General features: G+C 31.7%; 4 protein-coding genes, 1 long non-coding RNA gene and 1 pseudogene across 7 annotated transcripts in view; 5 read left to right on the top strand and 1 right to left on the bottom strand.

Annotated features, from left to right (window-relative positions):
• The first annotated feature begins 5,206 nt into the window (after nt 1–5,206).
• On the top strand, nt 5,207–10,509 carry LOC105628875 (hemerythrin HHE cation-binding domain protein). Its single transcript, XM_012210355.4, has 3 exons — nt 5,207–6,213; nt 9,593–9,747; nt 9,885–10,509. Exons 1-3 carry the CDS (start codon nt 5,652–5,654, stop codon nt 10,137–10,139), a joined length of 972 nt encoding a protein of 323 aa, XP_012065745.1. The 5' UTR covers nt 5,207–5,651; the 3' UTR covers nt 10,140–10,509.
• Nucleotides 10,510–13,361: 2,852 nt separating this feature from the next.
• Nucleotides 13,362–37,701, top strand: LOC105628877 (Polynucleotidyl transferase, ribonuclease H-like superfamily protein). 3 transcript variants are annotated; one of them, XM_089722511.1, is made up of 8 exons: nt 13,362–13,600; nt 13,694–13,765; nt 14,873–14,996; nt 15,082–15,169; nt 16,286–16,423; nt 16,502–16,589; nt 16,673–16,793; nt 35,802–36,258. In XM_089722511.1, the coding sequence occupies exons 1-8, from the start codon at nt 13,510–13,512 to the stop codon at nt 35,848–35,850; spliced, it is 771 nt and encodes a 256-aa protein (XP_089578637.1). In that variant the 5' UTR covers nt 13,362–13,509; the 3' UTR covers nt 35,851–36,258. The 3 variants fall into 3 exon arrangements, with proteins under 3 accessions (XP_089578637.1, XP_089578638.1, XP_012065746.1); XM_089722512.1 differs by lacking the exon at nt 35,802–36,258 and adding an exon at nt 31,993–32,413 and having other exon boundaries at nt 13,363–13,600; XM_012210356.4 differs by lacking the exon at nt 35,802–36,258 and adding an exon at nt 36,520–37,701 and having other exon boundaries at nt 13,365–13,600.
• On the top strand, nt 30,260–31,974 carry LOC149495676 (uncharacterized; annotated as a pseudogene).
• On the bottom strand, nt 37,165–39,500 carry LOC105628878 (uncharacterized). The gene is made up of 2 exons (XM_012210357.4): nt 39,137–39,500; nt 37,165–37,698 (listed from the first exon to the last, which is right to left on the bottom strand). Exons 1-2 carry the CDS (start codon nt 39,234–39,236, stop codon nt 37,331–37,333), a joined length of 468 nt encoding a protein of 155 aa, XP_012065747.1. The 5' UTR covers nt 39,237–39,500; the 3' UTR covers nt 37,165–37,330.
• Nucleotides 39,501–53,360: 13,860 nt separating this feature from the next.
• LOC149495677 (uncharacterized) lies at nt 53,361–55,952 on the top strand. The gene is made up of 3 exons (XR_016321164.1): nt 53,361–53,581; nt 53,828–53,936; nt 55,697–55,952. It is a non-coding gene; the product is annotated as an uncharacterized LOC149495677 (long non-coding RNA).
• Nucleotides 55,953–66,311: 10,359 nt separating this feature from the next.
• The window catches only part of ATKRS-1 (lysyl-tRNA synthetase 1), a 9,186-nt gene continuing 3,408 nt past the window's right edge, over nt 66,312–72,089 (top strand). The window contains exons 1-8 of the mRNA XM_089723052.1: nt 66,312–66,545; nt 66,643–66,718; nt 66,912–66,986; nt 67,182–67,347; nt 67,440–67,533; nt 69,409–69,494; nt 71,302–71,408; nt 71,487–71,549. Coding sequence (XP_089579178.1) covers nt 66,439–66,545; nt 66,643–66,718; nt 66,912–66,986; nt 67,182–67,347; nt 67,440–67,533; nt 69,409–69,494; nt 71,302–71,408; nt 71,487–71,549 — 774 coding nt within the window. The 5' untranslated portion in view covers nt 66,312–66,438. The remainder of the gene's footprint in view (nt 66,546–66,642; nt 66,719–66,911; nt 66,987–67,181; nt 67,348–67,439; nt 67,534–69,408; nt 69,495–71,301; nt 71,409–71,486; nt 71,550–72,089) is intronic.

Genomic DNA, 72,089 nt, shown 5'->3' on the forward strand with positions numbered 1-72,089 from the left:
TGTCTTGGGATAGGATGTGTGGGAAAAAGATGGCAGGGGGGATGGGTTTTAAAGATCTCCATAGTTTTAATTTGGCTATGCTTGGGAAACAAGGTTGGAGGTTGCTTACCCAAAACACTACTCTTTTCTATAAGATTTTCAAAGCTAAATATTTTCCTTATGGGAATTTTCTAGAGGCTCAACTAGGAAGAAGTCCTAGTTTTATTTGGAAGAGTATTGTGTCTACTCAAGGTCTATTAAAAGGTGGATTTAGATGGAGAGTAGGTAATGGGGAGGACATCCGGATAGCGAAAGACCCTTGGTTGCCGAGAGATGCGAATTTTTTTGTGAATAATGAATTTGGGCTTATCGATGAAAATTTGAGAGTTTGTGAGCTTATTAAAAACGAACAAAGAGTGTGGGACATTGAAAAGCTTCTTTTACTTTTCCATCCGAGGGATGTTGATTCGATTCTCAAAATCCCACTAAGCTTGTTTAATAGGCAGGATCATATTACTTGGCATTTTGATAAAAAAGGGTATTATTCAGTCAAGAGTGGCTATGATGTGGCTTTGAGGGTAGTGGGTAGGGGAGTTGATCCTGTGGGAGGAGAGTGGTGGAAATCCTTATGGAACTTAAATGTCCCCCCAAAAGTTAAAGACTTTATGTGGAGATCTTTGAGGGGTATTCTTCCTACTAAAGAAAGGCTGAGTAGGAGGGGAGTTAATATTGATATGAGATGCTCTTTTTGTGGAGATGAAGAAGATATTGACCATGCCCTTGTGACGTGTAAGAGAGCCAAAGGAGTCTGGAGGGTGGCGGGCTTCCAAGAGTTCTTAACTAATCATAAATTTGTTGATACTTTTATGCAGGTATTGGAAAGAACAAACAAAGAAAAATGGGGTGTTTTCTCTATTCTAGCTTGGTCTATTTGGTCAGCAAGAAATCAAGGCATATGGAAACAAAATTTTATTCCTCCTAACGTGACTCACTCCAAGGCATGCAAGTTTTATGATGATTGGTTAATAGCAAAATCACAAGTGGACCAACTGAATGGCCCTTGGTCACCTCCTAGTGTTCAAAACATCACTGCAGGTATTAACTCTTCATGGCATGTGCATGTGGATGGGGCCATTTTCCAAGATGTGGGACTTGCTGGTTATGGATTTGTTTTTGAAGATGATGATGGTCATTTCCTTCAAGCAGTTTCAGGATACTATAACGGCGGTGGTGATCCTTCTCTTATTGAAGCTGTTGCTCTTCGTGCTTGTCTAGTCCACATCCGTGACTTTTGGGATGGTTATGGATTTATTTACCTGGATTCTCTTTTAGTTTTTCATGCTTTAAAGTCTAAAGTATTAGACCTATCTTATTTCGGTATTGTTATTTTCGATTGTAAGTTCATTCTAGATACTAGACCTGATATAAAGATCATTTGGTTACGTAGGTAAGCGAATAATATCGCTCATACTCTTGCTAGAGCGTCTTATCGTTTTGCTCGTACTCAGATTTGGGACCGGGTCCCTGATTGTCTTAGGAATTTTTTCCTTGAGTGAATGAATATTTTTACTCTTTCAAAAAAAAAAAAAAGGTGAATATTTCAGAATAAGCTAAGTATTACAGGTTTATTATTATCATTAATCAACAAAATGATTGAATATTAAATTACTCAAAATATTCAAATATGAATAAATATTTAATGAAATAAAATATTTCACAAAAAAAATTTTTATTAATTGGAGGCCTAATGAACCGAAATAACACGAACTATAAAATAAGGATAGCGCTCCCATTGACTCATTAAATTAATGAATACTATTATAATCGAGGGGCTCAAACTTAGAAACTTTCACTCTTCACATAAGTGAAAAGACCAACTGTATCACATTTGATCAGCAAACAATTCACAAAAATTATACTTATATAATATAGTTGAAATAACCGATAACTGATTAACAGTGTCAACTAACTTTGTCAATTCATTAATTGATGGTGGAAAAAGCAATTTAAACGTGTATATATGTTCCCTCCTTCGCTTTTTGGATCATTTTTTTATTTATCATTTGACACTACGTGGAGTAGAATTAAGTTTCTAAAGATTAATGAGTATACTTATTTATCATCGTCTTCGTATTTTCTCCTTTTCCTCGCCTTTTCCAATTTAAATTGAACAATAAAAAGAGTGCTTCAAATTCTTAGCGTATTCTTCTTGTTATCCAAGCAAAACCACGTGTAAACAAAACCTAGCGCACAATACAGAAAATTACACCAAAGCTATTCCTCCTTAGCTGTAGGTTTATTCCTTATTAGCCGTAGGTTTGCTATAACCGTCTTTTGCTTAGCTGTCAATTTGTTAGGCTTGTTTTATTTATTTTTTATAGCTAGCTAGATATATAATCTGTATTGTACTTTCCTTTCGATCAATGAAGCATTTTTGAATTTTCCTAACAATTTAATATGTTATCAGAGCATTTTCAACTTCTCTCCTAAATGTTCTTCTTCTTCTTCTTTGTTTCAACTTTTCTTTGAAGCTTGGGTTACAACAATGGCGGATCAAACAACAAATCCTGCCAGTCCTTACTATTTGCATCCAAACGAGAATCCTGCTCTCGTTTTGGTCTCACCTTCTCTTAATGGATCTAACTACCAGTCTTGGTCAAGAGCTATGAAGACGGCGCTGTCTCTAAAAACAAGCTGAAGTTTATCGATGGATCTTTGAATACTCCATTGCCTACCGATCCTCTGTATCCTGCTTGGGAGAGGTGTAACACCATGGTCCTCTCATGGATCATACATTCATTGTCTCCTTCTATTACACAGAGCATCCTGTGGATAGACAGCCATAGATGTTTGGGAAGACCTAAGAGAACGCTTTTCACAAGGAGACGCTCTTCCCATCTCAGATTATAAGAAGAGATTTATTCTCTGAGACAAAGTGCTAAGTCTATTATTGATTACTTCACAGAATTGAAAATTCTATGGGAAGAATTACTTAATTTTCATCCCATTCCTAGTTGCACTTCTGAGATTCCTTGTTCCTGTGAAGCTTTTACCAAAATAAGGAATATCAAAACCACGATTATGTGATTAGGTTCTTGAAAGGGCTCAATGACCAATATACAACTGTAAGGTCACAGAGTATGATTATGGATCCACTACCTTCTACCAACAAAGCTTTCTCGTTAGCTATCCAACAAGAAAGGCAATCTTTTCCTCATGAAGTTAATGCTGATCCTAAGGCCTTGGTTAATAGAGTAATCAGGCCTAATACCTATGTGTCAAGACAAAATCAGTTTGTTCCTAGATCAAAATCTTTTGTGGGTCAAGAAAATTTCAGAAGTGGAAGCAATTTCAGATCAGAAGACACTAGGTATTATACTTTTTATGGAAAGAGTAGACAGACCGTTGAAACATGCTATAAGAAGCATGGTTTTCCTCCCGGCTAAAGTAAACCTTGAAGTATTTCTTCAGTTAACATGGCTCAGGCTGGTTTATTGCCAATTCCGCAACACTCGGATTCATCTTTTGTGACAGAAACAAATGCAAGCAGTGTTTTTAATCTCTCCTTAACACAAGAGCAGTGTCAAAATCTGATTTCATTGCTGCAAGCAACTCAGTTGAATTCAAATCTCTTGACAACTCAATTGCCAAATGCTACTACTGCTGCAACTGCTGTGACAACACCTTCTGTTAATCTGGTATCCTCTCATGCACCACAATCAGGTATCAATTTGGCTCTTTCATGCTCTACTAAGGTAATTCAATGGGTCGTAGACACAGGTGCTACTGACCATATCACTAATTCTCTTTCTAATTATGATTCTTACCATCACATAGCCCCTTTACATGTCACCTTACCCGATGGTTCTATAGTAAGCACTAATATTGCAGGAACTGTCACAATTTTGCCTAATCTACCTTTAACAGATGTCCTGTATCTACCTTCATTCAAGTACAATTTATTACCTGTTAAAAAGTCTACGTCCACACTTCATGTTTGCTTTCATTTTCACCATACTCATTGTTACATACAAGACCTACAAACCTTGAAGATGATTGGTGTAGCTGAGATGTGTGAAGGACTTTATGCTTTTGAGTAAAGCCTGCAAAATGCTCTCCTTTAACCTCAAAAACTCTTACTGCCTCTATGACTTTTGATCTATGGCATTACAGGTTGGGACACTCCTCACATGTAAGAATGTCCTTATTGAATCCAGTAATACCTGATTTTTCTGTAAAGCAAATAAGCAATTGTGATATTTGTCACTTGGCCAAGCAGAAACACTTATCCTTTCCTGAGAGTACTTCACAAATTGCTAGACCTTTTGATTTGATACATGTTGACATTTGGGATCCCTTCTCAATCCCATCTATTCAAAATCACAGGTTTTTTCTTTCTATAGTTGATGATTTTACGAGGCACACGTGGATTTATCTCATGCATAGTAAATCTCAAACTATAACTTTAATTCAATCTTTCTTTACTCTCATTGAGACTCAGCTTTCTCTTAAGATAAAATACTTAGAATTCTAAAATTTATTTCAATTGTTAAATTTTAATTGAATAACCAATAATAAATAATTGAAATATAAATTTATACTACTATTGTATATTTTAAAATTTATGTGAATTTTAAGTATTCATAGAATTAAATCAAATTCAAAACTAAGAATTATTCTAAAAAAGAATATAAAATTAAATAACCTAAAATTAAAATTAATGATATAACTCATTCAATGACAATAAAAAATAATTTATAAAAATTGTGGAGTATTATATATATATATATATATATATATATATATATATATATATATATATATATATATATATATAATTTTACTAGCTATAAATTACGCAAAAAATTAAACTAGAAAAATTACAGCCATCAAGGATGAATCTCAAGATTGGTGATCTGAGTATCAAGAATCTTACCACTCTACTATCAAGTTCATCATTAAGAAAATACACATCTAAAAACTTTTAGTTGGGGTGAGCTCCATCATTAATTATGATCTATCCAACTTATATTAGTTAACAAGTTTTTCAAAAAATATATATATAAGCATAAGAAGACTATTTTTTTTTTCCGTTACAAAGAAAAGAGCGTCATATTGCATAATATGATTTTAAAAAATTTTTCTTCCTAAAATATTCAATATGCTACCAAACAGAGAACTTACTTTCCAAAATAATAAAAATCATTAAAAAAAATCAGCCGAAACAGTAATACGATAGCAGCTTACAACGGCACAAAACAAATCTAAACAAACACGTCAAAAACGTCACCAAGGAGCGTACAAGAAAGCGGCGGATTATGATTCTAAAAACGGAGGGAAAAAGGCAAGCTTGCCTCTCTGATTTTGTCCCTTCTCCTTCCTTTCTCCTTTTGTTTCCTTCCTAATCTTTCCCTTCCTCTTCAAGCTTTCTCTATTTATTTCTCCATTACCTTATCTACCCACTTTCTATTCTGTGATTTACTACCAAAAGTCCAATTCACAGGCAGAACTTTTACACTTGAACTCTCTTTATCAAAATCTATTCTGTCTCTTTTGTGTTTGTTAAAATGCTCTATCCAAAACCTTTCTTGTAATTCACTCCTTGTTTGGTATCTCTAAATAATTTGTTTTGATTAAGGCCTTTGAATCTCGGTCTCTCTTTTTCTTTAACAATGGGGAACTGCCTTAAACAGTCCAAGAAATCTACGGCCGAGATAGCTCCTTATGATTTTATCAAATCCACCGCCGCCACCGCAGTTAAACTGTATGGCTCTCCCACTTCTGCCTTCACCTCCTACATCCGCTTTGCTCTTCTCTACAAGACCCTATCTCTTGATTTTATCCCCACCTCCGGCATGCCACTTATACTCCAAATCGGCGCCGATTACATTTCAGGAACGCGCGATACGGTTCTCCAGTTTATTGATGCGCAATTCCCGCAGCCGCCATTGTTAATGAAGGAATGCGACGGGTTTGGTAAAACAACGCTGTTGATACTGGCGGCGGTGGTGTTGCAGCACAGGAGTGTGATATGGCATCTAGAGAGGATGGTGAGGTGGGGAGAGGATCTGGCCGCACGCGGAGGGAGGAAGAATGTGGATCCGGCGATGGGAACACCAAGGATGGAGATCAGAAAATTTAGCAAAAGCTATTCACAGTTGCTGGAGTTCATGGTTGAGCACGCACAGATGGAGGAGCGTGTGGTTTTTCCTATCCTGGAAATGGCTGATCGAGGTAAATTTTTTGAACTGAAAAATGGAAAAGTTGACGAGTAATTATTGCTAATTTTCTTTTATTTTTTTTTCCCTTTTTATTGGATAATAACAGAATTCGAATTTTCCTCCAATACTCCCTTTACGATAAGATTTGCCATAATCTTATAATACCAAATCAGCTAAAAAAAAAGGTTCTTTTACTGTTTTATTTTTTTGAACTAAAACATTGTAGCTATACTCGGTAGGTAAGTCTTTCTCCTTCTGTTTAAAGAGTATGTCCATCTCTAAAAGGGTTTTATGTAGGGTGTCAAAATGGCTCTAACAAGGCAACGCGATACATAACACGAGAAATACAGGTTAAGGTAGAAGTTAAACGGGTCACTCATTTATATGACACGAGTTGGTGTTATAAATAAGTCAACCGTTTATGACATGAATATAAACGTGTCGTGCCAAGGGTTGACAGGCGAGTTAGGTAAGTGACCCATTTATTTAAGAATAAAGAGTTAATTTTAGTATTAAATATAAATGCTTCAACTAAAACCTATTTAAACTTAATTGTTATATTAATTTTTTTTTATTTTAATAATGAATCTTGAAAAATCTATGTATTTTATCTATGAAATATTATTTTTAAATATGATTTGAGTTAAATAGGTTAAAATTTAAAAATATTTTAAGCAAGTTAAGTGGGTCATATACATGTCAACAAAACTCACTTAACCTATTTATGATATTAGGCGGGTTTATACGGGTTAGATATACGTCAACATGAGTCAGTTAATCTGTTTATGATATTAGACAAGTTAAACATGTTGTTTTCGTGTCACCTGCTTAATTTTTGTGTCGAGTTCGTGTTGACAAATTTGACACGATTATTAAATGAGTTGTGTTTGTGTTGACTCTAATCATGTCGTTAGGCGAATCCGTATCGAACTCGACACGCTAATCCGTTTTGACGGTGCTAGTTTTATGTTTTTTATTTAAATTAAAAAAGTTACTCAAATATAAATCTTGAATTTTAAATTTGAATTTAACATATTATATGAAATTCATTTAATTTCACTAAAAGAATTCATTTTTTAAATTTTCATATTTGAATTAACTATGTAATTTATTGAAAATATTTTAATTTTACTAGCTTGTATTTTCAATTGATTAGTTCTTGTTATGTTTTGTGTTCACTTGCACATTCAGTCAATTTGGTAGGATTTAGTTTAAATATAATTTAATTCCATAAAATTAAAAATACAACAATAAATGAATTTTCATTTATAGCAAAGATGAAAATGTGAATTTTATAAAATTTGGTGGAATTCATTTTACCGAAGAAGCTCTAAAAAATCTAAAAAATTTTTAATATATGAGAAAACCTTTTTTTTTTTGTTTCTGACATTTTGCAACACAACAATGATAGAGTATGTGAATTTAAACTAGTTTGCTACTCAGGAAGTGTAGCTTTGAAGGGCCGTTAAGCATTGTGTATATGCTTTTTTTCAAAAAATAATTATTTAAACCATTTTTAGATGCTGTACAGTGTTTTATGGTCAAGACCCAAGACTCGTCAGTTACTTCAATCATTGCTTTTAAAGTACATATTCTAAAAATTGTGGAGTACACTATATCCATGGTATGCATGGTTTTAATATATAATTTTTTTATTAATTTTAAATTTTCTAAATTATAATATTATTAATGATTTCTTATTATTGTAATATATTGTGTAATTCTATCGAATTTATTGTTCTATTTCTCTAGAATATGTATTTTTCTTTTTCTTTTTCTTTCTCGTTAAAGTATATTTAAAACAAATATTAAATACATTTTTGGTATAAAACACTAATTGTGATATGTTTTTTCCAACTATATTTGTTTCAAAGCTATATTTGAAATTTTTTTTATATATTATTCAAATAACAATTAAATTCAACTAATTTTTTTTGAAAATACAAATAAATTCAACTAATCTAAACTATATCATAAATGTTTCAACTTTAAAACTATTTAGTGAATTGCAATTTAAAAATTTAAAATAAAATAAGATGTATTATAAAACTCTCATTGTGAAAAATATATTCTAGCTATAGTTATTTAAAAACTATATTTAAAATGTTGTTATATATATCATATCATTCATCACATTTACTAAGCGGTTTATTATGCAAAATATTTATTTAAATTAAAATGACTTGAATTGAATTCAAAATATTTAGTACTTTGTTAATCAAATCTTTATTATTAATAATTTCAAATGATGATAAATATATTGATAATAAAAAATCATTTATTATATACTGATTGTGATAATTATTTATGTAAATTAATTACAACTAATAGAAAATTAAAAGATGCAATTCTATTTGGTTCTATGGTTATATATTTGTGCTCCGCATAGATAATTTAATAAATATTGATTTTAATATTTAATTAGAATTTTTTATATCTCAATTTTTATTAAACCGATTTGTAGATAAGTAACTTTAGAATTTACAATCTTTAAATTTAATTTAATAAATATAGTTAAAAATTTTATGAATTGTAATTATGATAATAAACCATTTTTGAAAAATATATAATAATAATAATAATGTTAGAAAATAAAATATTCTATTTAATTTATTTATTTATATATTCAAATAAAAATTTATGATTTTGAAATGACTATTTTTTTTGCTAATTATTTATTTAATCTTTTATTATTTAAATGATTATTATTTCTTACTATATTATTGATTATTATGTCTTAGCATTTATATTTTCCATTTATTTACAAATTAAAGCATTTTGGAATCCTACTTGCATAACTTAACTTTTCTAATCCTACATGGCACTACATAGCAATTCTATTTGGCACTTTCTAGGAAAAAGATGGATGCTTTATATATTTATATTGATTTCTCAATTCAGCCTTGATGACAATGATTATTAGTTCCTTAATTATTAATTTCATCAAGCAAATTACATTCAACAATCAAAGAAAACAAAACAAAAGCTATATATATATATGTTTGTGTGAAAGTAAAAGAATTCATTTGAAGAAAGTTTTTCATTGAAACAAACAAATTATTTATTTATTTATTTGCATTTTTCAATCTTTAAAATTTGTTTTTGGATAGCATTCGAAGATGCTTAGTACTTTTAGAAGGGCAATTGCATTGCGACTGTATCCAGTGGCGGATCCACTGTATAAAAAGGGATGAATTGACCCCTCTTTTTATTTTTTGAAAATTTTCTAATATATATATATATATTTATTTATTTAGATTAATCTATAAAATTCAATTTATTTATGTTTTTGACCATTCTTTTTTCAAAAAATTACTTATTGACCCCGAAAAATATCTCTACATCCACCACTGACTACTGACTGCAACAGTAAATTGACTACAATGGTGTAGGGTTGTGTAAAGCTGCAAATGAGGAGCATGCAAGGGCCCTACCCATTATGAATGGAATCAAAGAAGATATCAAAACCATTGGAGTTCTAGACACTGGGAGCCCTGACTACCAAGATGCTCTATGTAACCTTTCGACTCGGCTCAAATCATTACTGGTATAAATCTCAACATATATATAGTGTAGTGCAAGTCAAGTTTCCTTGCCCTGATGTATGATCAATGTGGGGCTAAAATGGAATTCTGAGTGTTAATTTCTTCACATGACTCTGCGCCTTGCTGATTTTGCTAACAGGAACATTCTAAAAAGCACTTTGAGGAGGAGGAGAGAGTTATACTGCCATTGATGGAGGCTGTGGAGCTAAGCAAAGAGCAGCAAATGAGGACATTAGAGCAGTGTTTTGATTTGATGCAGGGAACTCACTCACATTTATTCAACTTTCTACTTGAAGGCCTCCTCCCTTGGGAAGCCATGCACTACTTGGACTTGATTATAAGTTGCAAAGATGAAGAAAGAGCAGCCTCCATGCTTCAAAGGATTATTGAATGATATGTAGAAGCTGGTTCTACACTCCATTTACAGGGTACATAATACTGGATTGTCATAGTACCAATAATGTTTTCTATGCTTTTAAAAGGGAAGCAAATCATAGTACTTTGTAATGCAGATAAGATTGTGTATAGGTTTGTCTGTCAAGTGTTGCCATTTCTTAAATAGTGTTTGTTATTTCATGAACTTGCCAAGGTAGAAAGTGAATCTTTTTTATCTGTACTCTTAATACGGAAGCAAATCATAGTACTTTGTAATGCAGGTAAGGTTTTGTATAGGTTTGTCTGTCAGGTGTTGCTATTTTTAAAATAATGTTTGTTATTGCCTGAACCTGCCAAGGTAGAAATTGAATTTTTTTCTGTAGTCTCAATAGGGAAGCAAATCATAGTACTTTTTAATGCAGCTAAGGTTTTGCATTGACTTGTCTGTGAGGTGTTGCCATTTTTGAGCTGCAGGGAGCAAACTCCACTGTATTATCATATTTCCCTCAGCCAAATACATAAATAAATCGCACCTTAAATTTTGATAAATTCATCCTACAAGGTCTCAAACTTTATAAGGAACCAATTATGCATCTCAAGTAAAACTTTTTGTATCAATTAAGCATGTTCTTGAGTTGCGAGTGTGGAGAGGTGCCTAAATGGTGCAAAAATTTTACTTGAAGTGCATAATTTTACTTAAGAGTGCCATAGGGTTAATTTTTCAAATTTCAGGGATCAATATATGTATTTGGCCTATTTCCCTCTCTAGGTAGATACTGCTTGACCTGTTTTATACATCTTGGATGGTTGTTCTGTTTAAATAGATTATTTGTTAAAAATATTTATAATAGATTATATTACTTTAAAATAAATATTTTAAAATGTTGAATAATTTCTACGTTAATGGCAAATTTTGGCCTAACTGATTAGACGTTTTGGCCAAAAACCTGAAATCCTGAAACGGACGGCTTCTCTTATAAAGCTGCTCTTTGCAGTTCGGCACCAACCACCTAGGAACCCTACCCATCTAATTCCCTTTTAAAAAAGAAAGAATACGTGGAAGGGTTGCAATTGGAGGTGCCACATTTCTAGATCACAGCCGAGTATCTCAAACAAAGCTCAGTTTTGAAAATGCTGAAGTCCGACAAAGAAGTGTGTATGTGAATGTAAGGCTGTGCTGTGAGTTTCGATCAAGTCAACTCGTGTTTTATGACATTTTTAGTCAAAGTAGAAAAATTAGCCACTGACAGATGGGATATTAATATGCTTCGACTCTGATAAATCTTCTTCTAAAGTCTCCACGCGCCTAAAATTCGCGTGGGGGCCAACCTTCCCCACAACTTCATTTGGTCAACCCGTCGCCCAGAACCAAATCCTATGCATGCAAACTTGCAATTTGCCAACCTCGCACTCTAATCCAACTCCTTAAGCAATTTCTACCTTTATTTGCATAATTTATCCTTAAAAATATTGAAAATGTTAAAAAAAAAAAAGGCTTGTGATAAATATATTTACATAACTGATACAATTCATTATCAATGTTATAAATTTGGGAAGTACTATAATAGAATCGATTAATTTGATTAATTAACTTTAAAATTAAGAAAAAAAATCAATGTTGATTACTTTTTTTTTTTTGAAAAATTATAATTTTGTTTTTATAGTCTATCAATGAAATGTATATGGTTAAAGATTTGCCTTATTAAACATGGAAGCTCTTCCTCATTGCCATTAAACGTCTGATTAATTAGGCATCCAAATATCAAAATAATCTTATCTGTTCAACAATACACGAAGAGAATTGCTGTCAATAATCTCAAAATTGTTTACATGAAGAGATTATCTGTTTACATATAATTGATTAGGCTTGTCAAAGGCGGAAAAAAAAAAAAAAAAAAAAAAAAAAAAAAAAAAAAAGAAGAAGAGCAAGTTCGCCCACATGAAATTTGGGCCAAAAGCCTAAAATTATTGCGAATGACTTCAATTTATTTTGCTTTAATACATAAATTCACTCAGCTATTTTTCATAAAAACTTTTATTACTTTTCACTTTTTTTACTTTGATCTAACGAAAACTTCAACTTGTAAAATTGAATCTATTAAAATATTTTATTGAATTCATTGAACACCTTAATTAGTAAAATTACATCGATTAAACATTTATTGAAAAATTAAACAATGAAAAAATTATTGTTCTAAATGTTGTACTAACCACATATCAAATTAATAGTTTTTCTATAACCAAAAATTTTAAAAATTGTGGTTTTTAGTATAGGAAAGTATAAAATCATTAAAAAAAATGAAATTCAAGGTGCTACAAGGTATTTTTGTCAAAATTTAAAAGATAAATTACGTGTTTTGCTATCTCAAATTACATGAAATCGTTTAACAAAGTAATATATGTTTAATAAAATAATACTCCTTCCGTCTCAAAATGATAGTCCACTTTCTATTTTCACATATATTAAGAAATAACAATTATTATGGTTAAAATGGTAATTTTATTCATATAACTTTTTTATTATATCCATCTTAAATAACATATAAATAATTATTTTATTGGAATAATAACTAATAATTAATGAGTGTTATCGAAAATAAAATAAAATTTAATAAGTGTATAATAGACAATTTAAGGTTTAACTATAATGCAAAAAAAAGGAAAGTGGATTATATTTTGGAACAAATCAAAAAGGAAAGATGAACTATTTTTGTTCGGACAAAGGGAATGTTCTTTGCCTCTATACAAAGAATATAGAAAACATTAGGGCAGTTTGAGTTTGATTCTTGAGAGGAGCTGAAACTGAAATTGAAACAAAAAATTTGGTTCCTTATTGAATAAATGGTGGATAATGATAAATACAGTAATAAATTACAATCAAAATTAGAATCGGAAATTTAGGTTGATTTGAACAAATTGTACATAACTGTAATAAATTAAGCATTATTTGATATTAAGCTTCCTGAATTTGGATGCTCAATGCAACGTATTCAAAAATCAATTTTTGTACTATTATTGCCCTAACTTTGTATAATTTTAATATTGATATTAACAAAATAATAAAATTTATCTTAATAATAGTATAACTGTTATAATTTTATCAATAAAAATTATTATTTTATTTAAAAAAAAAATTGGACTTTTTTTTTCTTATTTATGTAAAATTAAATAAAAAATTGATCATGGCATCCAAAGTTAGAAGTTACTCTATTTCAAAATTGAAGTTTGATTTGAACTTGTAGCCCGAGCGCCACGTCGAAAGGGCACTAATAATCGCCGAAACAAAACAAAAACCGGTTAGGTTCTTGCCTCTTAGTCCCAGCTTGAGTAGGTCATTTCTGGCGGGAATCAAAACGCCATAGGAAGAGGCTTAGCGTGGGTTTTGCACAATGGGATCTGAACCTCAATCGACTCTCCCTAAATGGGCGTCGACGCCCTGCATTATGGGAATCGATGAAGCTGGCCGTGGTCCTGTTCTTGGTATTAAACACTTCAATTTCCCTTTTCTTTTTCATATCTCTTTGTCCTAATTTTGACTATAGTTTTGTTTTTGATGTTAATTATTGGTTTCAGGACCTATGGTTTACGGATGCTTGTACTGTGCTCGTTCATATGGCAAGATTCTTTCTACCTTGAACTTTGCAGGTTTGATTTTGCCTTTCTATTATTATGATTATTTTATTTGCTTTTGAGATTAAGTTCTGCAGTGGGTTTTGTTCTATGCACTAATGGTCTGCATTTTCTTTTTCTTTCTTAGAAAAATTTATAGTCCTTTTACAGTTTTCTCTTGAAAGCTCTGAAAGTGTAGAATGTAAATTAGACAATTTTATCATTTCTTTTCAATATATTGGGCAGTTTCTGAGTGTAATTGATTGATTAACTGAACTCTTTTTATTTTTTAAAAATTATTTACTTATGGAAAGCATAATTGTGGTATTATTTTGCCTCTGACGGTAAAAGACAGCCCAATAAGGAGCCTTTCATCTGTAGATTTTAATTGATTAACAGAACACATTTGGCTCAATTGCTCAGAGAGAGGAAGATAAATTGAAAAACTGAAATTGGATAACATTATAAAATTTTATATGCTTGGTTTTGGATTTTAGATAAATAGGAGAAATAAAAATCTTATATGTGCTCTATTCTTGAGCCAAAGAAGAGTACAATTGAAGAATTTTGTGTGCAGTTAAAAGAAAAATAAGTCAATACAGGGAATAATTATTAGACGAAATGAATTTTAGGATTTAATGTTGCTCTTATCTTTTGGAAAACCAGTTCCTAATATATGCTCCATTTAAATTGAGGATACTCTCATCAACCTTTGCTTTGGACCATCTGTTTATTACTATTTTTTTTTTTTGTTTAACTATTTATTTGATGAGCAGTCATCAACCATGTTTATAACTTGCTCTCTTTCCCCATCTCTTCTAAGTGTTGGATGTATAAATACCCATTAAACATTCACTTGCTTGTTTATAATATAAAGTTAAGTGTGAGTTTGGATACGGAAGATGACAAATAAAAAAAAATCAAACTGATAGGATATGCCATCATTTTGAAGTAGCGTGTCTAAGAAGCTTTGGCTATTTGCCACCTTACTTTGAAATCTCAAGTTTATCAGCAATAAAAATTTACAAGGTGCTTGCCTCCTTTGAGAAGTTTTGGTATTTTCCTATTTCTTTTTTTTTTTTTTTTTTTTTTTTTTTTTCATTTTTCAATTGATATTACCACTTTCTGTTTGATTGCCGGCAGACTCCAAGACTCTAAAAGAAGAGAAGAGGGAAGAGTTATTTGAAAATTTAAAGGCTAATGAATCAATTGGATGGGCTGTTGACATCATTGATCCAAAGGAGCTCTCAGCTAAGATGCTAAAAAGGTTATTAGCTGATGTGATTGCATTTTTTTTTTCCAACTTGCACTTCTGTAGCTTTCCTATGGTTTGATCTTTTTTTACTTGATAGGAATAAGATAAACTTAAATGAGATTTCGCATGACTCTGCAATTGGCCTTGTCACTAGGGTGTTAAACACGGGAGTTCTTCTGACTGAGGTTAGTCTATTTATGATTTATGAGATATGAGCTTTAGAGTAATGTGTGGTCATTTCTCAAATAAGGCGCTTGATCCTTAGAATCAGAATATTTGATATTATTCTTTGTTTTGAACATGGTAAATAAATGCCACATTCAAAATTAGATGTTAACCTATTCACTGCGTAATGCAATAATTTGCAAATAAAAGATGATCTAGAAGAAGTCACAGCTTATGCATAAGATTCAAATGCCTCTTTATGAAAAGTAATATCTACATCAGATTGCCAAAAATATCTTTGCAGCATCAAACAAGGGGCCAATTGTTTATATATGTATTAGTGTTTGCTATAGCCTTTTGAAACCTGTAGCTTTGGAATGTAGAAGGAAACAAATGAAGATATATTTAAACGAGGTGCTTTATCCTTGAAGCGAGTATTTCCTGTGTGGTGGAAAGTGCTGGTTTTACTTATACAAGCAGTGAAACAGATGATAAATCTCCATTTTATCCAACTGTATGTTGTTCAACAAATAAATATATATTATTGATAGTGGATCCACAATTAATTTATTTAATTAATTATCAATTTTATTATTGAAAATGAATTCAGACATAACTTTGGTCTTTTCTTCATTGTGATTTGATGAATTTACATAAAATCTTTATAAATGTGTTGAAAAGTTATGTTTTAGGTTTTCTATCAATTTGGGCCCTTTTGTAACTTTACTTTTATGTTTGAACCTTAATTTAGGAAGACACGATTTAGTGGTCCATTGAATTTCATGAGATTCAAACTAGGGACAGAAGATGTCAACATTGCTTCTTTTATTGCACGCAGTAGATTTTTTGTTACATTGTGGTTCGACATGAAGCAAAACAAACGACAAATACCTTATAATATGACTATCTTATCACAAGAGGAGAATCAGGCAACTTATTGCCATTTCTTTTTGGGTCATATCAGTATGATCAGATGATGCCAGAGTCTCAACTCTACTCATCTAAACCTGAATCTTAAACTAGTTATGACCAACTGTATGAATTAGTTTCTTTGTTTCCTTGAGATCCATGTACATATCTATTGTTAAGTAATGTCGTAGTATAAATGAATGTAGCTGCACACGAATGTGTTACAGGTTTATGTGGATACAGTGGGGGATGCTGAGAAGTATAGAGTAAAACTATCTGAAAGATTTCCTTCCATCAAATTTGTTGTTGCAAAGAAGGCTGATAGCCTTTATCCAGTTGTAAGTGGAGCAAGCATAGTTGCAAAGGTAATAAATTATCATTTGTTCTTATCATCTTTGTTTTTGTTATTCTTGTCAAATGATTATATTCATTTAATAAAGCAGGTCACTAGAGACCGAGCTTTACGAGAATGGGTGCTTGATGAAACTGCTGAAGGGATCAACAGGAATTTTGGTTCTGGTTATCCTGGAGGTTAGAATAGATTCTTGATATTATGCATTATCTTCTGCCATTAATTTCAAATGGTCATGTTCTAGAATGGAATCTGGTTTTAGATCCCGAAACGAAGGCTTGGTTGGAACAACATAAACACCAGGTATTTGGATTTCCAACAGTGGTGCGCTTCAGTTGGGGTACATGCAATTCCTATTTCAAAGATGGTGTTGAAGTCTTGTGGTTAGTCCATTCTCAACCTCCATCGTGATTTTAGTACAAGTGCATATGATTTTTTTATTGGCATCCTTGTCCATTTCTTTTATGTCTATGTTTGATTTGAAGTATGGTGGCACTTGGACATACTCTAAAGAGTACCATCACGTTTTTGGTTGAAGCATGTGAAATATTATAATATTCATAAACATCTAAACATTTTAATGATATATTGGTTTTCATCACTAGAACAAAGTTAATTCTGAGGAAGGAATGGTTATCATAGGGCTGTCAAGTTTTTCACTATTATCTTCAATAAAAGTCTCTGCCATGGCGGATCCTATTCATACCTATTTTGCCCATTTTTTGCCAAGCAATAGTTGTAAAAGTAGTTTTAACAAAATTAATTTCTGACATCAGGTGGTTTGAAGAGATCAAACTGCATTTAATAACAACTATAATTAATTTCATTACTTGAAGTCAATCTAATTGGGTAATGTCTTCAAGTGTACTTGTCTTTCTGAGAAAACACCTTTTTTTTTTCTTTATATTTTACTTTTCATTATCTTGCTGCTTCATTGATTAATGTTGTTAGATGTTCAGACGCTGAATGCTGTTTCTATTGCGGACTTTTTTTGCTTTCAGCTGTCTACCTAGACTATATGTTCAGGATATAGGTCGTTGAAGCTTGTGAATTTAAGTTATTTGTTTTTCTTGTTTGTGTTTGTAATTCTTTTTTTACTGTCAAAATTTGATTTCTTGGACCCCTAAGGTCAGATTTATGCAGGTCAGGTTGGAGCATGAGCTGTAAAATAGGCATCTGTTAGAGATGCAACCATGGCAGTTTTCTTAATTTAGAAGTTCTATTATTAAGAAGTTGTCTTTATATTTAGTAGTTTCCTATTTCTAAGAGGTCTTAATTATGTTCCTATTTTTGATATTGAGACTAAACGCTGTATTCTTTATCTAACGAGCAATTTTATAAAAAAATTATATTATTTTCAATTAAATTGAGGTGTAGACTCTCTCTAAAAAGTTTAAGGTTAGAGAGCCCTTTTAACGAGCCTAAGGTTAGAGCTCCCTTTTAATGAGCTCATATTTTTCAATGTCATTTGGTGAAGAAATTCTCTATAATGCTATATGCATAATCCCATATTGACTTTTCTTAACTCTCCCCTTCAAGTTGGAGCATAGATATCAATCATGCCCAACTTGTTACAAATGTAGTCAACCTGTGCCCCATTCAATGCTTTTGTGAAAATATTTGCTAACTGTTCTCCAGTCTTAACACGTCCTGTTGAGATGATCTCTTCTTAAATCTTTTCATGAACAAAGTGATAATCAATTAATATGTTTGTTTTGTTCTTGAAAAACATGATTAGAAGCAATATGGAGAGCGGCTTGGTTGTCACACCACAATTCTCAGAAAGAGAAGTCTTAAGACCAACTTCATTTTACAACTAACATATCCATATGATTTGATATATAGATTGCGCCATAGCTCTATACTTTGATTCAATGCTAGATCGAGGGACTACATTTTGCTTCTTACTACACCAGAATCTTAAATTTTCTCCAACAAAACAAAATATTCTATAGTCGTTCTCTTGTCTATCTTAGAACCTGCCCAATATACATCTATAAAACATTCAATATTAGAATGCCCATGATTACTATACAATAAACTGCGCTTTGGAGCTCATTTTAAGTAACACAAAATTTGGCCCAGGGCTTCCCAGAGCACAATAGTTGTAGAGGACATAAATTGACTTGCTACAGTAACAGAGTAGCTATATCAGGATGAGTCACTGTTAGGTAGTTCAATTTTCACACTAATCTTCTATACATCTCAAGATCTGAAAACAATTGACCATCAATTGTTTTTAGTTGCATATTTGGAGTCATTGGTGCATTACAAAACTTAGCACTTAATTTTAAGAAAATACCCTTCTTACTCCTTGAAACTTCAATACCCAAGGAATACTTCAACAAACCTAAATTTTTTGTTTGGAACTGGGTTTGCAGAAAAGTTTTAAGAGATGAGATTCTTGTACTATCACCAAGGACGGACCCAACAGTGGGCCAAAGGGGGCAATGCCCCCCCCCCCCCCTCTGAAATTAAAAAAAAAAAAAAAATTTAAATATTCAATTTTTCCAAGCCAAGTCCAATGACTTTGCTTCAAACCATAAAATGATTTTCTAAGCTTGCACACCTTACCAAACTTCCCCTGAGCACAAAACCAGGAGGATGCTCCATATAGACTTCTTCTTATAGGTCACTATGAAGAAAAGTAATATTGATATAGGATCAGGAGTAGTGGAAACTAGATCTGACGACGAAGTAGCTGGTAGAGGGCATGAGTCTGTATTCTCATATCTGCTTGAATAGGCATGAACAATAGGAGGTGGTAGCTGAACTGGTGCAGCAGCACAGGAATCAACGCAGGAATACATGACATAGGTGGATTAGCATGACTAGCATTGTAGAAAAGGTCATCTTCCTCCCTGACTATCATAAATTGGAGAACTAGAAAAGAAATGAGTAGTCTAAAAAAAAAAAAGTAACATTTGCAGACACAAGGTACTTATTAAGAGTAGGAGAAAAACACTTGTAACCCCTTTAAGCCGAGAATACCCTAAAAAAGACACTTAAGAGATTTGGGATCAAGTTTGGTAACTTGAGGGTGAACATCATAGACAAAGCAAGTGTTACATATACAAGGTTCAATTGGAATTAAAGATTGAGAGGGGAAAAAAAAAAAAAAGAATGTGGAATATCACCTTTAGAGCGCCCTCCTTTTAATGAGCTCACATTTTTAGTAACAATAAGTCAAGGAAAGAGTCGCAGTAAACAAAAGCTTTAGCTTTTGAATCAGATTTTACTGTTAACTGGCCCTTGTTGAGATCTTTAGTCGTGTGAATATAATGACATGGCATTAGAGCCAACCGTCACAAGATCAAATCTCTTCTACAGAACTACAGATGCAGAATGAAGCTTGAGTCCCAAGTTGAATCTTGACTTAAAAACCAGCTGTAGAACATGATTTGGCAAATGCAGGAACTTAGCAGATTAAACAAAAATCAATAAGGGATTAAGAAGGCAAGCAACAATTTGACTTTACAAAACAAGAATAGCAAAGTTGAGGAAAGGATTGAGACAGGGGTTGGTGCCAGGACAGCTACGCAGTACACCAAATTAGACATTTCCTACATATGACGCGTATCATGGTCCATTAAGATGGCTTCATAGGTGAGCAATTTTTCCTTAATAAAAAAATGCTAGAGGTTGATAAGGTATGATTGACAACGTTAAACATGCTTTAGAGAGGCGGATTGTACATTGGAGCAAAGAGAATCTGGTATCTTGTGCGAAGTTTTCAAAAGCTACTAGAATCTTCGTTTTAGTCGACCTTAAATGGCAATCCTTTAGGTGAATTAGTCAATTGAAAACAAACAAGTTCTGTTGAGAAGTACCCAAGGCAATTCTAAGTGTTGTTGTAAGGGCCAAGACAGTCAAGAATGACCAGCCTAGTTATTAGAAACCATGAGTTTGGATGCTGAAATGCAGAATCCACCCAATTTGGTCACTACAATGAATTGGGCAAGGGCTTTTGGAAAAGGAAACAACAGTTGGAGCAAGCCAAAAATAAGACAATAGGTTTTTCCACATCGGCATGCCAGAGATTCACACCTTCTATAGCTCATTCTATCAAAACATAGGAGAAGCATTGATCATTCTCTTCTGTGAAGTGATCCAGCTGGGCCAAAATGGTTGAACGTCGGACTCAGAGATTGTGCTATAACTGTGATGAACCATATTTTGTTGGACACTAGTGTTAAATGTTATTTAGGATAATAGTATACTTGGAAGCAAACTCCTACAAACTAGAATAAAAAATCTGGGGAGCAAGAAATTTCTTTGCACTCTATTACGGGCAAGCAACATACCCAACTTGGAAGTAGTTTTCAAGCTTGAGGACAAGCTCCTTCTCTAGGAGGAGAGCAATGTTAGAGATGCAATTACAACAGTTTTCTTAATTTAAACCGTTTTACTGCTAAGTTTTATTTAGTAGTCTTTCTATTTAGTAATTTTCCAATTTACTAGTTTCCCATTTTTAGGACCTCTTAATTACAATCTCTACTTAATGACAAACTTGCTGTATTTCAATAGAATTTTGATAGAAATTTGCTTGTTCATTCCCCCAAGCTAATTGGGTTTAAATAGACTGAAGTATCCACAAATTTGGGAATAAATTTCTAAATTATAGCCCTAATTGATGCCCATTGTCTCCTAATTATGGCTGGCAATTACAGCCTTAATTGGCTCCCTAATTGATGCTTAATTTGTCTCTTGATTGATGGTTATTTACAGCTATCTTACAACAGTATAGTCAATTAGTTACAATAGTATACTAACAACCCCCTTCAAATTGATGTTGGGCGATCAAGAAGCATCAATTTGCCAACGAAAAATTGATGACGCTGTCTTGTCATAGATTTTGTGAATACATCAGCAATTTGAAGAGCAGTGGAGACATGTGGAAGAGAAATGACACACGTATCTACGGCCTCTCGAATAGAATGACAGTCGACTTCGATATGTTTGGTACGTTCATGAAAAACTGGATTTGTAGCAATTTGTATGGCACTAGTGTTGTTAGCATGCAGAGGAGTAGAATGAGGCTAAGGGAATCCAATTTCACCAAGTAACCCACGTAACCAAACAATCTCTAAGCAAGCAGCGGACATAGCCCAATATTTAGACTTAGTAGAAGATTTTGAAACACGTAGTTATTTCTTACTTTTCCAAGATATCAAAGAATCGCCAAGAAACATACACCAACCAGTTATAGAGCGTCGAGTGTCTGGACAACCGGCCCAATCAGCATCACTGTAAGCAACAAGGCGTACGGGAGAGCCAGTAGGAAAGAATAAACCTTGAGAAGATGTGCCAAGAAGATAGCGAATGATTCGACGAACTGCCACTAGATGTAAGTGATGCGGAGTTCTCATGAATTGATTGACTTGCTGAACTGCAAAAGAAATATCGGGCCGTGTAATAGTCAGATAATTCAAACTGCCAACTAATTGCCGATAAAGAGATGGATCAGGAAGAAGATCTCCGTTTTGACTATGATACCTGACATTTAATTCCAAAGGAGTATCAACTGGGGATGAATCTCGAAGGCCTGCTAAAGTAATCAAATCTGTAGTATATTTTTGTTGATGCAAAAATATCCCAGACCAATCATAGTGAACTTCCAGCCCTAAGAAATATGTAAGTGGACTAAGATCCTTCATATTAAAAGAAGTTTGAAGAGATTGTTGAAGATTGAGGATTGTTGATGTGTTAGTGCTAGTGATAATAATGTCATCTACATAAACAAGGAGTAGAACAAAACTAGTATAACTCTTGTGAAGGAACAAAGAGGAGTCATATTTACATTGCACAAAGGAAAACTAAAGTAAGGTAGACCGAAACTTGTCAAGCCAGGCACGTGGAGTTTGTTTTAGTCCATACAATGACCTTTTTAACTTACACACATGTGTTGAAGATGAGGAAGTCAAACTTAGTGGAAGTGTCATATAAATATCTTCTTTAAGATCACGAAGAAAAGCATTTTTGACATCCATTTGATGAAGAGGCCAACCCTGAGAAGCAGCAACTGCAATAATAGTACGGACGGTAGTCATTTTTGCAACTGGAGCAAAGGTCTCCTCATAGTTCACTCCGTACTTTTGCTTATTGCCAAGAGCAACCAATCGAGCTTTATATCGATCCAAAGTTCCATTAGAACGAAGCTTGACTGAATAAACCCATTTGCATCCAATGGGATTAACATTTGGAGGGCAAGGAAGAATTTCCCATGTATGATTGTCGTGAAGAGCTTGAAGTTCGTCCTGCATGGCTTTTTGCCAACATTCATTCTTGGAGGCTTGTGAGTAACAAGATGGAATAAAAATATCAGATAAAGTGGCAGAATATCCAGCAGGATTTTCAGAAAAACCATACGGTCTTGGAGGTCGAGATACTCTAGTAGATCGACGTAGAGTAGATTCAGGAGAATCAAACATAGATGAGGGATCAGTCTCGGAAAGAGGCTCCGTTGGTTGACGTCTTTCATACACAAATCCTGGCTTAAATCGATTAGGAACAATTGGTAAATCCTCAAAAATTGGAAGAATGGGAGAAGTAGAAGAAGACTTAACAAGATTAGGAAAGAAATATTGATGCTCAAAGAAAATGACATTTTGAGAAACACGAAATTTGTTAGAAGTGGAATTATAGCAAACAAAACCCTTTTGAGAAGAATTATAACCCATAAATGCACATTTAACAGATTGAGCTGAAAGTTTATGACGTTCATGAGAAGGTAGATGAACAAAACAAACACAACCAAATGTGTGTAAATCATGATAATTAGGATATTGATGATACAGACGAAAATATGGGGAGTCAAGATTTAATACCTGAGAAGACATTCTATAATTAGATAAGTTGCAGTAGATAAGGCTTCAACCCAAAAATTAGATGGAACTGAAGATCCAATTAACAAAGTTTGGGTTACATCCAAAAGATAACGATTTTTACGCTCAGCAACTCCATTTTGTTGTGGTGTATAAGGACATGAACGTTGTGAGACAATCCCTTTCTCACAAAGAAAATGCTGAAATTCATGAGACATATATTCTCCCCCAGAATCAGATCGTAATACTTTAATACAAGTAGAAAACTAAGTCTCAACATAGGCCAAAAAGGTCTTGAAAACAGAATATACATCAGATTTAGAACGAAGGAAGTATACCCATGTATATCTACTGTAATCATCAATAAATATCACGAAGTACTTGTATTGAGCATGAGAAATAACGGTCTTGAAAACATTGGACAACACGACTACCATTAGAAGGAAAAGAAAGAAGTTTTGCTTTTACTGAGTCTACATGTGGAACAATCAAAAGGAACCTTAGCAAGGAGTTCTTTATTGCCCAAGAAACCAGAATTTGATAAATGAGACAAAATAACAGGATTAGGATGACCTAAACGTCTATGCCATAATTCACTCTTACTAATAACTGTAGTAGAAAATGAAGAGATACGAGGAACGGAAAATAGTAGTGGAAATAGTCTCCCAACTTTAGGCCCCTTCGCGATCACTGTCCCCGATGCCTGATCCTACACAAGACAACCATTACGAGAGAAATGCATATCATAATTGTTATCTACTAACTGACCAACCGAAAGAAGCTTAGTTGAGAGCTTTGGAGATATAAAAACATTGTTGAAACATGGTCTAAGATCTCCAATCTCAGCAATAGGTATTGTACTACCATTTGCAATCTGAATTTCAGTTGAACCATGATATTTGCGAACATTGGTAAGCATGCTAGATGTGTTTGCCATATGATTTGAGGCAGCAAAACCAACGAGCCAAAGTTGAGAAGGGGAGCTATTCTTACCTTGTAGTCCTAAGGCGGAGAAAGCTGAAATAATCATTTGTTGCACCATTTCTGGAGTAAGAAGTAGAGGTTCAGCAGGTGTAGAGAGAGTTGCAGAAACTATTGGAGCAGCAAAATGAGTGAGATTATTTGGTGCAATTGGGGCAGCATTCGCTTTCGGTTTTGAGGCCGTGTCGGACACTCCTTTATGACATGTCCTGACTGTTTGCAATAATTACATAACTTCTTTCCACAATTGGCAGCAACATGGCCATAATTTTTGCAGTTATAACATTGAATTCTACTCATGTCTCGACCATTTCTTCTTCCTTGGGCAGCAAAACCAACCTTGACAGTATTTTCTTGTTGGAGAGAGTTTTGAATGAGAATACGTTCTTCGCAAAGTAATTCGCTAAAACAAATATCTAAAGAAGGTGAAGGAACGCGAATCATTAAATTTGAGCGAAGTGTCTCAAATTCAGACCTCAACTTCATTAAGAATTGATCTCTTTTGCTTTGCTTGTGAATTTTTTGAAGTATAGAGAGAGATTCTGCAGGCACTTTAGCATAAATATTGTCAGTAAACTCAGCCCATAAATTCTGAAAACCAGAATAATATTCCTGAATGGAGATATTTCCTTGGGAATAATTAGCAATATCACTCTCCAATTGAAAACGTCTTGTAGCATTGTCTTGATTGTAGACCTTTTTTAAGTAATCCTACATGACTTTTGCAGTTTTCGAAGACCTCAGATTAGGAGCAATAAGAGGGTCGACTGACCCCAGAATCCATGTCATTACTCTTGCATCTCTAACTTTCCAATGAAGCAACTCCTTAGCATTTTTAGGAGCTAGATCACTTCCATCTATATGGCCCAACAATTTTTTTCCTGTAACACAAAGCTGGAACTGAAATTCCTATGAAGAGTAATTTTTTCCGGTGAAACGAACATGAAAACTCTCAACTGCGTTTGAAGTGACCATCTCAAATAGCACAACAAGACTAGAAATGCAAAATTAGCAATAACAAAATCAGGAGCAAGTCTACTAGAAGAAGCAGCAGACCCACCAAGATGAAAATCATGTTAGTATACTCTTGTAATTAATTGATTATACTGTTGTAAGATAGCTGTAAAGAACCATCAATTAGGAGACAAATTAGGCATCCATTAGGGATCCAATTAAGGCTGTAATTGCCAGCCATAATTAGGAGACAATGGGCATCAATTAGGGCTGTAATTTAGGAATTTATTCCCAAATTTGTGGATACTTCAGTCTATTTAAACCCAACTAGCGTGGGGGAATAAACAAGCAAATTTCTATCAAAATTCTATTGAAATACAGCAAGTTTGTCATGGTATCAGAGCCTAGTTAGGCAATTTTAGAGCTATTCTTTTATGAGTTTCAGCTTTGTTTTTTTTTTTTTTAAGAACAAAGTGCAGATTCTGTCTCTAATTCTGCAGTTTCTGTTTCTGCTTTCTTTGTTTAGTTCATATCTTTGATGAACTCTCGATCATAGAAATTATGAATTTCTATTTGGAGGTTCTCTTGATTTGGAAGAGATTCTGGTGGACATTTTTCTATCTTGCAACTTTCTGGCTATAGGATTTTCATCTTGGTGGGTCTGCTGCTTCTTCTAGTAGACTTGCTCCTGGTTTTGTTATTGCTAATTTTGCATTTCTGGTCTTGTTGTGCTATTTGAGATGGTCACTTCAAACGCAGTTGAGAGTTTTCATGTTCGTTTCACCGGAAAAAATTACTCTTCATGAGAATTTTAGTTCCAGCTCTTCGTTACAGGAAAAGAACTGTTGGGCCATATAGATGAAAGTGATCCAGCTCCTAAAGATGCTAAGGAGTTGCTTCATTGGAAAGTTAGAGATGCAAGAGTAATGACATGGATTCTGGGTCAGTCGACCCTCCTATTGCTCCTAATCTGAGGTTTTCTAAAACTGCAAAAGCCATGTGGGATTACTTAAAAAAGGTCTACAATCAAGACAATGCTGCGAGACGTTTTCAATTGGAGAGTGATATTGCTAATTATTCCCAAGGAAATCTTTCCATTCAGGACTATTATTCTGGTTTTTAGAATTTATGGGCAGAGTTTACTGACACTATTTATGTCAAAGTGCCTGCAGAAACTCTCTCTATACTTCAAGAAATTCATGAGCAAAGCAAAAGAGATTAATTCTTAATGAAGTTGAGGTCTAAATTTGAGACACTTTGCTCAAATTTAATGAGTCGTGTTCCTTCACCTTCTTTAGATATTTGTTTTGGCGAATTACTTTGCGAAGAATGTCTTCTCATTCAAAACTCTCTCCAACAAGAAAATACTGTCAAGGTTGGTTTTGTTGCCCAAGGAAGAGGAAAGGGTCGAGACATGAGTAGAATTCAATGTTATAGCTGCAAAAATTATGGCCATATTGCTGCCAATTGTGGAAAGAAGTTTTGTAATTATTGCAAACAGTCAGGACATGTCATAAAGGAGTGTCCGACACGGCCTCAAAACCGAAAAGCGAATGCTGCCCCAATTGCACCAAATAATCTCACTCATTTTGCTGCTCCAATAGTTTCTGCAACTCTCTCTACACCTGTTGAACCTGTGATTCTTACTCCAGAAATGGTGCAACAAATGATTATTTCAGCTTTCTCTGCCTTAGAACTACAAGGTAAGAATAGCTCCCCCTCTCAACTTTGGCTCGTTGATTTTGCTGTCTCAAATCATATGGCAAACACATCTAGCATGCTTACCAATGTTCGCAAATATCATGGTTCAACTGAAATTCAGATTGCAAATGGTAGTACAATACCTATTACTGAGATTGGAGATCTTAGACCATGTTTCAACAATGTTTTTATATCTCCAAAGCTCCCAACTAAGCTTCTTTCGGTTGGTCAGTTAGTAGATAACAATTATGATGTGCATTTCTCTCTTAATGGTTGTCTTGTGCAGGATCAGGCATCGGAGACAGTAATCGCGAAGGGGCCTAAAGTTGGGAGACTATTTCCACTACTATTTTACGTTCCTCGTATCTCTTTATTTTCTACCATAGTTATTAGTAAGAGTGAACTATGGCATAGACGTTTAGGTCATCCTAATCCTGTTATTTTGTTTCATTTATCAAATTCTGGTTTCTTGGGCAATAAAGAACTCCTTGCTAAGGTTCCTTTTGATTGTTCCACATGTAGACTCGGTAAAAGCAAAACTCTTCCTTTTCCTTCTAATGGTAGTCGTGTTGTTTAATGTTTTGATATAATTTATAGTGATGTTTGGGGCATTATGCCTGTTATTTCTCATGCTCAATACAAGTACTTTGTGACATTTATTGATGATTACAGTAGATATACATGGGAAATTCTTCCTTGCCCTCCAAATGTTAAGCCCATTGGATGCAAATGGGTTTATTCAGTCAAGCTTCGTTCTGATGGAACTTTGGATCGGTATAAAGCTCGATTGGTTGCTCTTGGCAATAAGCAAAAGTACGGAGTGGACTATGAGGAGACCTTTGCTCCAGTTGCAAAAATGACTACCGTCCGTACTACTATTGCTGTTGTTGCTTCTCAGGGTTGGCCTCTTCATCAAAATGGATGTCAAAAATGCTTTTCTTGATGGTGATCTTAAAGAAGATATTTATATGACACTTCCACTAGGTTTGACTTCCTCATCTTCAACACATGTGTGTAAGTTAAAAAAGGTCTTTGTATGGACTAAAACAAGCTCCACGTGCTTGGTTTGACAAGTTTCGGTCTACCTTCAGTTTTCCTTTGTGCAAAGTAAATATGACTCCTCTTTGTTCCTTCACAAGAGTTCTGCAAGTTTTGTTCTACTCCTTGTTTATGTAGATGACATTATTATCACTGGCACTAACACATCAACGATTCTCAATCTTCAACAATCTCTTCAAACTTCTTTTAATATGAAGCATCTTGGTCCACTTACATACTTCTTAGGGCTGGAAGTTCACTATGATTAGTCTGGGATATTTTTGCATCAACAAAAATATACTACAGATTTGATTACTTTAGCAAGCCTTCAAGATTCATCCCCAGTTGATACTCCTTTGGAATTAAACGTCAAGTATCATAGTCAAAACGGAGATCTTCTTCCTGATCCATCTCTTTATCGGCAATTAGTTGGCAGTTTGAATTATCTGACTATTACACGACCCGATTTTTCTTTTGCAGTTCAGCAAGTCAGTCAATTCATGAGTACTTCGCGTCATTTACATCTGGTGGCAGTTCGTCGAATCATTTGCTATCTTCTTGGCACATCTTCTCGGGGTTTATTCTTTCCTACTGGCTCTCCCGTATGCCTTGTTGCTTACAGTGATGCTGATTGGGCCGGTTGTCCAGACACTCGACGCTCTATAACTGGTTGGTGTATGTTTCTTGGCGATTCTTTGATATCTTGGAAAAGTAAGAAACAAAACCGTGTTTCAAAATCTTCTATTGAGTCTGAATATCGGCCTATGTCCGCTGCTTGCTCAGAGATTGTTTGGTTACATAGGTTACTTACTGAAATTGGATTTCCTCAGCCTCATTCTACTCCTCTGCATGCTGGCAACACTAGTGCCATACAAATTGCTACAAATCCAGTTTTTCATGAACGTACCAAATATAGCGAAGTCGACTGTCATTCTATTCGAGAGGCTGTAGATACAGGTGTCATTTCTCTTCCATATGTCTCCACTGCTCTTCAAATTGCTGATGTATTCACGAAATCTATGACAAGACAACGTCATCAATTTCTCGTTGGTAAATTGTTGCTTCTTGATCGCCCAACATCAATTTGAGGGGGGATGTTAGTATACTTTTGTAATTAATTGACTATACTGTTGTAAGATAGCTGTAAATAACCATCAATTAGGAGATAAATTAGGCATCAATTAGGAAGCCAATTAAGGTTGTAATTGCCAGCCATAATTAGGAGATAATGGGCATCAATTAGGGCTGTAATTTAGGAATTTATTCCCAAATTTGTGGATACTTCAGTCTATTTAAACCCAATTAGCTTGGGGGAATAAACAAGCAAATTTCTATCAAAATTCTATTGAAATACAGCAAGTTTGTCAAATCCTACAGCCAGAAAGTTGCAGGATAGAAAAATGCCCACTACAATCTCTTCCAAATGAAGAGAACCTCCAAATAGAAATTCAGAATTTCTATGATCGAGAGTTCATCAAAGATATGAACTAAACAAAGAAAGCAAAAACAGAAACTGCAGAATTAGAGACAGCAGAATCTGCACTTTGTTCTTAAAAAAAAAAAAACAAGGCTGAAACTCATAAAAGAACAGCTCTAAAATTGCCTAACTAGGCTCTGATACTATGACAAACTTGCTGTATTTCAATAGAATTTTGATAGAAATTTGCTTGTTCAATCCCCCAAGCTAATTGGGTTTAAATAGACTAAAGTATCCACAAATTTGGAAATAAATTCCTAAATTACAGCCCTAATTGATGCCCATTGTCTCCTAATTATGGCTGGCAATTACAGCCTTAATTGGCTCCCTAATTGATGCCTAATTTGTCTCCTAATTGATGGTTATTTATAGCTATCTTATAACAGTATAGTCAATTAATTACTATAGTATACAAACACTTAAGGAGCAATTTTTAATAAACAAGAGAGCAAAATTATTTTCAACCAAATTGAGATCTAGGCTCTCTCTAATGAGTCCAAGGTTAGATCTCCCTTTTAACGAACTCTCATTTTTCAGTGACAATAGGTCAAGGAAAGAATCATGGTAAAGCAAAAGCTTTAGCTTTTAAATCAGATTCTATTGTTAACAGGTCCGTGATGAGATCCTGGTTGTGCGAATAGACAACATCACTCCTTGGCACGTGAATTGACTCTCCCCTAGCCCAAAAATCTTAGTTGAGTCTTGTTAAGGATTAGTTGTAAATAGAACTCTATTAGGAGTTAGATTCCTATTAGGTTTATAGTATCTTGTATGTGTATATATATGTGTCCCTATTGATGAATCAAATATAGAAAAATATTTTTTCCCATTAAATTTACATGGTATCAGAGCCTTTGGCTCGTTAGTTTTTTTTTTTTTTTTTTTTTCCTTCTTCCGTTTCTGCGTTAACGTTTCCAGCTACCGGCGACACTTCTATTTCGCGCTATCAGTCTAGGTCACCCATCTAGACCTTTGTTTTTATCTCACCGCCACCCAAGGGAGGAAGAGTAACCTCCGATCGGCGTCTCCACCAAATCCGGTGACCTGAAGACCGGCGAGTGTGTCTCACGCGCCGTCAGAAGAATCGGGCGTCAGCTCACGCGCCGGCGAGTGGAGGCCCGTCCGGCAGTTTTCGGTGATCGGATTTGGTCTCCCAGGATCGACTCGACGTCCAGACTCTTTTCCAGTGGTTAGTTTTCGGTTCCGGCGGCATCTGGTAGGCGCTTTCTTTGTTTTTTGCTACTGCTGTTTGCGGCTTTTGGTTCCTTTTGGTATTGCTACTGTTCTGTTGAGTTCGTGCTATTATTTGGTTGCTGTTAGGGTATTTTATTAATGGAAACTACACCCACAGATTCTAAAGCTCTTATTACTGAATTGATCCCAGCAATGAATAAAATCACAGAACATAGATTGAAAGGAACTAATTATTTAGATTGGAGTAAGACAATTAGAATCTATTTAAGGAGTGTTGAAAAAGATGATCATCTAATTGATGATCCACCAATTGGCGACAATAGACAAAGTTGGCTAAGAGAAGATGCTAAGTTGTTTCTCCTCATTCGCAACTCTATTGACAGTGAAGTGGTTGGGTTAATTAATCATTGTGAGTTTGTTAAAGAATTAATGGATTATCTTGAATTTTTGTACTCGGGAAAAGGTAATCTGTCTCGTATGTATGAAGTCTGCAAGGGATTTTATAGGGCCGACCAGCAAGATAAGCCCCTTACAACTTATTTCATGGAGTTTAAGAAGATTTACGAGGAACTTAATGTTTGAATGCCTTTTAGTCCTGATGTTAAGGTTCAACAGACGCAGCGAGAACAAATGGCTGTGATGAGTTTTCTTGCAGGTCTTGCTCCAGTGTTTGAAACTGCCAAATCACAAGTTCTTTCGGGCAGTGATGTTACCTCTCTTCAGGAGACTTTTGCTAGATTGCTACGTACTGAAGGTTCTCATACACCTTCCCCTTCTGATAATAGTGCCCTTGTGAGTCGTAATCAGGTAGCTAGACAGCCAGGAAACAGAGGAAGAGGAGGAAATAACCGCAGTAATGGACCAATCATTCGGGAGACAAGCATTCTTATCTGCCATTATTGTCATGAACTTGGTCACACTAAACGGTATTGCAAGAAACTAATAAATAAGCCACCAAGGGTAAATATGGCACATCAAGATTATACAGTTACTTCTTATGACAACAATGTAACAATTTCTGCTGCGGAGTATGCTGAGCTCTCTAGATACCGTTCCTCTAAGTCTACTGATTCCTCAATTGCTGCTGCTACCAATTCAGGTACCCCTTCTTCCTGTCTTATGTCTACATCATCCGAGTGGGTCATTGATTCTGGTTGCACCGATCACATGACAGGTAACCCTAGTCTCTTATCCTCATTAAAAGAACCTAAACAATTTAATCGTCATGTTACTTTAGCTGATGGGTCCACATCTCCTGTCAAGTGTATTGGCACCGCCAATCCCATTCCATCTCTTCCATTGTCTTATGTTTTTTGTTTGCCTCGTTTTTCATTTAATCTATTATCTGTTAGCAAAATTACTCGTATGCTGAATTGTTGTGTCAAATTTTATCCTACATATTGTGTGTTTCAGGATCTTTTGACGAAGCGGATTATTGGTAGAGGACGTGAGTCTGGTGGCCTTTATCTTCTGGATGAACACGTTTCATTATCTCTGGCTTGTGCTGGTGCTCTCTCTCCTCTTGAGGTTCATTGTCGTTTGGGTCATCCGTCATTGTCTACTTTCAAGAAGTTGTGTCTGCAGTTTCAGTCTTTATCCAGTTTAGAATGTGAATCTTGTCAATTTGCCAAACATCATCGTTTACCTTTAATTCCTCGAGTCAATAAACAGGCTTCATCCCCTTTTGAGTTAGTTCATTCTGATGTTTGGGGTCTATGTCCTGTTATTTCTACAACTGGCTTTCGGTATTTTGTAACTTTTGTGGATGATTATTCTCGTGTTACTTGGTTATTTTTAATGAAAACTCGTTCTGAGATATTCTCTATTTTCTGTTCTTTTTGTACTGAAATTAAAACTCAATTTAATACTTCTGTTTGCATATTGCACAGTGATAATGCTAAAGAATATCTATCTACTTCCTTCCAATCTTATATGTCACAAAATGGTATTCTCCATCAAACATCTTGTGTTGATACTCCTTCTCAAAATGGGGTTGCACAAAGAAAGAATCGACATCTTCTTGAGGTTGCTAGGGCACTTTTATTCCAAATGAAGGTTCCTAAACATTTTTGGGCTGATGCTATCTCGACTGCATGTTTTTTGATTAATCGCATGCCTTCTTCTGTGCTTAATGGTGCAATTCCTTATAATGTCTTGTTTCCTTCTAAACTTCTATTCCCCATTGAACCTCGTATTTTTGGTTGTACTTGTTTTGTTCGTGATGTTCGTCCACAGGTTTCCAAATTAGATCCAAAGTCCATTCGTTGTGTTTTCCTTGGGTATTCTCGGCGTCAAAAAGGGTATCGTTGTTTTTCTCCCGATCTTGACCGTTATCTTATTTCTGCAGATGTCACATTTTTTGAGAATACTCCATTTTTTCCTTCTTCTATATATAAGAGTGAGGGGGAGGATGACGACCTTTTAGTCTATACTATCCGGCAAGTTCATAACTCTCCTGCTCCTGCTCGTATTCCTGACCTTGCTCCTACTCCTACTCCAGCGTCTGCTGCTCCTATTCCCGCTCCTGCACCAACATCTACACGCCCTCGTTTTGAACAGGTTTATTCCAGGAGACCAGGAACTCTTGACTCACTTCCTCCACCTGCCGTTTCAACAGAAGATCCGGTTCTCTCCACTCAACCTGAGCCTGTGCCATCCACTCCCCAGTCAGACCTTGACCTTCCTATTGCTCTTCGAAAAGGTAAACGCCAGTGTACCTACCCTATTTCCTCTTTTGTTAGTTATGATCATCTTTCTTCTTCATCTCGTTGTTTTGTAAGTAACTTAGACTCTGTATCTATTCCTAAAACTGTTGTCCAAGCTTTGTCCCATCCTGGTTGGTGTGCAGCAATGAAAGAGGAGATGGCTGCCTTAGATACTAATGGTACTTGGGATCTTGTGCCTCTTCCGGCAGGTAAGAAAGCTATTGGTTGTAAGTGGATTTTCACCGTTAAAGTGAATCCTGATGGGACTGTTGCTCGTCTCAAAGCTCGATTAGTTGCAAAGGGCTATTCTCAGATCTATGGCCTGGATTATTCTGATACTTTTTCTCCTATTGCCAAATTGTCTTCTGTTCGTTTATTTATTTCATTAGCAGCTACTTTTGACTGGCCTTTGCATCAGCTGGACGTTAAGAATGCCTTTCTTCATGGGGATCTTCAGGAGGAAGTTTACATGGAGCAACCACCAGGCTTTGTTGCTCAGGGGGAGTCGGGTAAAGTGTGTAAACTTCGAAAATCTCTTTATGGCCTGAAACAGAGTCCTCGAGCTTGGTTTGGTAGATTTTGCAATGTGGTACATCAATTTGGCATGCAGAAGAGTACATCTGATAATTCTGTATTTTTCAGAAGCACTAAGACTGGTTTGATTCTACTTGTGGTTTATGTTGATGACATTGTTATTACAGGGAGTGATTCAGCCGGCATTACATCACTCAAGTCATTTCTCCAGACCCAGTTCCAGACAAAAGACTTAGGATTGTTGAAGTATTTTTTGGGTATTGAAGTATCTAGGTGTAAGAGAGGCATCTTCTTATCTCAAAGGAAGTATGTCCTTGACTTACTGAAGGAAACTGGAAAGTTGGGTGCCAAGCCATGCAGTGCTCCAATGACTCCAAATTTGCAACTTTCAATTGGTGGTGAGCTATTTGATGATCCTGAGATGTATAGACGGTTAGTGAGCAAATTGAATTATGTTACCGTAACACGTCCAGATATTGCTTACTCTGTGAGCGTCTTGAGCCAGTTTATGTCTTCTCCTACTGTTATCCATTGGGAAGCTTTAGGACAGATTTTGTGCTACTTGAAAGATAATCCAGGTCGTGGCCTGCTTTACAGTAATCATAGGCATTTGAACATTGAATGTTTTTCAGATGCGGATTGGGCAGGTTCGAAGGTTGATAGAAGATCAACTTCAGGATATTGTGTTTTTGTAGGTGGAAACTTGATATCATGGGGGAGCAAGAAACAAAATGTAGTCTCACGATCGAGTGCTGAATCAGAATATCGAGCTATGGCACAATCTGCTTGTGAATTAATTTGGATTCGTCAGTTGTTAGAGGAAATTGGCTTCAAGTCATCCTTGCCTGCAAAGTTATGGTGTGATAATCAAGCTGCTCTTCACATTGCATCAAATCCAGTATTCCATGAACGAACAAAACATGTCGAGATTGATTGTCATTTCATTCGTGAAAAGATACAACAAGGTGTTATCTCTACAGGACACGTTAAAACAAGTGAACAGTTAGGGGATATCTTTACAAAAGCTCTAAACGGACCCCGGGTTGACTATCTTTGTAACAAGTTAGGCATGATTAATATCTATGCTCCAACTTGAGGGGGAGTGTTAAGGATTAGTTGTAAATAGAACTCTATTAGGAGTTAGATTCCTATTAGGTTTATAGTATCTTGTATGTGTATATATATGTGTCCCTATTGATGAATCAAATATAGAAAAATATTTTTTCCCATTAAATTTACAAGTCTCTTCAATGGGAGATGACTGCTCCATGCTGAATCCACCCATTGTTGGAGGATTTGAATCTAAGAGGGGCTCCAATGGCCTAATCGTTGTGATTTGAGCAATTTAGCTGGATGACTTGCTGTTTGAGTTGTAGAAGGCTAAGAGATGGCAGCCGCTATGACTAGCAGCACTCCGTCGTTTGAAGGAGAGCTTGCAAATTCTGATAAGAGGCTTATTGCGGATAAAAATATACTTGGTGGTAAATTAAATTGTTCATTTTGCATGCATTTACTTGATTTAGTCCCTCTTGTTTGTAATTACAATAATTAGTTCCTGAGATTTAATTCCATTAACGTATTTAGTCTATCTATCCAAAAAGTGCCTTATATTTATTATTAAGTTACTATTTATTCTTTCACTTAATTGAATGACACCTTTTTGGATGGAAGACTAAATAGTTTAAAGAAACTGTATATTAGGGCCTAATAAGTATGTTTACCAAATAAGAGACGAATTTATAATTGTGTAAAATATGGATGATGTAAAATAGGGTTGAAAATTTTTTAGGGTTATCAGATTCTCTTGTTTGGTTTGGGTGAAAATATGAAGGGGGGTGTAAAATAAATTTATTTTACACTCATTTTAGCCTCATTTTCACTCCATTTTGGGAGGAAAATCAATAGTGCCATTTTACACTCTTATTTTACTTCCTTTTCCCAAACATATCATTAATGCTTACTTTTGTTGGAAATCAAATGGAGGTTTGTCAAAGATCCTATGCTGAGAGACGAAGCAATGACATGGACATAGAGACGGGACTCTGACACATGGGTCAAAGATCCTATGCTGAGGGACGAAGCAATGACATGGATATAGAGACAGGACTCTGACACATGGGCAGAACTAGATTTTAAAGTATTTGGAGGGATGGGGAAAGAAATGAAAGTAAAATTGGAGGGCCAGTATGGATATTTTTTAAGTATATATATAAAATTCTAAAGGGAAAATAGAATTTTGAATTGTTTTTTGGGGGAGGTAAGTTGGATACATCAACACTGCAATCCTTACAAAAAATAGCATGTGTTTATCGGACGCATGTCATATCATGCCACGTCAAGAAAGTCCCAAAAACATGTTCGCCCAACACGGATATGTATTTTTCAAGATTGAAGCATCAGTGCTTCATAGCTAACGCACAAACATAAATATTAGGTGAATGTAAGTATGCATTATCTCTCTCATGTGGTAATCACAATGCTCTTTAATGGGAGCTCTTGAACTTAATGTTTGTGTATGTAACTGCTTTATTTGGTTGCAATACTAACTGGACTACCTTTTATGACAAACAATCTGTTGCAAGCAAAATTCATTGATGCTCTATTTCCTTGCTGCATCCCTGATTTATGATAATGAGAAATTATGGCACTTGCGAAGCTTCTCTTGGTCATAATTGTGTTTTTGATCTTATTATCTTAATAGGGAATCTGATAAAGACGAAGATGGTTCTGGCAGTAACAATGGCAAACGTCAGTTGAAGTTGAGTAGTTTTGGTGTCACAACGCCCAAGAGGAAAAGTGAAGAAATAGAATCAAGTGGTAAAGGACGCTGCAAATTTTTCCAGGCTCGTAAACTTGAGCAACTTACTCATTTCTAGCAAACTTTTCTCTTGCTTTAAGCCACAACTTTACTTTAGGTTCAGATTAATGAATCATCTAATTTTCATTCAGTATATAAGAAAAATATGCAACTTCTCCTGGGAAATAGCAGATTTATATTTGAATGATGATATAGGATTTATATTATGTTATAGGAAAATCATTTGCAGGTCCATGAACAAGGTCATAGCAACTAATGGTATAATCTGCTTTTATTATTCTTATTATTATTATTTTGGGTGCATTAGAAATTCCTAAAGGGGAGTGGTTCTCAAGGTTTATCTAAGGATTTCATTACAGGATAGATGCTCAATCACTAACAACACTATTAAACTATAAATGAGTTGATCTACATTACATTATATTCCATTATGGACAAAAACCTGTGGTCTTTTCCCCACCAAACCAAAGGGGAAAAAGGATCATTGGCATTGTATATTTAAGACTACTTATCAAACAAACCTTAATCTTGCAAACCTTAATAAATAGTAATTTATAGATATTAATTGTACATAATCGTTACATATATCTTACTATTCACAAGCTACAGATATTAATTGTACACCACAGCTTTCTTTACTGCTAGGTGCTATATGTTGCAGGAAGCAAACATAAACTCGAAATCTATTTTTGCATCAAAATGCCACACATAAATGCACAATAATAATGGCCGAAGCTGCCACTATCATAGCAGGAAATCTTATGCAGTTCTTGTTGCAACTAGCAGCCCCACGGTGTCTCTGGTGGCGATTATTATTAGCAGCACCAGCTACAATAACAGGGATAACTGCTTGGCCTCCTTGTGTATTACCATTCCCATTCCCACCTTCAGCTGCACCAGTTGATCCACCACCGTTTGCCCCTCCGCCATTCATGGCTGCTGCCTCCCCCACCCCACCGCCACTTCCATGCGCATATTTGCTAACATGTATTATACCATTTCTTCCATTGAATTCATTTTCATGTCTTCCTCCAGGTCCGAAATTATGCTCCTGCAAAAAATCTGTCTTTGAATATTGTGAGCCTCGCATAGCAAACAATGATTTACCAGAATGAATTGAGCAACTGGTTTATGATATATTATTTTCCTTGTAATGTAGAGGTAAAAATCATCATTATTTAACTCTTACCAACAAAATAAGGTTAATTAACAAAAAAAAAAAAAAAAAAAAAAAAAAAAGAGAATTACCAATTTGGTCTTTTTACGTATGTGAGGAGTGAGAGATCCGGAAGCGTTTTCACCAATTTGGTGAGTGAAGAGGGATGACTACTCTTATTGTATAGTCCGTAGTGTTATTTCACCGCATTGAGTCTCCCAATGAATCAAAAAAGAAGAAAAAAAAAAAGATTTGGGAATTGAAAAGAAATTGATTTTTTAGTTTTAAAGATTAATGTGCAATTTAATTTGAAATGACAAGGACTAAAGTGTGATAAAAGAATTCATAATTTTGATACATAGCTAAGATTAAAGTGTTGATTCCGTGACAAAACTTAAGATTAAGATTCTAATTCTTAAATGAAAAGGACCAAAGTGTATATTAAGACCAATCTTCTGTCCTTGAAAACAATTTGCATGAAGGAATTTTTTTAGCATTTGTATGTGGAAGACAATAACTTTGCATCTTTAAAATGGAAAGAAAGGGTTGGCTTAGGAAGTTCAAAGTTTTATTTCTGATTAATTTAGTGTATCATTAAGAATATTTTCTTAAGAATACTGCTTTGCTTCTCTTGATTCACAAACAAAATCAGAGACTGCATAGAATTAAGTGATATAAATTGAACTTTCTTTCAAAATAGTTGAATTGAATTGGCAAATCCATGGCAATTATTATCTGAAATTTCAAATAAAGTTCTTTAGGAAATTTTCATTATGGAGTATCAGATTCTGTTTCTTGCTTTGGAACTAATTTATAGTTATAACTATAGATAATTCACTTGCAGGCTAAATACCATCCTCGTTCTTCTTTTTCAGAGGCTAGGAAATGAAAGGATTTAAACCAAGCTATCCTTGGTGGAGCTTGCTTGAAGCTAGGTTTAAATCTTTTTAGCTTCAAGCAACCTTGCCTCTGAAGAAGAAGAAGAAGAAGGAGAAGGAGGATGGTATTTATCCTATAAGTGAATTATTTATTATTATCTATAAGAAGAAACGAGGATGGTACTCAACTTTTATGAAATTCAATTTTAGCTTAATTAAACCAAATCCCATATTTATCTATAAGTGAATTTTAAGTTATGAATTCATCTATACCAAACACAGAGTTATTTGAGAACAGACTCTGTATGTTTCAAATCCATTAACATCGAATAAGGGATAGTTGAATTGAAAATTTTGCATATATTGTATGCCATGCAAGAATTATTACAGACTGGAAGCAAAAAGCTGTCAGTAACAGAAGAGGATGATTTTTTTGCAGAGGAGCGAAAGAAGAGAAGAATAATACCTGAAACAATAGCGGGCTTGTGAAGTGGAAATGAAGAAGCTAATAAATACAAGTAGAAGAAGAAAACAATCAGAAATAACGCCATCCTTTTACTTCCCATTTGGCTTTACTCCCACCTGTGGCGTAGTCTTTAAAAAACCCTCTTCTATAGTCTTTTTCAGCCTTATCTTCCACTATCAAAAATAGATACGTAACAACGCGTTTCTGTGGGCTCATATGCATACTTATATTGGCTCTATAACATTTTAAAAAGAGAAAATTACGATTTTATTTTTATGTTTTGCTAAAAATAATTAGCGTGATCTCGTTACTTTTAGTAAACTATGTTGCCCTTCCCTTCCGTAACGAAATTACCCTCATCTTCTACCTCTCGACCCTCCCTTTTCATCTCTAACTCTTTAAAATTGTAAGTCAGAAATGATACTGCCATGGTAAGTCAGTCAACTAATATCTCCATCTCTTAGTTTTTTTTTCCCTTTTTCTATTTTCACTACAAAACTAAGCTCACTCTTAAAAAACGAGAGGATAGATGATTAGTTTCTCTCTTGTCTCTTAGTTTTTTTGTTTAAACCAATTTCTATTTTTTTATATCTAATGTTTAATTTGAATATTTTGATTATGCTCATAGGTAAGAGGAAATTCTCAAAAAGTAATTAGCAGAGGAGTAGAAAAAAAGCTGGAAGCTTCCATACGCAAAGCAGCTTCATTAGTTGGACAATTCTCAAAATTGATAATTAAACAAAATAGAAATAATTTATAGAATTCAAAAAAGAAAAAGCAGAGAAATTTCCAGGTTTTAAGATATGTAAATTTTTTTATAAGGATATTTTAGCCTTTTTATATAATATTTAAACAGAAAAAGTAGAAAAATTAAATACACGGATACAAGAATTTAACTGAATTAAAAAATTAAAGAAAAAATAGTATATTTTTAAAAATATAAGGATAAGCCGATTAATTTTGATAAATTATAATGATAAAATTATAATTTTTTATTTCTAAAAATGTACGTATAGCTGCTTTTTAGTATTTGATTTGATGTCTAACCTCAGACTATACAAAAGTCAGATAAATGACCATAAACATATAAATATAATGAAAGTGAAAAACTATTTGTATAAACTCAAATGGGATAGAATATGAATTATTATAATATGGAATAAAGAAGAAATGATAAACTTGTCTAGTCCTTTCTATAAAGTGACCTTACCAAGAAAAATAAAGTATTGATCAATTGTTGTATGGACCAAATTTCACAAAATGGAACAAATTTTCAAAATAAAGTTTTGCCTTTTGGGGCCACCTTTAAATGTCAGTGTCTCATTATTTTTAGGCTTTAGCTGCTCATTTATCTGATTATGTCTGGGTTTAAAAATACATTGTTGAACCTGTTTTTAGCCTCAGTTTTACAAGAAAATTCAATCAAATATCCATTGGGATAGGCAAATTGACTAAAACCTTGTACTCTAAGGATAAGTCTGAAGAGCATTTTCTTTTCAAAGAAAAACATTCTTTTCCATGATTATTCGGTTCAAATTGAAATCAAAATCAATTCAATCCATTCAATTATACGAGGGATCATTTTGGTCTCATTTCAATAAGAACAATTCAAAACTTTCAGTAACATGGTAGTTTCGGTAAAAGAAAAAGAAAATAAAAAAAGATTCACTGAAAATAAATCATCAAAAAATGTATTAAAATCGAAACCGACAACTCAAAAATAAAAGAACTGATTTTTCAATATTAAGTTGAATGAACCGGAAAAACCAGTAAAGGAAAGTCGTGCAAATATTATTTCTGTTTTTTATTTTTATTTTTGTATTCTAAATATTGTTAAATAGTCAAGTAAAATAAAACAGTTCATTTTATAAATTTACTTTTATAATCTTTAAAGAATAAATCTCAATAAGAGAAAATACATATATTTCAATTATAAATATATTTTAAATTAAAAATTAAAAACCAAAACTCTGATAATCCAAATGGGCCGAGTTGTAATTTACATACATATTTTTAAATAATCAGTTTCTTTTTTCTTTTTTTTTTTTTTTCTACACGTGTTTTCAGTCCATTTGGCTAATCCTAATCTTACTGCATAAGAAAAAAGTGGTTCTAGTGACAATTTTTTTTTTTTAATTCACAAGAATCACGCACTCGATCTCTTATTTAAAGAACCAAAATCTTTTCATTTTAGAACTCCTGTTGATTTAAATAATCAGTTTTAATTTAAATGCAGAACGATTTTTTTTCATATCCAGAAAGAATTTTACTTTTTGATTTGACATATTTTCAAAAACTGATGAACTATTGGCTCAATTGTGATTATGAAAGCATATCACAAAGTAAAAAATTTAAAAATAAAAAAAAAATGAAAGAGTGGTTGATTAATTAGTGGCCCTTTTCCTTTCAAAATAATAATAATAATAATAACTAGTGGCCCTTTCGTTTCTTTCTGAGGATGATCTTTCTGCAAATCTTAAACTTTAAGGAATACTTCGTAAAAGAAATGCACCATTTGTCTCTTCATTTCAAATCCGAGTTACTATCTGTTATGTTCTCAGAAATTAGGTATTGAGAGATCATCTTTTTGGGTGAAAATTGAGATATTTATATTGAAGTAAGGATAATTATATTAGGGTAATGATTATAGAAATTTTACATTATTTATTAGTTTGAGTTTATTTAGGAATCTAATATTTAGATTTATTATTACATTTTTTTTTTATTTTATTGCTGTATATTATCAGTCCCCCTTGAGTTTTTGGTCATTTATATTCAAAAGTGTGATTAGGTGTATTTATTTTTTATTTTTACACCGTCTTTTCAATAGGATGTCTTTTGTTCACTTATGTCATTAAGAAATAACTCTTTTTGCAAGAAACAAGGTGTTGGTTCGTTTGTCAAATGGTAGTCCAAAAGTCCCTTTATTAAATGTGGATGACTTATCAGTGTCTCCCCCTTCTATATATAGGGCCATCTTCCTTGATCATTTGCTCCACTCTTCATTGTTTGACTATCAGAGCTTCTCTCTCTACAACCTCATTCCTCTCTCTCTCTCTCTCTCTCCCTAGCTTTCCTTGTTCAAGTAAGTTGCTTATCTTCTACATTTTTCTTTGTTGTTGGGGATCATGGGTTCATCTAGCGACTAGTTGATCAGTCCGAGGATGAGAATGCTAAAGTTGTTGATTATGGGGTATGCAAAGCGAAGGGTAGGAAAGAAAACATCAGGTTTGTCGACATTCCTTCTGACATAGATGAGGGCAAGCTCTTGGACATATGTTCCATGTATGGTATCACACCGAAGTATAAACTGGTTCGGCCCTTAGAGTATATGAGGGTAAATGAGCCCTTAGATAGCGAATCGATCATGTTATATGAGGAAAACTTCAGATCTGGAGTTCGCCTTCCCTTATCCGAGTCGCTGAAGTCATTTTTTAATGACTATAATACTACTGTCAGTCAGCTTCATCCAAACGGCCTGAGGCTCTTATGCGGCATAGTGGAGCTAGGTCTCCGTGATGGAAGTCACATCCATATTTTCTAAATATGTCATTAACATGCATTAAATCATTCTAGAGTCTAATCATGCATTAACATGATTTAATCTGATAAATTCCAATGTTATAAGGACATTTTAGTAATTTGCTCTATGTGGGACCGTGTTTTGGTAACATAGTACAATTTATGCTAGACAATTAGAAAATATATCATGGATGTGCATAGTGTCGAATTCTAGTCATTGGAATGAAAAAGACCAAATTAAATCTATATCATTCTATAATAAAGACAAACTTGGTGTTTGCACCAAGATTTCATTGACTAATGGTTTTTAACCAAGATTCAATGCACTAACTAAAATGCAAAGACCAAAGGATATTATTTTAAAAAGGTTCTTTTGTACAAGAGTTAAAACACCAATACTTAATGGACAGTAGCCTTATACACATTATTAACCTATGGACTAAAGTTTAATACACTCTTTTTACCCAAACAAAAGAAAAACACTCTCATCTCATATCACTCCCCCAAACCCAACGCATACTCTCTTCTCCCCCTCTATTTTCCTTCTTCTTTCTTTTGCTCCATTAATGGCTAAACCTCATACACACTCTTTCCTTCATTAAACCTTCATATTTGTCTTGTTGACTTAAGGTCAATTTATCCTAAGATTTTGATGATTAAACAAACCAAATAAATTTAATATTTTTATATGTGTTAAAGTTATTTTATGCAGAATTTTTTACGTTAAGTTATTGAAGAAATCAAGCTCCTACAATCCAAGATTTTTTTTTTTTTGATTGAAGACTATGAAGATATTTTTTTTTGGTTAGTATTTTATTAAGTCTTAGGAATTATTGTAGTATAGAGAGAAAACTACATTATAAGCACAAAATTCATTTTATGTCTCTTAAAATTATTTTGAAGTGTTTTTGATAAAAATATTAAGAGGAAATAGTCAAATTATTGCTTTTCATGTTTTCCAATTTGAAAAAGATTTTTGGAGTAAATCTTGTTAGTGGCTATTAAATGATTTTCTACAAAAGTAGTTTCTGTTTCTGACACAACTGTCTATTTCTAATACAACTGCCTATTTCTATTGTAAAAGTGATATGGGTATTTAAACTAAACATTTCACCTCCAAGCCTTGCGTGTGTGAGTATTAAAAGGAGTCTGACAGCCCTTTTCAAATATAGCCCATGCATTCTCTTTATTTTAAAAATGTCAGAAACCTCATTGCTCATTAAAGCAATAATCCCAGCGTTAATTTCTAATGGGATTATCATCTTTTTGTATAAAAAGTTTTTCCTCTTTCAAAAGAAATGTTGGCAAGAGTAAGAGACCATTGTTCAAAGATTCAAATCACTCAAAACTCTCTTTTCAACCCCCCTTCATCTTTTTTCTTCTCTATTCTTCAAGAAATATTTTTAAGGGAAAAGAAATTGTTAAACAACTCTTTTGAAGAACAGTTCTGAACTTACTTTCTGTTTTCAAATCTGTTTTCTGTTCTTCCTATGCTTATAGTGGTATTTTTCTCCATCTATACTGATTTGTGTAATCTGTTGTAAACTAGAATCCACCGAATAAGCCGAATACTTCGTTCATCACCGAATGACATACCTTTTTTATAGAATGATGCCATTTGGGCTGAAGAATGCCGGTGCCACCTACTAGAGGATGACTACCACAATCTGCCATGATCTGATGCATAAGAATATAGAAGTGTATGTTGACGAAATGGTTTTCCACACCAGGGACGGGCCAAGCCACTTAATTGCCCTAAAGCAGTTCGTCTCCAGACTCTACCAGTATAACTTGAAACTTCATCTTGCTAAGTGCCCCTTCGGGCTCCATCTAATATCTTTCTGGTCTACATGGTATGTAGGAGAGGGATTGAAATTAACCCATCAAAGTTAATCTGCACCCGGCTAATAACGGGCGGTGAGATTGTACCGTAAGTATTAACGAGTCATGCAAGTAGTATATAAAATATCGTATCTATAGGGATTGGAAGGATTGAGTACTAGAATCTTTTGAATACTTAATTATCAGGTAGAGTCAATAAGAGAGGTGAGTTATGCGTAAAATAAAATAACAGAAATTTAAATAGAAAAAAAAATAAATGTCTGAAATTTTAATAGAACAAAGGTGCATAAAAGTAAAATATGATAGAATAAAAGTGCAAAAAAGTAAATTACAGAAAATTAAAGTACAGTAAAGTAAAGAGCAGAAATTAAAAGAAATTAAATAACATAAAATAAAAGTTAGGGGTCAGTAGTTAGAGGTTAACAGTTATAAGTTAGTAGTTAGAAATATATATATATATTTTTCTTTTTGAATTTATGAATAAGAAAGTATTATGGTGATTGATTGATCCATTACCATCCGGAAGTGGGCGATGGAGAAGTAAGCACAGGTTATATGTTTTCTGAAGGGCAGAGTGTTCTAGTTAGTTATCTTCTCTTTCGAGGTAGTCAACTATAACAATCATATGACGCCTTTCATACGTTGCATACGTAATAAGATTTCCCCTTTTAACACTAGCTTTATCCTATTTTTAGGTATAAAATCAATGCTCAATTTATGTGGTTCAAGGGCTTGAACTTCATTTTTCGATTCTTTGTTCGCCTACCTAATGTCAAGTAAATAAAGGGATCCGACTTTATTTTACAAATATTTGTCTTGCATAAATTGAACCAGAAATCTATATCACATTATAGATGATTCAATTTTTAATAAAGCTGTCTAGCATTCCGGAGGTGATAGATATTAATCCATCCCCAGAATGGCTGGTTTACTCGCTCATTTTAGATAAAACAATGTAAACAACCAAGTAGTAATCCATATCTTTTATTAGAAAAAGAATGGAGTTACAAGAATGTTGTCCTTTATAAAAACAAACAAAGAATATAAAGATAACAAATAATAATAGAGGAGAATGATGGATCAAGTATGGCTTCTGTTGAGTCTGAGATTCTGTCGTACAACCTTCCTCTCCTGACCTTTGAGATTATGAACACTAAAGTACGCTAAATATTTACAAAATGATATACTACATTCTAATTTTCCAGCCTTTTCCTCTGTTGATGTACACTGTTATTTATAGAACTCAAATAGTTGGAGGCTACTCTTCTCTACACAATTTGGCAAGTCGGGCAAGTGGGTTGTGTCCAATCAGATTACTGCTAAGCATGAGCTGTCATTCAATGAATGTGGACTTTTAGCCTTGGAACAGGTGTAGGCGCTTGCTTGATTTGTCTTTGGTACATATGAGATCGCCTAACACCTATATGAGACCGTTTGGACTAGTGTTTCATCCATAGGAGGTCGCCTAGTGCCTGTAGGAGATCGCCTGGATGGTATTCTGGCCTTAGGAGATCACCTAGTGCACTTAGGTGGTCTCCTAGCCTCTGTTCCTTGGCATAAGCGACAGCGTAAGTTCCTTTTTGTCTCTTTTTCATGTCTTGGACAATAGCATAAGTTTACATCTTGTTAGACTTGGGCTTTTTTCCTTGTAGGCTCAGTTTATGGGCTTCTTTTCTCTGTAGATTAACCTCAATTTTTGAGTTTATAAAACAATCAGCATCAGTCTTTTTATCATAATTAAAATCATGATATTCAAATTTTGATATTTCAAAATTAAAAAAAAAAATAGTAATGCTATTAGTTACTAGCATTAAGAAAATAACCTAACTTCATATTCTGTATTCCGTTTCTATTATTTGTTCGTATTTGATTGTAACCAATATATGTATAAAGGTGGTTATATGATAATTGGTCAGATACTTGTACAAATCATATTTTAAAATTATAAAATTACTTTAAAAAAATAAGAGTTACATTAAATATAAATTTTCTACTTTATTTAGAGTTAGAAAATAATTTTTTGGGATCGATGCAAATAAAAAATACTGCAAAAGCAATATGATCATTCTAAGCAAAATATTATACATCTATAATTAATATATTTTAATAACTATGGTAGTGTACTATATATAAATCATAAAATTATAATTCTTGTATAATATGGAAGGTATTAACAAATCTATAATCCGTAATATTATAATATAAATATTCTAGATTATAATATTAATAATATATATATATATATATATATATTCGGGACGTATGTGTTGCATAATAATATGGATATAAGAAGTTGTATCTATTGGTTGGTATTAATACATATTTTTAATTTTTTATAATATCTCTAATGTAGTTTACGTATTTTAGCATATATAGAAAGTTACATTTTTTTTATTATAAATAGAAAATTAACAGAACTAATCAATAGCATGACCACAGTAAAGAAATTAAATACTTATCATTGAATTTCTCCATTGAATTTGTCATAATATAAATTAAGTACAAGTCCATTTGTTGACATGTCTCTCAATTTAAATTTATAGAATTAAATACTAGTAAAGAATTTTAAATTTATCTTGTCTAGTTATAATTTTTTAATAAATTTTAAAACTATTAATTTACTCTTTTAGTCTTTTTTTAATTTAATATTATTATTTTTTATTAATTTTCTTATTTAGCTAAAAAATTAAAAAGATTAAAAAAAATTATGTAAATTCGGTTCCGAACCAGAACCCGAACGGGCGGTTTTAAAACCATATTTAAAATCGTCTAAAAGCAGTTCAATTTTGGTTCTGCCTCTTTTGAAACCAAAACTGACGGTTTTAAAATCAAAACTGGCGGTTTTAGAACCCTGGTCATACCTACCAATCAAAATTAAATTACCTTTTCCTATTTAGACTTAGATTTAAATGCCTAATATAATTTAGAATCAAATAGGGAATTAATATAATCAATCAAAATTAAACTGTATTTGTTTTTTAATTGATAAAATTAAAGTCTTCAATAATATTTTTGTCAATCCATAAACTTAGCAGGGGTATTTTTAGAACTTAATGTTCCCCGTTCATACTTTTATATATGCTACTGTTTTTTATGACATACATTGCACGTTTACTATGCTCATTATGTACTAATTTTTATACTTTTTAATTTTTTATGTTTTTGTTTAAATTAAAATAAATACAAGTAGTTAATTTGTATTAAACTTTGCCGTACAACCTATTTGTAATGATACTTATGTATTTAATTCCATTTTTTATATAATAAAATGTTCTCAAACTAATTTGATCATGATAATCATTTTGGCTGCAGTAGCAGTATTAGTTACCCAGTATATTAGAGAAAAGAATATATGCACATAAATACAAATTTTTGAACCCCAAAAAGTGACTCAAAACAGAAATATATAGTTCTTATTTTTTTTTTTCAGTTTCCTAAACACTATTTTTTTTCAAGTCAATCAGATTATGATATAAAAGAAAAAATATCAAGAACGAAAAAATGATAATAGTTACAAATTATTGCAAGGTCATCTATTTATTGCAAGGGAGATGTAAATATTTTACTAAATTAAAATAATAATAGTTACAAATTATTCAGTAATAAAAAAAATAAAAAAAATTATTATTAAGAATAAAACTCTTCTCAAAAGTTACTTAATAAAAAAATCTTCAATATATATAAATAATATCAATATAACAACAAAATATTATATATATTTTTAAAATTAAAATTTTAAACTATTCGCTAACACACGCACACATTTGTTCATTTTATTTAAAATAAATTTAAAAAAATTTAAATATTTTGAAAGGTTTAGTAATGTTTATTCTATTTATAAATTTATTTTTTCAAAAAATATACCAAATTAAATCATATAAATATGAAGAAAAAATATTAATAAAAATAATTTACTTTCTTCTTTTTTTATCTCTCTCCTAAATAAAATATTATATACTTTCTATTTAAAAATTTATTTTTTTAAAAAATATATCCAATCAAATTCTACAAAATATAAAGAAAAAAATATTAATAAAAAGAATATAATTTTTTCCTTTTTATTTCTCTCCGAAATAAATATTTTAAATTACAATTAAAATAAAATTAAATATTTAAAAAATAAAATATAAAAATTTTAAATGTCTCCTTAACATTTATATTTATTAAAAATAAATTTAAAAAGATAAAAATTACAATTTTGAAATGCTAAAAAATAATAATAGTTACAAATTATTCAGCAATGAAAAAGAAAATAAAAATAAAAAATAAAAGATTATTATTAAGAATAAAAATATTTTCAAAACTCATGTAACAAAAAAAAAATTTCCATGTATATAGATATATAAATATTAATAAAATATTATATATAATTTTAAAATTAAAATTTTAAATTTTCATCAATTCTACACACATATATTTATTTTATTTAAAATAAATTTTGAAAAGTAAAAATTTATGCATTTTAAAAGTTTAATTATGTATATTCCATTCGAAATTTTATTTTTAAAAATATATCTAATCAAATGGTACAAGCATAAAGAATATTTTTTTCTTTTTTTATCTCTCTCCTAAATAAAATATTATGTATATTCTATTTGAAATTTTATTTTTTAAAAAATAAATAACTCCAATCAAATCATATAAATATAAAGAAAAAAGAATATATTTTTTTCATTTTTATTTCTCTCTAAAATAAAATATTTAAATTATAGTTAAAATAGAATAAAACATTTAAAAAATAAAATATAAATTTCAAACATCTCCTATCGTATATTTTTATTAGAAATGATTCTAAAAAAATAAAACGTAAAATTTTGAAACACTTGAAAATGAAATACTTATAAATTATTCGGTAAAGAAAAAAAATGAAAAATAAAAATTATTATTAAAAATAAAAATTTTTTCAAAGCTCAAATTAAAAAAAATTTCAATATATATAGATATATAATAAATATATCAATGAAATATATTTATATTTTTAAAATTAAAATTTTAAATTGTTCGCTAATGCCACACAAGTATATATTCATTTAATTTAAAATAAGTTTTAAAAAATAAAAATTTTAAAAGGTTTAATTATGTGTATTCTATTTGAAAATTTATTTCTAAAAAATATATCCAATCAAATTATATAAACATATAGAAAAAATATTAATAAAAATAATACTTTTTTCTTTTTTCTCTCTCTCCTAAATAGAATATTATGTATATTCTATTTAAATATTTATTTTAAAAAAAATATATTCCATTAAATCATATAAATATAAAATCAAATATTAAAAAATAAATATAAAATTTTCAAATATCTGCTTATCATATATATATTTATTAAAAATAAATTCAAAAGATATAAAAATTAACATTTTAAAAATGCTTAAAAACGATAATAGCTACAAATTATTCAATAACAAAAAAATATAAAAGTAAAAAAATAAAAATTATTATGAAGAATAAAAATCTTTTCAAAATTCACGTAACAAGAAATGTTTCAATGTATATAAATATATCAATATATTAATAAAATGATATATATTTTTAAAGTTAAAAATTTTAAATTGTTCATCAATTCCACATGTACATGTTCATTTTATTTAAGATAAATTTTGAAAAGTAAAAATTTAAAAATTTTGAAAGATGTAATTATATGTATTCTATTTGAAAATTTATTTTTTAAAAAATATATGCAATCAAATTGTACAAACATAAAGAAAAAATATTAATAAAATTAATATTTTTTTTTCTTTTTTTATCTCTCTCTTAAATGAAATATTATGTATATTCTATTTGAAAATGTATTTTTTAAAAATATATTCAATTAAATCATATTAATGTAAAGAAAAAATATTAATAAAAAGAATATACCTTTTACTTTTTTATTTCTCTATGAAATATAATGTATTAATTATAATTAAAATAGAACCAAATATTTAAAAAATAAAATATAAAATTTTTCAAATGTCTTATTAGCATATATATATTTATTAAAAATAAATTTAAAAAGGATAAGACTTAAAATTGAAATGCTTAATTATCTATTTGTATCCATTTAAAAAGAATTTTAATAAATTACTAATCTTTTTTATAACATGCCTTGCATATTAACTATGCTCATTATATATTTGCACTCTTTTAATTTTTTTTATCTAAATAATGTTAAAGCATAAGTTATTGTTTAGCTTAAAATAAATACAGTTGCTTAATTTGTATTGAAGTTTGTTGTACAAGCTACTTGTAAAGTTACTCCTTATGTACTTAATTCTATTTTATTTATAAAATTCAACACAATCCCTACACCTAATCCTTTAGTCCTTATTTTATAAATGCAGATTTTTAAAACCTTAATAAGTGCTCAAAACGTAAGTCAAGTCATCACTCAATCTACAATCTCCTGTCCTCAACCTCAAATCAATGTCTATATACAACTATAATGAAAAATAATAATAAATTATTTTTTACTACTTGTTAAAGAAAAGAAATAAGCAGATGATCTGAATTAATAATGATAATTACGTTGGCTATAGTGACAATATTACTTACCCAGTGCATTAGAGAAAGGAATATATGCATATACACTCAAATTCTTGAAATTCCAAAAAGTGACCCAAAATAAAAAAATGTGTAGTTCTAGTTTTTTTTTTTCCAGTTTTATAGACATTATTTTCTTTCAAGTCAAACAGATTTAGAATATAATAAAAAAATATTAAGAAAATTAAAAATATTTAATCATCAAGAAACCATCTATTTATTGCAAGAGATATAAATCTCTTGGTAAATTAAAGTAATAGCAGTTACAAATTAATTCAATAACAAAAAAAGAAAATAAAAAATAAAAAAATTCTTATGAAGAATAAAACTCTTTCGGGACTCAACATATAACAACAAACAAATTATATTAAAATATTACTAATTTAAATTTCAAAAAACAACCCTTTTTTTAACTGCAAATACTGTAATTTAATGAAATTTTATGTTGATAGACAAAAAAAAAAAAAAAAAAAAGATTATAGCCAAGTTAATAAATGAAAATTTACAAAGCAAATAATGCTAGGATCTAATTTTGTTTCTCTATTTTTAAGTTATAAATTTAAAATAAATAAATAAGTTAATTAATTAATAAATAAATAAGATTACATAAAAGAAACGTTCTATCTTCGTCAAATAAATTTTCAATTTGCCCTACAACTATACAAAAAAAAGAAGAATATACTTTTTTCTTTTTTATTATCTATGTGTATTTGTTTAAAAAATAATTTTTAGAAATTATATCCAGTCAAATAATAAAATGTAATTTTTCTATTTTATTTGTCTTAACCACAGGTATCCCGAGCCCACTAGGTTATAACTAAATCATGTTCGTACCGGTCGGTCCAAAAGTGCTCCCAACGAGTATTTGCTTCATCCATGAAGATCGAATCTTCGACCTCACTTAAGAGAGAAGAGTGTTGAACCACCCATCCCAACACTCATCGATATAAAATGTAATTTTTTTAATTCGCTACGTTTAAGGCTATTTTAAAATATTTTAAATTTCATTAAGGGCGATATTAGAAATTTCATTATTTCCCCTTATTCCCACATTTATATACATTATAGATATCCAATCAACTAATAAAATGTAATTTTCTAATTAGTTGTGACTAAAGTTATTTTAGCACATTCTAAATTTTATTAAGGGCACTATTGAAAATCTCATTATTCTCCCTTATTTCCATGTTCATATGTAGTATAGATATTATAGATTATAAATATATTATAGAATTAAAGATAAATTATAGATTAAAAATTAAAATTAATAGACTACTAATTAAATAGGTAATATTTTTTTTTCCTAAGATGTGCCATTTATATTAGAAATTTTAAATAGAGAATTAACTTTTTCTAATTCAATATATTCAAAAATTTAAAAAAAAAACAAATTAACATGTTTGTGGTGTGTGACCTATAAATTCAATTTGATTAAATCTTTTTATAATTATAAACCATATTAGAGATTATATATCCACCCATTACTAATATTAAAACATGTATCATAATATTGTTAAAGAAAAGAAATTTGATAATACAAATAAGAGAAATTCTAAATTTGATGTGTATTTCCTCTTCATAGATACAACTATATATACAACAGAAAAGAATACAACTATGGAATATTTACATAATTACATTGATTATTTTCTTAATCTTAGTATTGGTCAACATATGATTGTGCCATTTATTGGGACCATAGAATCCTATTATTTTAGCCTTTAGCAATGCAGAGAATGACCATATTCGTTATTCACATCCGCTCTCAAATTGATGCGGTACCTGAACAAGTATCAATTTGTTAAAGAAGTAATTATGCCAAAAATAAGTCATTGGTTTGGTGAGCACATCTTGAAACACCCTGAATTTTTATTTTCAAAACTTTGGAATTTTTATTAAATTAAAAACCCGAATTTTTGGATAGTATGGGTTGTTAAGACCGAGCAAGTTTAACTTGAGCCTGAATTTGAATTGGGCCCAAGCCCAATAACAGACTGTCCGGAAATTTTGATGAAATAAAATGGAACTCTACGATATAAACTAATTATCCTAAATTAATTTATTATTATCATTATTTGTTGTACTATTAGAAAGTAAATTGAAGCGATGTTTTATGATCCAACTAAATAATTAGATAAATTAAACCGGACCTAAAAATCCATTAACTATGTCGAAACCACACGAATAATCGAAAAATCGAGCGAAAAACTCAAAAACCAAACGAAATGAGACCAAATCACTGAATCGGACCGAACCGGTTTGAATCGAACCGGACCGGCCCATTTCCTTTCTTTTCTTTTTCTTTTCTTTTCTTCCTTCTCCTTCTTCAGTAGCGTGACCACCTCCTCCTCCTCCTCCTCCCTCTTCTTCGATCTCCTTCCTCCGGCCACCAAATTCGGCAAATGAATACTCTAAAAACATCTACTCAACGCGAGGAAGAAGATTATAGCGTAGATTTGAATTGAAATTGTGTCTATTTTGAAGGGGAAGAACTTGAAGTTTTGGACACCCTTTTTCCGGCGATTCACGCCGTTTCAGGCAAGCCTAGGGCTCAAGGTGAGTACCAAATGACTCCTCTCTTCTTCCTCTTTCATTTGATGGCCTCCTCGTCGACTGTAATGGCCGGAATCGGAAAACCCAAAATGGGTATCACCGAACCTTTCCGATCAATTTCCGGCCAAATAGTTCGTACCCACCTTGATTTGAATACATATTAATAATCTTCTCATCGAAACGAATAAAATGATATATTGTTTGTTAAATTTGGTGATGATTTGAATTTTCGGCCACCGTGCACGGCAGTCGGCGGCGGCGGTCCGGTGACCGGCCGGCGGCACTCCGGCGAGGCCCCGAGAGACAGAATCCTCTTCTCTTCGCGCTGATCATGGAATCGTCGCCCGATTCCCAATGGGTATGTTCTAAGACTCAATTCTTAATTTTTATATATATAAAAAGAATTAATTGACTAATGAATTTAATCGAGTTACTATATAGACTAAATTGAATAACAAGAAATTAACTTATTGAATTAACTAAATAAAAATAAAAATAAAAATAAAAAAATATATATATATATATATATATATATGAACATTTATAGTCTTTTGTAAATAAATTAGATTGATTAGTGTGCGTATTTGGATAGCGAACATGATTTGTTAACTGGTTTAGGACTTTAGAATAAACTAATTGTAAATTAGTTTAGAACATTGTCAAATAAATTACATGATTATTATTATGACTAGGTGATTTGAGGAGAAAGAATAAATTAGAATTAGTTAATTAGTTAATTAGATCACCATTAGATCAAAACTAGCCGATTGTGCATAAGAGAAGTAAGGCGAATTTTAGTTGGTTAACGACTAGAATCAAAATTTGATAAATTAAGACTTAGGAGGCCTAGTCATTTTCGATATCGATATAAAAATCAAATTTTAATAGGTAGTAGTTATAATTAGTTATGGCTAAAATATGTTTTAGCTGTTTAACAAATTAGTTACCGTAAAGCTAATAATTTAATTAATAAATGATCTTATATGGATATTATTAGAATTAGTTTGTAAATTGTTAGTTGAGTGTTGATATTGTTGTTATGGAAGGAGGATGGGATTTTAAATTGATTGATTGCCCGACGGATGGGCTGTGTGCATTGATTGAGAAAGAGATAATAATATTGTGATATTTGAGCAGGTAGATAGTCCAATTTTTAGGGGAGGTGCTGCCGAAATTTTGATAGAAATTAGACTAAATTTTAATTAACATAATTAATAAGTTTATTTAGATCAGTTCTATAAATTGGTACATAATAAATATAATGCTTTGATTATTTATTATCTTTATTATTCATTTAATTATTTACATATTTATTTATTTATTTTCATTATTATTGTTAATATTGCTATTTATTTTATTATTGTTGTTTATTGTTAATACTATTTATTTATTTATTTATTTGCATTGATTTTGGATGTTTGATTAATTGTGTTGTGATAATGCTATGCTTTGTTTGTGTGGAATTGGGATGAAGTGGGTCACCATGGGTTTGTGAGACTGTTACCGTTATGTGGATCCTGATTATCGTTATCGTTATATATACCGTTACCGTTATATGGATCCATTACAGTTAGCCGGGTAAATGGGAGATCGGCGCCCCCGTGTGCACCTACCGTTACCGTTACCGTTAACCACAGGTTGGCTTCTCGTCGTTGCGCACCGGACAGTCTAGATTTGATCGCTGCCCGCAGGGTGGCCTCCTGTTGTGAGCGCTTGATGATCTAGATTGGATGGAGACCACCGGGTTGCCTCCTGTTGGTATGAAAAAGAAAAGAGAGGATAGAAAAACAATGAGAGGGCTGGTCAAGTGAGGATTAGACCGGTCGGCCAGTATGGGGGATTGGCTCCCTGGTGCACACGTGAGAGGATGAGCCATGTGGGAGGACGGCTCATCGGGGGTTTCGGTGACTCCACTGACCAATTTCCACGTGATGTGATTATATGAAGATGTTAATAATTGTGAGTGCTGGTGATATGCCAATTGTGTGACTGGCTGTGTGAACATATAACTAGTCGGATGACTAGATTGATATATTTATACATTTGTGTGAATGCGTGTGTTGTGCAATAATTATTATTCTTTAACAAACTCACATCTCTTTTGTTTAAATCTTTCAGGAAGTAGCTCTTTCTAAGTCCCAGCTATAACTCTACTCTTTCACTGTTAGAAAAGAGTTCTCTAATTTTAGTATCGATCTATTAAATAGATAAATGTCCGAAGACTTATCTGTATTCATTTGTTAGTGAACTCCGCAGTTATAGGATTTGTATATTTTTAGTCGTATATTATTATAGATGAAATCATTCTGTGAGCATATATTATAAATATTGTATTGTAAGCAGGGTAATTTGTAAATGTTTAAGATGTTTTAAATTTGGCCCGAGGTTTAATAGAATCTTGCGGTTTATTTTCCAATCAGTATGGGCTGAATGTTAAAAAAAATTATATTGAGATAGTAAATTTTTAGTGTTTCAGGCTTACTACGGGCCTCGGGGGCCTTAAGCTTACCTGGGCCCTAGTGCCGGTCCGGCCCATGGATTCGGGTCGTGACACATCTGCAATCTGATCTTTTGATGAAACATGAAAAAGAGTGAGAATTTTATCTTGTACTAGCTCACGGATGTAGTAGCAATCAACTTTGATGTATTGGTCCTTGCGTGGTGCATTGGGTTGTCGCAATGCAAAGAGCACTTGTGTCGTCCACATATAACGTTGTTGGTGATATGATAGAAATGCCAAAACAATTTGTGATGAAGCCAAACAATTTATGAACTGACTGATGACATAGAACGGTATTTTGCTTCAATTGAGGATTTAACTACTCGATTTTGCTTCTTACACTTCCATGAAATGGGAGATGAACCCAAGAAGACACACCAACCATAAGTAGAGCATCTAGTATCCTGACATCTGACATAATCTGCATCTGAATATGTTGTGATTGTAAGAGAAGATGTAGAAGGAAAACATAATCCTTGAGAAAGTGTTTCTTTTAAATAGTGGATTATACAGTGAAGAGCGGCAAGATGAAAACGTCGAGGATTAGAGACAAATTGACCAACAACTTGGATAATAAAGGATATATCTGGGTGAGTGATGGTCATGAGATTTCCTACAAGACGTCTATATGTAGTAGAATCTGCGATAGGTTGACTGCTATCTTTCTTCAATTACAGACTTTGCTCCGTGGGAGTACCACAAACCTTATTATAGTTGGATCAAGTCATTAACATATTTTCTTTGACTTAGAAATATACCACAATTAGAATAGGATATCTTTAACCCAAAAAAATAAGTGAGAAAGCCAAGATCCTTCATATGAAAAGATGTGTAGAAATTCTTTTAACTTGACAATGCCTCACATCGCTACATGTGATCACCATATCATCGACATATAATAATAAAATTATGATGCCATATGATGAGTGAACAAATAATAATCATTTGAGCCTTTTTGAATCCGAAGGAGCAAAGGGTAGATCAAAACTTATAAAACAATCCACGTGGAACTTGCTTGAGCTTATAAAGTGATTTGTGAAGTTTACAAATCAAGTTTGGATTGGAGAGAGAAAATCCATGAGGGGGTTTCATATATACTGTTTTCTTTAAATCTCCATGAAGAAACGCGTTCTTTACGTCTAGCTTATGCGAAGACCACTTTTGAATGGAAGCAACTACAAGGAGAGTGCGAAAAATAGTCATTTTAGCCACACGAGAGAAGGCCTCTTCATAATCTACCCTGTATTCTTACTTATACCCTTGAGAAACAAGATGGGCTTTATACTTGTCAAAAGAACCATTAGATTTCACTTTAATAGTATGGACCCATTTACTACCAATGATTGTGGTATCATGCGAACGAGGTACCAATTCTTAAGTTTGATTTGCTATCAATGCTTGAAGTTCCAATTCCGTGGCTTTTCTCCAACATACTTGCTCTGTTGCTTGCTTATAAGTTGAATTACATATAGTAGACAAATAAGGAAAATTATCATACTGCTCAAGTGTGTAACCAAGATGTGCATGTGGATGACCAAATCGGGTGGAGCGTTGAACTGGTGGTGGACTTATATCTCGATGGTCTGGACACTCATGAAGTTGATCGATAGCAAGCATCATAGCATGTTCCGTAGTTGAGGTTGAATCAACATCATTGACATTATCGTTAATATCAAAAAAAAAATTGGCAAGAATGATATAGATGGACTCAACTTATGTGATTGAGATGCTGAATAAAAAGGACGATTTTCAAAGAAACTAGCATGACGAGAAATACGCACACTTTTTTGTTGAGGATCAAAACAAATGTAGCCTTTTTGTTTATCACCATAATAGCCAAGAAAAACAAATTTGGCGACTTTTGATAATAACTTATTTTGTTCATGTGGGGGGAAGAAGCACAAAACAAGTGCAAATAAAAATTTTTTTAACCTAGAATAATTTGGTGATTTATCATAAAGGGTAAACCAAGGAAAATGATTTCTGAGAAGTGTTGTCGATTATTAGTTAATCAAATATACAACTGTGTGAATAGCCTCTACCCAAAAATGAGATGGTATATGTGAATCATATAAAAGAGTTCTAACAATTTCTACAATATGTCAGTATTTTTGCTCAACAATTCCATTTTGTTCTGATGTTTGTGGACATGATTGTTTTGTCAAAAAACATTTTTCTTGAAAAAAAGAGGTAAGAGTAGAGGAATAATATTCTCTCCCAGAGTCAGATTGAAATTTCTTTATAATTTTACCAAATTGTATTTCGACCATAGCGATAAACATTTTGGCAATATTAGTCCATTCAAATTTTGCATGCAAAAAATAAAACAAACAAAACAAAATATTTATAACCTAATCTTGAATTCACAGGTGATGGGCCCCATAAGTCACCATGAACCAAATCAGAAGGACATTTAACACTAGAATTGCTAAAAGAGAATGGCAATTTGGATGCTTTATTGCAAACACAACTCTCACAATTTTTTTCCAAATTCAAGGAATTTAAAGACACTTTATTTGGAAGAAGATGAAATTTAAACGTGTGTTTTAAGGGTTTTAGAATGGGGGTGTCCTAGACGATGATGCCAAAGCCACCGAAGTTTATATGAAGAAGAATCTTTTTTTGATGAGGGGACTGAAAAACATAATGAAGGCAATGTTGTTGAATCAACATTTAGCTGGAACAAACAACCTTGCTTATGAGCTTTCCCGATCATCTTCCCTATTTGAAGTTCCTGCACATCACAAACATTTGGAGAGAAAAAAAGTGAACAATTTTGATCAACCAACTGAATCATAGAAACTAAGTTTGCAACTAAGTTTGGAACATAAAGTGTATTTGGAAGTGATAAAGATTGGGCATTTTGGTCTTTTAATTTGACAGTACCAACTCCTTTATTAGGTAATCGGTTTCCATTAGCTGTGACAATAGAATGGTTTGAAGGATATTTAACATGAGGGAACAATAATTTTTTACCAGCCATATGATTAAAGGTTGCCGAATCAATGAACCAAGTTGAGGTTTTAATTCCTTTACCAGATAAGCCAATATTAGAGAAAGCAAAGGATATTGCACATGGTAGAGTTGATTGTAATGAGGTGTGGATCGATTTTTGAATATCTTCTTGTGAAATAGAATTTTCAGTAGGTTTCAGAGTTTGAGAAATTTCACTTCCAGTAAAGAATGCGGGCTGATTCTATTTATTACCAAACTGATTTTGCTTATTCTTTTGTACCCTAAAATTAAATGACCTGATTTCTTGCAGTAATTACAAAATTTTCATTTCTTACAATGAGCTTGTATATGTCCAACTTCATTACAATGTCTACATTGAATGATGCAACATTCACCGGATTCTTATTTGGATTGATACATGCCATGAGATGCAAGAAATGCAACATCTAATGAGTGAGTTTTAACATCTAATAAAGTCAAAGTATCCAATCTGGTTTTTTCACGAATAAATTCAACCAAGACTGTATCAAGGTCCTTAATACCTCTATTAATTATATTGGCTTTAGCATTTTCGAATTCAGGTCTGAGTTTCATAAGAAATTGCATGATTTTGCCTCTATCTCTCTCTTTCTTTAGTTCAACATAAGTCTCTTTATTCACAAAGTTAACTGACATAAGATCTTGCTCTGCCCATAATTTTAATAATTTTCCATAAAAAGATTCGATATCTGTTTCCTCTTGATTGATTTTTTCTATTTCAATATTCTATCTCATATTGTCTAGCTTCATTTTTTTGAGAATACACCTTATGCAGATGCATACACATCTCGTTAGCTATCTTAAAAGTTCTAAAGATTCAAAGCAATATCCATTTCAAAGGAATTTATATGTACTAGTTCTTTTATGACACTACGTTAATTTTACTCATTATATACTCATTCGTTATATATGTTTAATTTTGTTATTTATATAATATTAAAGTACAAGTTTTATTTAGATTAAAATAAATACAATGATTAATTTTATCTTGCACTTTCTATATACAATGAATTTTTTTAACATGTCTAGTACTATAACATTTAGTTGAAAAGAAAAAGATGTCTTTACTTCTAATATAATTTTTTATTAATTAATTATATAAAATAACCAAAAATTGCCATTTACCGTATTGCAAAATATTTTATAATTTAGCGATGCTATGATATTAAACTAATAAATCAATACCTACTCTGTGTAGCCATAATATAAAATATAGTTTTGATTTTCAGTTTTTCACACCAATTATTTTCATCGAATGAAGTTAAGCTGAAATTTTATCAATAACATGTAATAGTTTCGACTCCATGTACTCTGTGTAGCCACAATATAAAATATAGTTTTGATTTTCACACCAATTATTTTCATCGAATGAAGTTATGCTGAAATTTTATCAATAACATATAATATTTTTGACTCCATGTTCTTGCCCAGAATTCAAAAATAAATTGTTTAAACTTCGTAGCTCCACGTTGATTGAAATCAATGCGTAAACAAAAATATTAGTAATTGAATATCCTTTCTCAAATGGCTTATTTTCATCGATGATCCCTGAATTATAGCACCTATCATATTACCTTTCCTAAAATTCAATTTGTAACACAAAAATTCCTCAATTATTACTGGAGTAATAGAAAAATTCCTATAACCAATTTTCTGGGAAAGTTGCACCGAAGTGCTGACATAGACAACACAATCATCAACCATAATAATAGTTTTTTGCAATGTCAGATGCTTAGTCAACTGTAATAATTGTTGTCATGTATTTTCAATTTTCAAGATATCATTAGACTATTAAATCGAAAAATTTAGAAAAAATAATAAGTATTTTCTTTAAATAAAGGCAACATTTTTTCAATTACTCTGCAAAACTAGTTTAGTATTAGAATTATAGTTACAATACAAATCAAACAATAATGAATAAAGGTTAAAAAAGAATACGACATAACAAAATAAATTAATTATCACCCAAACAAAAAATAAATAAAAAAAAGAAAGAGAATTCTCCAACCTAAAGTGATAAAAACGAACTCAAATTTTCATGTTCACTTGAACTTTCTTTAAAAAAAATGAAATTTTTAGATCAAAAAATAGTTTTTTATGAAATTATTAAAAAAAGATACTACGGAGAGATTAATGGGTATGCATGCAATTACAGTAACTGACTCAAAATCAACTTTGTCGGAAAGTTTTTGTTTATCTAAACTCTCTGACTTCCCGGCAGAATTCGGATTCACCAACCTCAAAATCCAATGAAATATTCTTTGTCTCGATACTAAAAAGATAACTGATGATGATTTTACTTGGAGCTAGCACTTTTTTGGATAAACGAAGTGAAATCGAATACAACTTAATCTATGGATTACGATCTCAAAAATAAATTAAAATCAGACCTTGAGTCTTTCCTCAAAGCCAAATTATTTCGATCGTGTTTGGAAACGATTCTGATCTCAAGTTGCTCATATTACAAACTACAAGCAAGTGGTGATTGGGTCGAAGATCTTTATCGATTTTTCATAAAAAAATCAATGGCAGAGAGTTTATCAAGTGCCTTAAACTTCATGAATGGGATTCTAAATTTTTGTTGTGCAAAGAAAAAGAATTATGACTTTTGCAATGAATAGTAAACATCAAGTTGACCCTGCTATACTCAAATTCAATCTTATTGATGTCCATATTCATTTTTCTTTACGAGATTTCTCATTGTTCAAGATATTGGTGAATAGCTATTTAAGCGTGAAGGATCATAAGTTGTTTGTGCTTCATATAATATAATCAGAATCGTTGTGGTAGTAGATAATGATAGAAGGAGGAGAGAGATGCAAGAGAGAGAAAGCAAAGGAGGGGAAAGAGAGTTATGTGGCAGGCGGGAGAAAGTTAAAAAAAGATAATAGTTGAAGATTTTTGCGTTACAGATAGAATTTTAGATATGATAATGTGATATGTGTTATACTTCACGGACTCTTTCTCAAATTTATAGATGATATAAATGAGATTAAATTTAAAAATTTCAAGATCTTTATTTTAAAAATATTTGAAAAAAATTAAAATCTCAAAGTTATAATTAGCTTTTATCTATTTTAAAAATTATTTAAAAAAATACATCCAATTAAGTCATAGAAAGATTAAAAAAATTTTCATAAATTTCAAAAATAAAATAATAAAATATTAAATTTTCTCTCTATTTTATCTTTAATATAGAAAACTTGAAAATGAAAATGATAGCAAATATACCAAAATAGTCATTTTGTTCATTAATCCAAATTTTATAGCCTATTTTTTCAAAAAGATTTCATTAAAGTAAAAAAAAAAAAAAAACTCTCTTATTCGATATTCATCCAATACTATATAATTCCATACTTTCACTGCTTTTATTAAATTAAAATTATAAAAAATTTTAAAATACAATAACGTCCAAATAATCCAAATAAATGTACACAGTTCTCTCTAAAAATCAAAGATAAATAATATATTTAAAATTTTTATTTTAATTTCATTATAATTAACTAATAGAGTTTAATAGTAAAGTGTTTAACCATATTTTTTAAAATTTAGAATGTAATAAATTAAAAGAACTTAAGCTTTATTTTTAACACTTGAATTAAGGTTTTCAGTTTATGTTCTAGAAAGCAATATCATGTGAGAACATATAATTAAAAATGTTAAAATCTATTAAATATAAAAATCATTGGACAATAATGCTATAAGATCAAGTAAAGATCATACATATGCATATTTTATTGAATTAAAATGCATAAAAATCTAACTAAAAGATATTTAAAAGAATAAATGCAATCTATTTTTTCCTATTAAAAGTCATAAAAAATAGAACTAAAAATGATTTTTCAAAAGGATAAATGGACTTATTTTCTCCGATTGCTAAAAAAATAATATTACAATAATATTACAATAAATTTTTTTAATCAATTAATAAAAATTATTAAAAAAACACAATTGATTAATAATTTAATATTCTAATTTTTATCAATTATTAAAAACTCAAGTTATTTAATAAACTCAAATTGTTATCAATTATCCAAAAGGATATTTTAGGATTTATAAAGTTTCACTAAGATTATTATAAGTAATCTCATTATTGCCCCCTATTTTCATATTTATATATAGTTAGATTATAGATAATTAATTTACTAAAAAATAATTCCAGGTTAGCAAATTACCAGTTATTTATCGGGCAAATGGTAAATAGACTTTTATGTTATCCAAATAGGAGTTGACAAGAGTGTCAAAATGAGTTGATGTGTTGGTTAGATATGGATTCACATAACATGCGGCATAATTAGGATCAACAAGAATACGATTCATTTAATAATCGTGTCACATTTATCAACATGAAAATTAGGCAGGTGACACGAATACAATACGTGTAATTCGTCTAATATTATAAATATGTTAAGTGAGTCGTGTTGCCCGTATACGACCCATGTAACCTATTTAATATTATAACAGGTTGAGTGGGTCGTATTGACCTATATACGACTCACTTAACCTATTAATGAGATTTTTAAGTTCTACCATATTTAACTCAAATCATATTTAAAAATAAATTTCTATACATAAAATATATAGATTCTCCAATATTCATCACTAAAATAATTAAAATTTAATATAATAATAAAGTTTAAATAGGATTTTAGTTGGGATAATTATATTTGACTAGTTATTTTATGACGTGCATTGCTCGTGAACTTTGCTCATTATATACTTATTTTAATTCAATTCATTTTTTATTTATATAATCTTAAAATATAAGTTTTTATTTTTTTTAGAAAGTGTAAGTTCTTTTACGTTGAAATAAATACAATGATTAATTTATATTGCACTTTATTTATTATGCAATGAATATTTTTTTTATTACATGTCTTGCACTTTAATATCTAATTGAAAAGAAAATATTATTTCTACTTCTCCTTTTAAAATAACATATTTCTTTTTTTTTAACTCTAAAATAGCACTTTTCATTTATTTATATGATATTAAAATATAAGTTCTTACTTTTTTTAGGAAGTATAAGATCTTTAAGATTAAAATAAAAACAATGGTTAATTTATATTACACTTTTATTTATTATACAATAAATATTTTTTTGTTACATGTCTTGCATTTTAATTTCTAATTGAAAAGAAAATAATATTTCTACTTCACCTTTTAAAATAACGTATGTATTTTTTTAACTCTAAAATAGCACTTCTCCTTTATATGTTTTTTTTAACTTACTGGTCCGCTATTAATAATCATTATCTAACATACGTATGTGCTGTTTTTTTTTTTTTTTTTTTTTTTTTTTTTTTTTCTTAAGTTATCCAACTTGAGTTAAAGGCTTATGAAATTTTCATCTCTTTAATTTAAATTTGCTTTTGAATTTAATTTTCTTTTAAATATTTATTTTTAATATAAAAACTAATATTTAATATTTTACTCGTAATTCTACGTATCAGGCATGAGCATAAATATATTATTTAAATAAATTTTATTCTTAAATTATGTTAATATTTACTTTGATTAAAAATAATAAATATTAACATGTATTTTTCTTCATTTAAAATTAACTATATAAAATGTTTTTCTCCCTTTTAATCAATATACTTTATAAAATAAAAAAATAAAAGTCTACCATTTCAAAATGAGTGAAAAAAAAATCAAACTTATTGAAAAAAAATACTATTATTAATTATTAAATTAAAAACATGTTTAAAGGTAACTAAAAATTTTGCAATATCTAATTATATATTTAATATGCAATTACTTTTATTCCAATTATTTTAAGATTTTCTCTTTGCTAAAAAAGCTTCAAAATGACATAAATAAATACTAATATATAACTTAAAAATCAATGTGCAAACAATAATATTGGTGATGGAAGATCCTCTCAAATTTATAAATATATAAGAGATTAAATTCAAAAATTTCAAAGTTCTATATTTTTATTTATAAAATATATTTAAAAATTAAAATTTCAAAGGTCTAAATATCTTTATATCTATTTTAAAAATTATTTTTAAAAAAATATATCAAATTAAATCATAAAAAATTAAATAAAATTTTATAATTAAAAAAATAAAATATTGAATAAAAAGAGAGCTCTTGAATTTTTCCATCATTTCCTTTTTAATATAGAAAATTGGAATGAAAATGATAGATCCAAATAGTCATTTTTTCATTAATCAAACTTTTATAGAGTCTTTTTTTTTTTTTAAATAAGGTTTCATTAGATTAAAAAAGGAAAAACTTTTTATAAGATATTAGTCAATTACAAATAATGTGTAAATAGTCCAAATAAGTATACACATTCATCTCCAAAAAAATTAAAGAGAAAGAATATATTAAAATTTTTTATTTTATTTTCATTGTATTTAGCTAATCGAGTCTAATAGTAAAGTTTTTATCCATATTGTAAAAAATTCAGAATGTAATTAATTAAAAAGTATAAATTTCATTTCAATGTCTGAATTAAAATTTTCAATTTACCTTCTAGAAAATAATATCATATGAGACCTATAATTAAGAGTATCAAAATCTATTAATTAGAAAAATTATTGGACAATAATAATGTATAATCAAATAGATAAAATACATACACATATTTTCTCCAATTAAAATGTATAAAAATATAAATAAAATGATATTCAAAAGGATAAATAAAATCTATTTTCTCCAACTAAAGGCAATAAAAAATATAACTATAATGATATTTAAAAGGATAAATGGTTTCCCCAATAAAATGCATAAAAAATCTAACTAAATAGATATATTAGGAATTCTAAATTAATTCAAGGATATTATAGAAAATCTCATTATTCTCCTTATATTTATATATAGTTTAGATAAATATTAAAATTATCTCTTATACTCAAATAAACTGGTCACTCGCATACCCACGTGTCAATTCATAACACAGCATATTTATATTCGTGTTATAAATGATTGATTTGTTTATGACACGAAGCCCTTCAACCTCAATCCTAACCCATTTATTTCGCCTAAGATCCATCCGTTTATGTCGCTGTTAGCCGAATTCACCTGTTATGACTTATTTTGATTTCCTTTTTGAGTAACTAATTGAAGTACCTCCATTCAAATCCATTTATTTTACGTGTTAAGCGAGTTCGCATGTCATCTTCTATTTTGACATTCCAAGGAGTTAGATGTAATTTTAAGTAAAGAATTGAAGTTTAAGCACAATTAAGAAATGGACGGTATAATTAGGAACAATGAGTGAAAATAAGCCAAATAACTTGTGTGAAACCGTAGCGAAACAAAACCCTAGATAAAACCCTATTAATCTGTCTCCTTTTTCTCTCCCATTTTCGGCTGAGTTTCTCCTGCCTTGAAACGAAGACTCAAGGGACAAATGGAAAGCTCTGTTGACGAAGCAACCAAAGCAGTCTCCAATTTAGCGATGGACTCTCAGCTTTCTGCTTCTGAAGCCGAATCTCCAGCAGAAACGATGAGCAAGAAGTGAGTCTCTTACTTCTGCGAAAGCAAATTCTAACGTCGTTTGCGCTTGTTTTGATGTTTCTAATTGGTAATTGGTTTGTGTGTTTTCTTTGGGCAGTGCTCGCAAGAAGGAATTGAAGAACAAGCAGAGAGAGGAAGAGAGACGCCGGAAAGAGGAAGAGAAGGCCAAACAGGTGCTTTATTCTTATTAAAGTTGTATCTTCTTGGGTTTTTGGTGTCTGCTTCTTGGCGGAGTTACTTTTAGGCAAAAAGGAATTAGTTTGGACTCATTTCGTCCATCCATAGTCGTGTTTTTTAATAATTTTCGGTTATGCTTTCTGTTTCCTGTGTCTTACTATCAAATGTGCATGCATACATGTTGTCCAGGCTGCAGAGAGAGCCAGCGCCCAGAGTCAGAAATCTGCAACATCCGAGGCTGCATTGGATGATATGGATCCTACGGTACGAGTTTAATTCTCACTGTACGCATGGCATTGTAATTTTTATCTAATTTTTTCAGAATGAGATAGGATTATTATGACCTTGATTTCTTGGATATAAAGATCAATTAGACTCAGTTGCAAAAAAAGAAAAAAAGAAAAAAAAATCAATTAGACTTACTTTTTAATGTTTTGTTTGTTTTACTTATCCTTGCAGCAATACTTTGAGAATAGGCTGAAATATCTTGCTTCCCAGAAGGATAATGGAATAAATCCATATCCTCACAAATTCTTTGTTTCAAAGTCCATAGCAAAGTATATAGAGGAGTATGGAGGCATAATCGACGGAAAGCATAGTGAGGATGTCACAGAGTCATTGGCTGGTATGCTAAACCAGGGACTTTTGTCTTATATGAGATGTAATGTGTATTATGTGGTCATTTTTTCTAAATTACTTTTGTTTTTGTCATTTAAGGGAGAATCATGAAGAAACGGTCTTCCTCTTCAAAGCTCTTTTTTTATGATTTGCATGGAGGTGATTTTAAAATCCAAGTGGTGGCTGATGCCAGGTACCCAATCTTTGCCAGATGTTCTTTTCTTAAAATTCATAAAATTTTCATTTTTTTTTTTTAAATCCTTGAAGAGGGTGAGTGGTGGACTTGGTAATGGATTGCTGTTTTTAGCACTTATTTGAACTTCCCGGTCAGTTTAATTTCTCAGGAATGTGTTGCCTGTTTATATCTTTCCTGTGACTGTTATTTGGCATTTCAATTCTTGTTTCCAGATGCTTATTATTTATAGGACGCATCTGTTTTCTCCAAATGCTTAGTTATGCGTCATCACTTATCCTCATTTCATTCTCCCAAAAAATTTAACAAAATACACTTGTTTGTTAATTCCCCAAATGCTTAGTTGTGATTGTTGTTCTGAAGACTTAAACGAATAAGATTAGAACATGTAGAAATATTGAATGGGATCTGAACAGTGATTGAATTATTGAGGAGGTATAGTGTTTTTAGTCTTCGCAAACAACCAATTGTGGAAGTAATATTATTGGTGAAGCTATTGTTTTTGAGATCTAGTACCTTTAGAAAGTTCAAATTACCAATTTATGGGGATATGGTGCCCCCAATTTTTAAGGAAATGAGGCCGAATTTTGTGAGCCTCTAGTGCTGGCAGACACAAGTAACCCCATACCATTGGCTGAAATGGATGGTGCCATTCCATGAGGTCATGATCTCAAAAGGGTGACCAGCTTCCGGCCTTGAACTTGTGCTAGGCTAGTTGATCAGTCTTCATGTCCGGCAGTTGAGTATGTTCCTGTGAGGAAGAACAACAGAGAAACAGTAGCATAGATGAAAAAACATGACCAGAAGTATGAAGAGCCCATCCCTTTAGAGTTAAAAGGTTCTCTCTACAATGGAAGACTAAACCTGCAGCTTTTTCAGTGATCCTGAAAACTGAGGGACTAAAATCAGAAATGAAAGCTGTTTAGATTTTGGATCATTATTTGGGTTGTAAAAATTCTTAATTTGTTTAATTTCTACAAATTCGAAACTTGTTGCTCAATTCTTAATTTATTTGGGTTATAAAAAAAAAAAAGAAAATAAAGCTTATGCAATTCATGGAAAGTGATGAGCCAGCTAGGTAAATTAGAAAGATGATAATATTTCATTTTGTTTGTTTGTTATAGACTTCTTGGGCTTGATCCTTGGAAAAAGTCTACAGGCTTTTCTTTGTGACAAAAAGGAAAGTGTAAGAAACAATGAATCAATTTATGGGTACTTGTTAAACAATTGGATGGTTGTGTTGTTTATTTTCTCACCTATTGAAAAGCTTATCCCAAAAAATTAACAAGGGAAGTAAAAAATTAGTCAAATTTTACGAGTGTACATGTAATAAGCAATAAATAGTAGAAAATATAGTCTGTCAATTTTTGTTTATGCGCGAAATATCTGAACAATTATCAGCAACTTGTTTAAAAACAAATATTATCCAATAAATTGTGAAGTTGAAAATGAATACGAAAAAGAAGAGCGTTTTTAGCCAAATGGTCTGGACATGGCTAGAAATTACAGCCGTTAATAGTTCAATAATCTCCATCAAGAAAACAAAAGAAACTGGACAGAATTAATATGCTTTGCTTGATAGCTTTTGATTCCAATAAAGAGCTCTTAACTACAGCAAAGCAAATGACCAATTCTGTTTTGTTAAAATCAAATGGGTAATTGACCAGCAGAAGGACAATATGAACCTAATAACACCAATTAGAAGGAACACTAATATACAGAAGCTCCTAGATCACATATGCTAAGTGTTTGTATATATATGTGTTTGTGTGTGTACAAAAAAGTTACCATTGTGTAGTTAGCTTGAGTTGAATTCCTTATTATCTTAGTTATGTTATTCATTGCAATTGAATAAGAGATTTTTTTTCTCTCCAGCAAGTCAGACATGGATGAAGCTCAATTTGCTACTTTTCACGCCCATGTGAAGCGTGGTGATATTGTTGGTGTTACCGGATTTCCAGGTTTGATGTACTAAATTGTTTGTTAATTTGCTATTCTATTATTTCAATTCTTGCTGATGTTTATTCAGTTACATCCATTAGTTGTTTTTCTTTTTGTTTCAATTCCAATTTTATTTCTATTTCATTGGAAAATTACAAAAAGACTCACTTTTGTTTAAATTTTTTTACCAACTTTTGCTGCTCATTTTAATTAAGCTATATTTGTTAAGGAGTTGAGAAATGGCAGTATAGTATTAGTTACCGTTCACAGGTGTGAATTATGGTTTCTCAGAATCCTAACTTTTTTAAATGTGAGGTTGGTGAAGTAATCAAATATGTTGCAGTTGTGAGTGATTGTGGAGGTGGAATATTGGCAGTGGTAATGGTGGTAGCGTGGTGAATACACACATACTGCATTTTGGAATCAGAAGACTACAAGTTGGATTTTATAAAATGCAGAAAACAAGTTTTGTGCGTGTTTCCTAATATCAATATACCTTTGGAAAACTGGAAAACAAGTTTGAAAACGTGACTGAATTTGAATAGAAGATTGTAGTTTTCATTATTTCTCTAGAAATTTCCTAGATATCAGTTCATATTTTTTAACTAAATAATACATTATTTATTTTCTAGGGACTGAGGTAAGAATCAAAGTGTTTGGCATTTTATTTTGTCTTGATAGATACAAAGCTACCTTTCTTTGAAGAAGTTTTGCACTATGTTTGGATTGGTGGAAATATATGGGAGGAAAGAAAATTGAGAAAGGAAAATAGTACAATTTTTTTTTTCCTTAACTTTTGGCAATGAAGAGAATATGGGAGGAAGAAAAATATGAAGGGGAAAATAAATTATGAGACCCACATACCATTTCCTCTCCAACTTGGGAGGAAAGAAATTACAATTTTACACCTATTTGAAAAAGTAAAGGTTAAACTCATAATTTTCTATTCATAAAATCATTTTCCCTCCTTATTTTCCTCTAAAATATCCAAACATCAATAGGAAGAATCTTTTTTATATTTTCCCTCTTTATTTTCCTTCAATATTTGCTTTTCTCCCTAAATTGTTATCCAAACACACTCTTTGTTTTAAGAATTTGTGCTCAATAACATTGCAAATCAATATCTTTTGTTGATTTGTTCTTGCATTATAGAATTTTGGTGTGTGCATGCTTCTGCATTTGTTCTGCATTTAGTGTGCACATTTTTTTCAATGCAGCTGTTAGTTAAAGACTTGGTTTGACTGACCTAGTGGAAATCTTTCCATCTCATCTCTAGGTCCACACATAGTTATTAAAGGTTCAAGGTGAACCAGGCTTAGACCTAGAGCCTTTGCTGGAGCAAGGTGGTGACCTTTAACAGGCGCTCGTCTTGTCTCTTAGGTGCATGCATTCTTAGATTTATTATGGATATTACTTGTAATTTGGTTGACTGGAGTGATATCTTAAATTTGTTATGGTTATTAAGAGTAAATAGATTTAATGACTTGAATTTGTTAAGAAAGTATTTGGAATTGTCTTTCAAGTTTACTTTAACTGTCTCTCTCTCAGGCGCTCTTACGCATAGGCTCTAGGTTCCTTTGTGCCTTGAATAACTATGGGTCCACATGGTTTCTAGTAACATCATTCTCTTCCTACTTGGTCCTTTTCTTTAATTGTGTTCTATTTGTATTGACATCAGCCAGACTGAGTTGTGTTTTCTGTTGGAATTTTGCTGCATATGCTTTGCTGAATATTATTTCTGTGATCTGAATGCAAGTCTTTGGAAGAATTTACTGCATGTATTGTTGTCTGCTAATACATGTCAGTTTGGTTCGTTCCTTCTGTCAGGAAAAACTAGAAGGGGAGAGCTGAGTATTTTTCCAAAATCATTTATCGTCTTATCTCATTGTCTCCATATGATGCCAAGGGAAAAGCCTGGTGCAGACAATGCAAATGTGAGTATGAAGAAAGTTAGATATTTGCTATGCTTTCTGAGATATTTTTATAATAGGTTTTATGCTATTGTCTTTCAGAAAACTGACATTTGGCTCCCAGGAAGTACCAGGAATCCAGAAACATACATTTTAAAAGATCAGGTATATCTGTAATGATGTTTGGTTTATTTTGCTATCTGTGCTGCTGACTTCTGTTAATTAATTACTTTGTTTTAGTATTAGTGCATTTGTCCCTCACATTGACGCAAGGTCACTCTTAGGTTTTCTTCACTAGGGTAGATTCATGAATGTAGATAAAATCTTTGTTTGGGTATGAATTTGAAGGGATGATAAAAGAAGTATAATTTCAAAGTAATCCTGCAAGAGTTAGTCGCCCAAATTTTTATTTATAGAATTTACTTTTCATTCTAAAACCTTGAATTCAAATCCCGTAGATTGAAATCCTTTATCTGAAGGTAATCGTGCTTCATGAAACATGTTTTCAAACCTTAATTAACTCATCATTGTAGCTTTATGGACAGTGAAATAGTGATTATATACTTCACCTAAACCCTAGGCACGCCATAACCTTTTGAAACCAGCCTCTCCGGCTAAGTGTGCCTAGGCCTTCAGGGGAAGCCATGAGATTAGGCATGCCTGAATTTTTATTCTCAAAATTCTTTTTCGGTCTTAATTGTTTTT

The sequence above is a fragment of the Jatropha curcas genome, chromosome 6 (assembly GCF_041381405.1).
Source record: "Jatropha curcas cultivar XTBG-Jc1 chromosome 6, XTBG_Jcur_1.0, whole genome shotgun sequence".
Classification (NCBI taxonomy): domain Eukaryota; kingdom Viridiplantae; phylum Streptophyta; class Magnoliopsida; order Malpighiales; family Euphorbiaceae; genus Jatropha; species Jatropha curcas.

What these genes read in the sequence shown, in the direction of transcription:
- LOC105628875 (XM_012210355.4), top strand. Translation starts at nt 5,652, where the DNA reads ATGGGGAACTGCCTTAAACAGTCCAAGAAATCTACGGCCGAGATAGCT. An exon ending in CCTGGAAATGGCTGATCGAG is followed by an intron (nt 6,214 to 9,592) that starts GTAAATTTTTTG and finishes ACAATGGTGTAG; the next exon opens with GGTTGTGTAAAGCTGCAAAT. An exon ending in CTCGGCTCAAATCATTACTG is followed by an intron (nt 9,748 to 9,884) that starts GTATAAATCTCA and finishes TTTTGCTAACAG; the next exon opens with GAACATTCTAAAAAGCACTT.
- LOC105628877 (XM_012210356.4), top strand. Translation starts at nt 13,510, where the DNA reads ATGGGATCTGAACCTCAATCGACTCTCCCTAAATGGGCGTCGACGCCC. An exon ending in CGGGAGTTCTTCTGACTGAG is followed by an intron (nt 15,170 to 16,285) that starts GTTAGTCTATTT and finishes AATGTGTTACAG; the next exon opens with GTTTATGTGGATACAGTGGG. An exon ending in GAGCAAGCATAGTTGCAAAG is followed by an intron (nt 16,424 to 16,501) that starts GTAATAAATTAT and finishes TTAATAAAGCAG; the next exon opens with GTCACTAGAGACCGAGCTTT.
- LOC105628878 (XM_012210357.4), bottom strand. Translation starts at nt 39,236, where the DNA reads ATGGGAAGTAAAAGGATGGCGTTATTTCTGATTGTTTTCTTCTTCTAC. An exon ending in CAAGCCCGCTATTGTTTCAG is followed by an intron (nt 37,699 to 39,136) that starts GTATTATTCTTC and finishes ATTCAAAGACAG; the next exon opens with ATTTTTTGCAGGAGCATAAT.